At 43.4% G+C, this 72,089-nt stretch overlaps 1 protein-coding gene and 3 pseudogenes across 4 annotated transcripts in view; 1 reads left to right on the forward strand and 3 right to left on the reverse strand.

Moving 5' to 3' along the window:
- Positions 1 to 4,558: 4,558 nt before the first annotated feature.
- LOC310798146 (uncharacterized protein) lies at positions 4,559 to 27,325 on the reverse strand (the record flags this gene model as incomplete). The annotated part of the gene is made up of 8 exons (XM_083660628.1): positions 27,193 to 27,325; positions 16,735 to 16,926; positions 14,757 to 14,891; positions 13,060 to 13,251; positions 11,084 to 11,218; positions 9,389 to 9,580; positions 7,414 to 7,548; positions 4,559 to 4,735 (listed from the first exon to the last, which is right to left on the reverse strand). Exons 2-8 carry the CDS (start codon positions 16,879 to 16,881, stop codon positions 4,559 to 4,561), a joined length of 1,113 nt encoding a protein of 370 aa, XP_083516754.1. The 5' UTR covers positions 16,882 to 16,926; positions 27,193 to 27,325.
- Positions 27,326 to 34,476: 7,151 nt separating this feature from the next.
- On the reverse strand, positions 34,477 to 45,785 carry LOC310798147 (bifunctional purine biosynthesis protein ATIC-like; annotated as a pseudogene). The gene is made up of 15 exons: positions 45,680 to 45,785; positions 45,444 to 45,502; positions 45,065 to 45,141; positions 44,810 to 44,953; positions 41,565 to 41,656; positions 38,842 to 38,901; positions 37,636 to 37,761; positions 37,272 to 37,380; positions 37,048 to 37,133; positions 36,616 to 36,705; positions 36,376 to 36,501; positions 36,055 to 36,177; positions 35,832 to 35,971; positions 35,450 to 35,605; positions 34,477 to 34,698 (listed from the first exon to the last, which is right to left on the reverse strand). The product of its transcript is annotated as a bifunctional purine biosynthesis protein ATIC-like (transcript).
- A 20,340-nt stretch (positions 45,786 to 66,125) lies between these two features.
- Positions 66,126 to 68,951, reverse strand: LOC310798148 (interferon-stimulated gene 20 kDa protein pseudogene; annotated as a pseudogene). Its single transcript has 3 exons — positions 68,505 to 68,951; positions 67,602 to 67,802; positions 66,126 to 66,389 (listed from the first exon to the last, which is right to left on the reverse strand). The product of its transcript is annotated as an interferon-stimulated gene 20 kDa protein pseudogene (transcript).
- A 2,178-nt stretch (positions 68,952 to 71,129) lies between these two features.
- Positions 71,130 to 72,089, forward strand: part of LOC310798149 (G2/mitotic-specific cyclin-B2 pseudogene) — a 1,188-nt pseudogene continuing 228 nt past the window's right edge. The window contains exon 1 of the transcript in view: positions 71,130 to 72,089. This exon is cut by the window's right edge and continues 228 nt beyond it. The product of the transcript in view is annotated as a G2/mitotic-specific cyclin-B2 pseudogene (transcript).

The raw sequence follows: 72,089 nt of genomic DNA on the forward strand, positions 1-72,089 counted from the left end.
AGTTTCCATCCATTCTTCATCACTGTGGTCAGTCTCAGGTTGAGAAGAGTCTGAAGTCTTGTCATCACTAGTTGGTTGTAAATTACTAGCTGGATATAAGTTCCTGGCTGGTTCTGATACTCCACAGTCCTCTCCATCAGCTTCTGTTTTCATCTGTTCAGTTGAGCTGCTGGTTAGAGGCTCTGCCTCTCTGTTCTCCTCAGTTTGGCTTTGATGAAGCTGTGAGGACTGAGGTTTCTCTTCATCATCTTCACTCTTCACAGGAACAGCAGTGGATGGGAACTTGGGGATATCAGCCTCCTCTGGCCCTTGAAGCTGCTCTCCCTGCCGACTGATCCAGAGTTCCTCCTGTTCCTCTTTAATGTGTGGAGGCTGTTTGTAAATTAAACTTATGAACGGACATAACCTGGAAATAATACGCTACTGCTTATTTCAGGAACATTTGCACTTGCGCGACATCACAACAGGAGGGGGGGGGGGGGCGCGACGCGTGAATATTGCGTCATTCGACAGCCACGCCCACCGAGGGTGAGGGGCAGAGGAGTAGTCTGGGCACCTTCCACCCCGCTTTTTGTCATGGGGGCGTAAACCTATGGCGTAAACCCCGGACCCAGAATTAACACCGGATGGCAATGCGCTTAACAACGTCTTTGTTGCCGTTAGCTTGACGCGGTGATGTTACCTAAACTAGAGTCTGATCAAAACAAAGCTAGCGTTACATAAAACAAAACGTTCATGCAATATGGCATCTCCGCCACCACCGCCTGACACACCGGTCAAAACGGTGAAAGAGGATTCTGATACTTGGGTCAAATTGTCAAGTTAACGTGAAAGTTGACGAGCTAGAAACGCTGCCATCCGGTCTAGGGCGGGCTCTAGGCCGGAACCAGTAGGGTGACAAAATCAATTGTGGGCGGGAGCCAGGCTCTTTCTCGCCGAGAAGAGCCTGGTGACGCGAGGTTAGAGGAGGAGGGGGGTCTCAGCAGATAATGGGTCACATGGTAGCCAAAGTTTCTCTAGCTAGCCAGTCTATAGAGAAGTCCCTCACTGCAGTGTGGAGAAGCCCAACGTCGGCGTCTGTAGCCTGACAAGGTTTTTTCCTGTTTTCAAGTAGACAAATCTGTCAAAGATATATTTCAACACACTGCCTCCAACAGAGAGGAGAGAAGGTAGTCTGCATTGAAGAAAAAAACTACCTTAATGGCGTCTAATAATGTTCCTTTTTAAATGTTGCAGACCGACTTGTGTACAACAAAACTGTAATTGATCTATAGCCTATGTACAATCAATGCTGTAATTACAGAAACAGATTGCAGATACAGAATAAATGCCACTTTCTTGTAGGCTACTTGTAGATCATTTTAATCAATTTTGGAACCACACTGGTGATACAGCATACAGGTGTAGAAGCCTACCACTCTCTGCTGCAGAGTGTGTAAGTCTCCTGTTTCTGTTAGTAATAGTAGGCTAGTTAAGTATTAGTTTCACATGATATCAGTATCTTCAGGAAAATGAGCCTATAGGCTACAGGGGTGCCCAAATTCTTTCCCATGAAGGGCCAAAACTCAATCTGGGTGGAGGGCCGAGGGCCAAAAATAAACGTTGTGGAATTAGCCTACATTAAAATGTATTGTGTTTTATGGAAAATTAACATTCTAAATCTAAAATAACATTTCAATATAATAATCTACTTTTTATCTGCTTGGTAATTGTAATAATTTAATTGCAATTGATTATATATATTTAAAAAAACATCTGCATTTGTGGGGAGCTTAAACATTTAATCAGTAAACACCCAGTTAAAAACAGTTGTATTTTCCACCTTTGTAATCAAGAGAGAAATTTGACTTAATTCACAACTTGAAAAATCCTTAAGGTACTTTGAAAATCAGCTTTATTGTCCATCTTTTGTAAACAATTTGCCATGACAATTTGCAATCTCAGGAGTGAACACAGTATCCGCAGCCACATTCAGACACTGTTTCACAAAGTCACCACGTGAAAAAGCTCGTCCACCCTTTGCAATCAGTGCAGGGGGGACATTTCCCCCCCCAAATCCGTTGCGTTTGGCCCGCGGGCCCCAAATTGGTCAGCACAGCCTCTGAAAGACAGTCATGTCAGCCGAGCCGACCAGTTGAAAGTCCAGCTGAAATGAAGAATTACTTTTTTTCTCTATTTTAGATCACATCCCTGGTTATTCAGTGCACCTATTTAATGTGTGTGTGTGTGTGTGTGTGTGTGTGTGTGTGTGTGTGTGTGTGTGTGTGTGTGTCAGTGTGTGTGTGTGTGTGCGTGTGCGTGTGCTTGTGTGTGTGTGTGTGTGTGTGTGTCATGGAATTATAGTGAAATTTAATGATTGCCATTTTTGCTGGGGACGCCCTCAAGCATGAATGAACTACTGTTGTTGGTCATGGTGCTCACAGTGTGAACGCATAGTAGTGATGAGAATCTTAATTTGTCATTGTGCCCTTGCCCCTCCCCCCTCTCTCTCTTCCAGCCTGTCTCAGTCAGTGGTGAAAAATGTGTTCTTGAATACGACTCTGTCTCTCTAAGCTGTGAAGGGCTGGGCAACTCTTCTGCTGGAGAGTTTCGAGGAACACAACAACAATAAAGGAAGAAAAGAAACGAATCCCACATCATCATCACTGATTTATATCATTAGACACTGGAGGCTACTGCTGTGAGTCTGGATCAGGAGAGTGCAGCAACGCCGTATTATATTATTATGAAAAATGCATGTTTACCACTTTTCTCCCAAAGCTCAAGATGACATCCTCAAATGTCTAATTTTGGCCTGCCCAGTCCACAACCCAAAGATTATATATATATATATAGGCTATATATATATATATATTATACCAAACTATATTATATCATACTATGGGATGCTCTTTGCCATCTTGGCTCCACATACCAAAGGTACTTACACGATCTAGACAGTAGACAGACATGATATGTGATCATGTCTATGTATATCTATGTATATATAGCCTATATAATGTGAATTAATATGGGAAATGAATATGCATACATATATGTGCAAATGAACTGAACTGATTCTCTTATTTGATCCCATATCAACAATTGGGCCAAGATAGCCTGATGTTACTGTTGACATATTTCAGACTACACCAAATAGCCTACATAAGGACAAGGTCTGTCTGAAGGCATTTATTTGTTCCCTGACTCTAAGGAAGTGGGGAAAATGGTCAATTCCCCCAAACTACTGTCTGAACTATCTATTTAACCAAATCACACACATTTAGGCTATTCTATTCTATTTCTATGATTTATTCTTACATTTTTCCACTTCTCTCAAGTACCCCTGTAGTACCTCCGCAGGGTACGCAGTTGCATACCCTAGTTTGAGAACCACATCTCTTTAGTTTACTATTGCTGAAAAGGCAAACATGTTCAGAAACAATGACAGAGAGAAAACAGACAGGATAATAATATATCCCCACATCCCATAAATCATCTTGCGCTCCCTGAAAATGATCTCGCAACCCCCTGGGGGGGTCCCGATCCACAGCTCGAGAACCACTAATCTAGAACAGTGGTTGGTTCTCAGACTTTTTCACATCATGGACCCCTAAACTGACAGAAATTAGACCACAGACCCCCATTTGATAAGATTTTGTCCGAGGGCCCCCCCCATCTGATAAGCAGGGATGCAAAGTCATGGATAGTGAAAAAGGTGACAGATACCAGGGCAGACACAAAACTGCTATTGGAAAGTCAGACCAGGCCGATCCCACCCCTCCGAACCCACAAATCCTCCTATTTTGGGATAAAAAAGGTGATTGTCACCTAAAGGTGACTTGCATATATATATATATATATATACATGTCTCTCTGTCTGAATCCATTGATCTCTGCACCTGCACTGGCCCATCGGACGCTGCTGCTCCTGGAAATGATGTGATTGGCTGACATTTTTGGCTGGGTACCACGTGGTCAGACTGGAGGATGAGCTGTGTTGATGAAAACCTGACAATCATGACAGCGTGAAATGTATTCATAGAAATCATACAAGTCCAGTCCAGCACTGCTGCTTGTAAGAATCAGTCACAGTCAAAGACATTGTTCAAGTTCACTTTCTAGTAGTGAACCAGAACTAGAACTAGAACCATGCAGGGTTAAGAAATATGGACAGAAGTATCCACCAAGTTATTCATTACATTTATTTACAAATACAGGTATAAAAGAGATGATATAAAAGAGATTAAAAAGACAAGAACACATTACTTCATACTTTTAGAATACTAATTGTTAGAAACGATACTTTAAAACTATTTACAAGATAAGATTAATTTAAATCGATTTCATAGACATCACATCACAGAAACGGTTCACTGCACAGGGAACTGCATGGATATCTAATTTGAGTGTAGTATGAATGTGTATTGTATGAAATGAAAATATGAGTAGGAAATGAAATTATGAATATGAAATGAAATTATGAATATGAAATGAAAAAAGTGAATATGAAATGAAAATATGAGTATGCGCTGGGCGGCTGAGGTGGGATTCTTCAGGCAGGTCCTCCAGAACTTCCTCAGGTCCTCCTCCTATAGTTCTTAGAGACCCGGCTGTTTGGGCGTGAGGCAGTGTAATGCCGGCGGCTGTTGCTGCGCTCTCCGGACAAGGTCCAACTCTTGGCACAGAACCTCCTCCGCTCCTCCTTCAAGTCATCATGATTCCCAGGCCGATATGACGGGCGTTCACATTGAGCCTGCAGGGAAGAACGAGACACATTCAAAGTACTGAACAAGATGGGTTCAAAACTACAATACAAAGAGTTAAAAGTAGGCAACTCCTGGCGTGTTCAAAGTCAACTGGAAGTCACATTTCACTTTTTTCCTATTTAATCTTAACACAAACCATAAACCTAAGCTGGCTTTTTAGCACAGGCAATGTACAACACACACACACACACACACACACACACACACACACACACACACACAGGCAATGTACCACACACACACACACACACACACACACACACACACACACACACACACACACACACACACACACACACACACACACACACACACACGCACACTAGTAGGGAGTGGGGTGGGGTATGGTGGGGACAAGGGACAGTGAGCTACTTTGAAGGCCAAAATCAAAACATACAAAACAAATCACACAATTAACAGTAGATTACACATCAACGCATCCACAAACAAATTCAATTAATCTTCCATAATTCCTTCAGTCGATCAAATGAACACTATAAAAAAAAGACTATGAAAAATATCCATCTGAAAACATTTCTGTATAAACAAACTCAACCTAACCTTCCTAACTTCTATGTAGATCAAATAGAGGAGGACACTAACCACTTTTTCAATGCGGCCTTAAAGCTTCTTTCTGTGGCCAGTTCTTTGCAAACGGTAGAACTCCTGTCCTATATAACAGTGAATTTTGCAGAACTTTTAAACCTGTGTGGAATTATATCTGTCTGGCTCCCTCTAGTGGAATATTTGTGAGTCACACACCCAGCTAAAGTAATCCACCAGATAAGGGAGCTTTCCTTATTTTAAAGTGGTGGTTCTCAAACTTTTTCACCTCAAGCATCCCTAAACTGACCCATTTGATAAGATTTTGTCCCATCATCCACATCTGATAAGATTTGATCTTTTAGATGTTTGATTACAGAAAGTGTATGAAACCCATGACCAAAACAGTCATACATTCTGTCATTGTGTTGCTTATGGATGGAATTATAGTGAGAATAAATGACTGGAAACCCAGGGAACCCCCTCAAGGACCCCTGGGGGTCCCCAGAACCACTGTTTTAAAGGGCAGCCCCAACTGAATGTGAGCCACTCTTTCCTGCTGGTAACTAGTTCAGGCCATCAGAGTGTGATGAGCTGAGATGTGTACGTGGGAGAAGTCTGAGCACAGTCCTACAGTAACTCATTGATTTTGTGATGTCTGTATGATTATAATAATACATGATGACCCTTTGGTGTGGTTTCTCCTTATTTTTCCACCTCTTCTTGTTTTCTTCCATAAGCAAAAGACCAGGCTGACAATGCCAGCGCCATTTGCAACTTTTGATCCATTAGAAGTAGCTATATAGAGTACCGCAGGGATGAGGTATTTTTGTAGGCTTTATCCAGAAATCAACACTATAGCCTTCTCTTTCTATGCCCCCAGTAAGTCAGAACAATCTGAAACTGGATCATCTAATCTCTCTCTCTCTCTCTCTCTCTCGTCATTTAAACGAAGCTTAGAGGGTACTCTACAGGAGAAATGCTCTTGTTTTACTTAAAATGTTTTTTTTTACTATTTTCTTTTTATCTTTATTCTTATTGCTGCTTCATCTTGTCTGTCTGCAACTGAAACTTCTTGTATGTGTTCTTCTGTAATCAGGGCACTCTTGAAAATGAGAGCTTGCTCTCAAGAAATTTCCCTGTATAAAAAAAAAGAAAAAAAGTGGTTCTTCAGTGTTCTTCAGTGTTCTGTGTATTCAGTTCCCGTCGTCTATGGGGTTTTAGAATGGGGATTTCTGTATTTAAACTTCATTTCAGTTATGACTTTTGAAGCTTTTGAACTTTTTTTTACGCATTTACGCTCCAAAAGTCATAAAAGTTATTCACGTTTGTGAAGATTATCATGCAGAACCCAGATTCGCGTTTCCATAAACTTTTGTTAACCACAGACCTTATTTTATGCATTTAAGTGAAATCCTCATTCTAAAACCCCATAGACTTTCCACTGAAGAACCCGGAAGTATACTTCCGGACTCTCTATTACGAAAGCATTTAAGTGGTGAGAGTTTTATCTGGCCTAGATGATGGAGAAGTGTGCGTCTTTATTTTTATGTCTCTTGATGCGTTGTCACCGAACACCCTCACCCCCCCTTCCTCCTCCCCCTGTATCAAAAATGGTATAGGAGTATCAATATTTTGGGTATCTGTATCGAAGTAGAAATGTTTGTATCATGATATCCCTACTCACTAATATGTCACAGTCCTATCAATCTGGGAGTCCATTGGTTAAAATCTGTCTTGATTTCTTGTTTTATTTTGAATTGTCATTTGGCACAAGGGGGAGCCCGCGTCTTTCCAGTCACTTGTTGTCAACCTGGCTGAAGCCGGCTCGGCTTGCCCCCTGTCTCCAGCTCAAAAAGTGTCTTCAAAAAAAAGGAAGGACAGAAAGATAGGTAGGAGGAAGGTGTCTAGCCTGTGGGGCCAACATCTCCAATATTTAAGGTATAGCAAAGTGATTCCAGTATGTTTTAGTGCCATGTTAAGAATTGTAAGCATATATAGCATGTTAGTGCCATGTTAAGAGTTGTAAGCATATTTTGATGATTATCGCGATAATATTGACAATAGATTATTCTGGGCAAGATAATCGTAACATGAAATTCTCATAGTGTCCCACCCCTACCTGGGAAGCCTTGGAGCGCTGGTTCTTGCTCTGCTTCATCAGCTGCTGGCACTTCTTGTTGACCGACTGCACGGCCAGGAGACGCAGCTGCAGCTCGGAGATCTCCTCTTCCTCAACCTCACCCTTTGTCCTTGGCTGGGTGTGGGAGCAGAGAGAGAGGTACAATCTGTTACAGTCAAGTCATTACCACCTGACCTTTTCATTTGAAAAAACAAACAGACTAATAAGCCACAACTGGAACGAACCCCCGACAAACCTACAAAGCAAACTAGTGGGCCTGTGCTACATTGCATCACTTCTCATGTCCGACATAAAAATGAGAAAGTCGCTGGATACATCATTTCAAAAAGCAAGAATCAAGCAAAGAAGTGTGTGTCAGTAGTACCGTAATTTCTGCACTATAAGCCGCACCGGAGTATAAGCCGCAGCAGCAAAATTGCCTGTTTGTTACATATATAAGCCGCACCGGACTATAAGCCGCAGGTGTTTTAATGTTTTTTTTTTTTTTTTTTTTTTTTTATTGTGTTTTAATGTTTAATTACCATATGTAAGGGTTCATGCACAGAGGGGATTGTCGGGAAAGAGATGGCTGTTTGAGGAAGCTCCCATTTATTAACATTTCAACAAAACAACATAACACAACACCACCTGTGTTTTTTTTTACAGTGCACACAGTGTCCGCGGTGTGGTGAAAAGAGGGCAAGAGAGGAAATTAAAACAGAAGTGGATTTATAGTTAGAAAGAGTGCTAAAGAAGAGATAATTTTTTTTTTTTTCCCCCCCCGAAAAAATCCATAGATAAGCCGCACCGTTATATAAGCCGCAGGGCCAAAAAACGGGGAAAAAGCCGCGGCTTATAGTCCGAAATTTACGGTACTTAGAAATCCATTCTAAAATGACATATCCACCTTTTGAAAAACTTGATATCTATGATTATAAGCAGAATGCACATAGTTAACACTCATTATAGTCGGTCATGTGAATCCTTGGTTGACAAAATGAGAAGCTGTTTACAGTTGGACTCTTCTTTATTATAGAGATCTGGGGCATCTGTAGCTCCGGAGGTAGAGCGGATCGTCCACTAATCGCTTTGGATAAAAGAGGTCGGTGGTTCGATTCCTGCCTCCTCCAGTCTGCATGTCGAAGTGTCCTTGGGCAAGACACTGAACCCCAAATTGCTCCTGATGGTGTGCCAGCACCCTGCGTGGTAGCCTGCCGCCATCGGTGTATGAATGGTGAATGTAGCTACTGATTGTAAAGCGCTATATAAATGCAGGCCATTTACCATTTACCATCTGGACTGATAAACATAGGCTCATGTCATTTGTCCCCAGATGGAAATGATCTCTTCATTTCTTGACAAAAATGAAAGTGTATAAAGCGCTGTGTCTATTTAGCTCAATGGAATCAACGCTTCCATTGTAACATCAGTCTGGCAGCAGCAATGATCCAGGAGTGTTTTTACTCTTATGTGGGTTGGCCACTAGTCTCTCCCCAGACTCAAATATTATGTTGAATCGCTGCGCTCCGCATACTACATAAATGAGTCTGTGCCACTTCACAGCCACTGCTGGTTTTGAAGGCGGGTTGAAATTGAGTGACAGGTCGTAGCACCGATGAGAGAGCGGTTCGAAAAATGGGCTGCACCTCCCATGTCGTCTGATCGCAAAGTCGTTACTGATTGGGGAGGACTGAATCCACCACTGGCCAAGTGAACGGTTCCCTCCCATAACCAGCCGGCTGGGGGGAAAGCGTCCCAGACCCAGAGAGAGCTCTGCAGCATGCAGTAACGTAGTGTATCAGCGTAAGAACTCTCATGGGTCTGGCGTTGAGACTAGTCGGCCACTATCTATCATAGTAGCTTATGCAACAACCCCACGTCGAAAAAATCACAACTATCCCTTTAAAATGCTTCACATACCATGTTTCTGTTCACTGTTCAATGACTAGTGAGTGAGTGTGTATTTAGGACTGACCTTGCAGGGAGATTGGGTGGTGATTTGAGCTCTGGCCAGGATGCGTCGTCGCTTCGAACTGACCGGAGACTCTTCTTCCCTGGAGCGCTCACGTTTGACCGCGGGACGGGAGACCGGGCTGGACATGGAGGGGGCGGGGCTGGACATGGAGGGGGCGCGAAACTGGTCCCGTGGATGACAGCGGATCGCAGGCTGATGAAGGGGGGGGGGAATGCAATTCAAATTAATTACCTAATTTACATTTTAGCCCTTCACTTGACACCCTTATGCAAAGTGACTAAACAATTAGAAATATATATTTATTTATATTTATATATATATAAATATCTGAATGCAGGCAGCATGTAACTTAAAGCCTAATGTTTGAAGATCTGTTAGGGTAGAGACTTGGGATCATAGGTGTAGCTAATGTAACGCGGGGGAACGGCGTTCCCACACTTCTCCAAGAGGTGTTTTGTGCGTTATTATTTACGACAGCATGAAGAAGAGTGCTACTGCGATGCGTTATTATGGGACCCACCACGGTTCTTCCCAAGGAAGAAAAACAACAAACACCTGAATAATGTCATGGGCAAACTGGAGGAGTGCAGAAATGCCCGTTTGTGGGTGGCGGCAGTACAAATCAATTGGCAACTTTGATGATATTTCATCTGCGCATTGAAGCCGTGGTCTCCCCCGTGCGTAATTGGGCAGCGCCAGCTCACCTGATCCAGCCACTTTGATCGCTGTTACAGCTCCCGATTCGTAGGCTACAAGCTGATATGAACTTATATTGCTACAATTAACGCATTAACAGTATGTAACAGAATACATTCAGTGTGCAACAGAATAGCCTACATTCTGACTGTGTGTTATGGAACGCATCTACCAGCGCCCACAACGCCAACTGGGCCAAGTTAGAGAAAGCGTGTTAAACCAGAATACGGGACTATCTGGAGAAAACAAAACAAATTAACAATCTGAGCTGGCAATGTTTTTTTGTTGTGGAATGCGCAGTGCATGGAGACTTGCACGGCTGCCTTAATCGAATAGAGGTGAGCATTGCTTCTTTGTGAAGAAGGAATGGAAAATTATCTCAATTTGGCCATACCAGTGATAATTATAATAATTTTTAGCATATTATGCATCATAATGTATTATTTTATTTCATGGCCAGATGTGGCCTTTCTTATCTCATATAGTGCAATAGTATAGTGCAAGTCGAGCTGTTTATGTGCTTTTTCCCATGCGTGATGCCCTCAGTGAGATAATTGTGCTGCTCAACTGATAACCAAGATTAGCAAAATGATCTAGATTGTCATTTTAGCCAAAAAGTTATTTCTCTGTGAATCTCCTTTTCTTTTGCACAAGGGGGAGCCCGCGTCTTTCCAGTCACTTGTTGTCAACCTGGCTGAAGCCGGCTCGGCTTGCCCCCTGTCTCCAGCTCAAAAAGTGTCTTCAAAAAAAAGGAAGGACAGAAAGATAGGTAGGAGGAAGGTGTCTAGCCTGTGGGGCCAACATCTCCAATATTTAAGGTATAGCAAAGTGATTCCAGTATGTTTTAGTGCCATGTTAAGAATTGTAAGCATATATAGCATGTTAGTGCCATGTTAAGAGTTGTAAGCATATTTTGATGATTATCGCGATAATATTGACAATAGATTATTCTGGGCAAGATAATCGTAACATGAAATTCTCATAGTGTCCCACCCCTACCTGGGAAGCCTTGGAGCGCTGGTTCTTGCTCTGCTTCATCAGCTGCTGGCACTTCTTGTTGACCGACTGCACGGCCAGGAGACGCAGCTGCAGCTCGGAGATCTCCTCTTCCTCAACCTCACCCTTTGTCCTTGGCTGGGTGTGGGAGCAGAGAGAGAGGTACAATCTGTTACAGTCAAGTCATTACCACCTGACCTTTTCATTTGAAAAAACAAACAGACTAATAAGCCACAACTGGAACGAACCCCCGACAAACCTACAAAGCAAACTAGTGGGCCTGTGCTACATTGCATCACTTCTCATGTCCGACATAAAAATGAGAAAGTCGCTGGATACATCATTTCAAAAAGCAAGAATCAAGCAAAGAAGTGTGTGTCAGTAGTACCGTAATTTCTGCACTATAAGCCGCACCGGAGTATAAGCCGCAGCAGCAAAATTGCCTGTTTGTTACATATATAAGCCGCACCGGACTATAAGCCGCAGGTGTTTTAATGTTTTTTTTTTTTTTTTTTTTTTTTTTATTGTGTTTTAATGTTTAATTACCATATGTAAGGGTTCATGCACAGAGGGGATTGTCGGGAAAGAGATGGCTGTTTGAGGAAGCTCCCATTTATTAACATTTCAACAAAACAACATAACACAACACCACCTGTGTTGTTTTTTACAGTGCACACAGTGTCCGCGGTGTGGTGAAAAGAGGGCAAGAGAGGAAATTAAAACAGAAGTGGATTTATAGTTAGAAAGAGTGCTAAAGAAGAGATTTTTTTTTTTTTTTCCCCCCCCCGAAAAAATCCATAGATAAGCCGCACCGTTATATAAGCCGCAGGGCCAAAAAACGGGGAAAAAGCCGCGGCTTATAGTCCGAAATTTACGGTACTTAGAAATCCATTCTAAAATGACATATCCACCTTTTGAAAAACTTGATATCTATGATTATAAGCAGAATGCACATAGTTAACACTCATTATAGTCGGTCATGTGAATCCTTGGTTGACAAAATGAGAAGCTGTTTACAGTTGGACTCTTCTTTATTATAGAGATCTGGGGCATCTGTAGCTCCGGAGGTAGAGCGGATCGTCCACTAATCGCTTTGGATAAAAGAGGTCGGTGGTTCGATTCCTGCCTCCTCCAGTCTGCATGTCGAAGTGTCCTTGGGCAAGACACTGAACCCCAAATTGCTCCTGATGGTGTGCCAGCACCCTGCGTGGTAGCCTGCCGCCATCGGTGTATGAATGGTGAATGTAGCTACTGATTGTAAAGCGCTATATAAATGCAGGCCATTTACCATTTACCATCTGGACTGATAAACATAGGCTCATGTCATTTGTCCCCAGATGGAAATGATCTCTTCATTTCTTGACAAAAATGAAAGTGTATAAAGCGCTGTGTCTATTTAGCTCAATGGAATCAACGCTTCCATTGTAACATCAGTCTGGCAGCAGCAATGATCCAGGAGTGTTTTTACTCTTATGTGGGTCGGCCACTAGTCTCTCCCCAGACTCAAATATTATGTTGAATCGCTGCGCTCCGCATACTACATAAATGAGTCTGTGCCACTTCACAGCCACTGCTGGTTTTGAAGGCGGGTTGAAATTGAGTGACAGGTCGTAGCACCGATGAGAGAGCGGTTCGAAAAATGGGCTGCACCTCCCATGTCGTCTGATCGCAAAGTCGTTACTGATTGGGGAGGACTGAATCCACCACTGGCCAAGTGAACGGTTCCCTCCCATAACCAGCCGGCTGGGGGGAAAGCGTCCCAGACCCAGAGAGAGCTCTGCAGCATGCAGTAACGTAGTGTATCAGCGTAAGAACTCTCATGGGTCTGGCGTTGAGACTAGTCGGCCACTATCTATCATAGTAGCTTATGCAACAACCCCACGTCGAAAAAATCACAACTATCCCTTTAAAATGCTTCACATACCATGTTTCTGTTCACTGTTCAATGACTAGTGAGTGAGTGTGTATTTAGGACTGACCTTGCAGGGAGATTGGGTGGTGATTTGAGCTCTGGCCAGGATGCGTCGTCGCTTCGAACTGACCGGAGACTCTTCTTCCCTGGAGCGCTCACGTTTGACCGCGGGACGGGAGACCGGGCTGGACATGGAGGGGGCGGGGCTGGACATGGAGGGGGCGCGAAACTGGTCCCGTGGATGACAGCGGATCGCAGGCTGATGAAGGGGGGGGGGAATGCAATTCAAATTAATTACCTAATTTACATTTTAGCCCTTCACTTGACACCCTTATGCAAAGTGACTAAACAATTAGAAATATATATTTATTTATATTTATATATATATAAATATCTGAATGCAGGCAGCATGTAACTTAAAGCCTAATGTTTGAAGATCTGTTAGGGTAGAGACTTGGGATCATAGGTGTAGCTAATGTAACGCGGGGGAACGGCGTTCCCACACTTCTCCAAGAGGTGTTTTGTGCGTTATTATTTACGACAGCATGAAGAAGAGTGCTACTGCGATGCGTTATTATGGGACCCACCACGGTTCTTCCCAAGGAAGAAAAACAACAAACACCTGAATAATGTCATGGGCAAACTGGAGGAGTGCAGAAATGCCCGTTTGTGGGTGGCGGCAGTACAAATCAATTGGCAACTTTGATGATATTTCATCTGCGCATTGAAGCCGTGGTCTCCCCCCTGTGCGTAATTGGGCAGCGCCAGCTCACCTGATCCAGCCACTTTGAACGCTGTTACAGCTCCCGATTCGTAGGCTACAAGCTGATATGAACTTATATTGCTACAATTAACGCATTAACAGTGTGTAACAGAATACATTCAGTGTGCAACAGAATAGCCTACATTCTGACTGTGTGTTATGGAACGCATCTACCAGCGCCCACAACGCCAACTGGGCCAAGTTAGAGAAAGCGTGTTAAACCAGAATACGGGACTATCTGGAGAAAACAAAACAAATTAACAATCTGAGCTGGCGATGTTTTTTTGTTGTGGAATGCGCAGTGCATGGAGACTTGCACGGCTGCCTTAATCGAATAGAGGTGAGCATTGCTTCTTTGTGAAGAAGGAATGGAAAATTATCTCAATTTGGCCATACCAGTGATAATTATAATAATTTTTAGCATATTATGCATCATAATGTATTATTTTATTTCATGGCCAGATGTGGCCTTTCTTATCTCATATAGTGCAATAGTATAGTGCAAGTCGAGCTGTTTATGTGCTTTTTCCCATGCGTGATGCCCTCAGTGAGATAATTGTGCTGCTCAACTGATAACCAAGATTAGCAAAATGATCTAGATTGTCATTTTAGCCAAAAAGTTATTTCTCTGTGAATCTCCTTTTCTTTTGCACAAGGGGGAGCCCGCGTCTTTCCAGTCACTTGTTGTCAACCTGGCTGAAGCCGGCTCGGCTTGCCCCCTGTCTCCAGCTCAAAAAGTGTCTTCAAAAAAAAGGAAGGACAGAAAGATAGGTAGGAGGAAGGTGTCTAGCCTGTGGGGCCAACATCTCCAATATTTAAGGTATAGCAAAGTGATTCCAGTATGTTTTAGTGCCATGTTAAGAATTGTAAGCATATATAGCATGTTAGTGCCATGTTAAGAGTTGTAAGCATATTTTGATGATTATCGCGATAATATTGACAATAGATTATTCTGGGCAAGATAATCGTAACATGAAATTCTCATAGTGTCCCACCCCTACCTGGGAAGCCTTGGAGCGCTGGTTCTTGCTCTGCTTCATCAGCTGCTGGCACTTCTTGTTGACCGACTGCACGGCCAGGAGACGCAGCTGCAGCTCGGAGATCTCCTCTTCCTCAACCTCACCCTTTGTCCTTGGCTGGGTGTGGGAGCAGAGAGAGAGGTACAATCTGTTACAGTCAAGTCATTACCACCTGACCTTTTCATTTGAAAAAACAAACAGACTAATAAGCCACAACTGGAACGAACCCCCGACAAACCTACAAAGCAAACTAGTGGGCCTGTGCTACATTGCATCACTTCTCATGTCCGACATAAAAATGAGAAAGTCGCTGGATACATCATTTCAAAAAGCAAGAATCAAGCAAAGAAGTGTGTGTCAGTAGTACCGTAATTTCTGCACTATAAGCCGCACCGGAGTATAAGCCGCAGCAGCAAAATTGCCTGTTTGTTACATATATAAGCCGCACCGGACTATAAGCCGCAGGTGTTTTAATGTTTTTTTTTTTTTTTTTTTTTTTTTTTATTGTGTTTTAATGTTTAATTACCATATGTAAGGGTTCATGCACAGAGGGGATTGTCGGGAAAGAGATGGCTGTTTGAGGAAGCTCCCATTTATTAACATTTCAACAAAACAACATAACACAACACCACCTGTGTTTTTTTTTACAGTGCACACAGTGTCCGCGGTGTGGTGAAAAGAGGGCAAGAGAGGAAATTAAAACAGAAGTGGATTTATAGTTAGAAAGAGTGCTAAAGAAGAGATCTTTTTTTTTTTTTTTTCCCCCCCGAAAAAATCCATAGATAAGCCGCACCGTTATATAAGCCGCAGGGCCAAAAAACGGGAAAAAAGCCGCGGCTTATAGTCCGAAATTTACGGTACTTAGAAATCCATTCTAAAATGACATATCCACCTTTTGAAAAACTTGATATCTATGATTATAAGCAGAATGCACATAGTTAACACTCATTATAGTCGGTCATGTGAATCCTTGGTTGACAAAATGAGAAGCTGTTTACAGTTGGACTCTTCTTTATTATAGAGATCTGGGGCATCTGTAGCTCCGGAGGTAGAGCGGATCGTCCACTAATCGCTTTGGATAAAAGAGGTCGGTGGTTCGATTCCTGCCTCCTCCAGTCTGCATGTCGAAGTGTCCTTGGGCAAGACACTGAACCCCAAATTGCTCCTGATGGTGTGCCAGCACCCTGCGTGGTAGCCTGCCGCCATCGGTGTATGAATGGTGAATGTAGCTACTGATTGTAAAGCGCTATATAAATGCAGGCCATTTACCATTTACCATCTGGACTGATAAACATAGGCTCATGTCATTTGTCCCCAGATGGAAATGATCTCTTCATTTCTTGACAAAAATGAAAGTGTATAAAGCGCTGTGTCTATTTAGCTCAATGGAATCAACGCTTCCATTGTAACATCAGTCTGGCAGCAGCAATGATCCAGGAGTGTTTTTACTCTTATGTGGGTTGGCCACTAGTCTCTCCCCAGACTCAAATATTATGTTGAATCGCTGCGCTCCGCATACTACATAAATTAGTCTGTGCCACTTCACAGCCACTGCTGGTTTTGAAGGCGGGTTGAAATTGAGTGACAGGTCGTAGCACCGATGAGAGAGCGGTTCGAAAAATGGGCTGCACCTCCCATGTCGTCTGATCGCAAAGTCGTTACTGATTGGGGAGGACTGAATCCACCACTGGCCAAGTGAACGGTTCCCTCCCATAACCAGCCGGCTGGGGGGAAAGCGTCCCAGACCCAGAGAGAGCTCTGCAGCATGCAGTAACGTAGTGTATCAGCGTAAGAACTCTCATGGGTCTGGCGTTGAGACTAGTCGGCCACTATCTATCATAGTAGCTTATGCAACAACCCCACGTCGAAAAAATCACAACTATCCCTTTAAAATGCTTCACATACCATGTTTCTGTTCACTGTTCAATGACTAGTGAGTGAGTGTGTATTTAGGACTGACCTTGCAGGGAGATTGGGTGGTGATTTGAGCTCTGGCCAGGATGCGTCGTCGCTTCGAACTGACCGGAGACTCTTCTTCCCTGGAGCGCTCACGTTTGACCGCGGGACGGGAGACCGGGCTGGACATGGAGGGGGCGGGGCTGGACATGGAGGGGGCGCGAAACTGGTCCCGTGGATGACAGCGGATCGCAGGCTGATGAAGGGGGGGGGGGAATGCAATTCAAATTAATTACCTAATTTACATTTTAGCCCTTCACTTGACACCCTTATGCAAAGTGACTAAACAATTAGAAATATATATTTATTTATATTTATATATATATAAATATCTGAATGCAGGCAGCATGTAACTTAAAGCCTAATGTTTGAAGATCTGTTAGGGTAGAGACTTGGGATCATAGGTGTAGCTAATGTAACGCGGGGGAACGGCGTTCCCACACTTCTCCAAGAGGTGTTTTGTGCGTTATTATTTACGACAGCATGAAGAAGAGTGCTACTGCGATGCGTTATTATGGGACCCACCACGGTTCTTCCCAAGGAAGAAAAACAACAAACACCTGAATAATGTCATGGGCAAACTGGAGGAGTGCAGAAATGCCCGTTTGTGGGTGGCGGCAGTACAAATCAATTGGCAACTTTGATGATATTTCATCTGCGCATTGAAGCCGTGGTCTCCCCCCTGTGCGTAATTGGGCAGCGCCAGCTCACCTGATCCAGCCACTTTGATCGCTGTTACAGCTCCCGATTCGTAGGCTACAAGCTGATATGAACTTATATTGCTACAATTAACGCATTAACAGTGTGTAACAGAATACATTCAGTGTGCAACAGAATAGCCTACATTCTGACTGTGTGTTATGGAACGCATCTACCAGCGCCCACAACCCCAACTGGGCCAAGTTAGAGAAAGCGTGTTAAACCAGAATACGGGACTATCTGGAGAAAACAAAACAAATGAACAATCTGAGCTGGCAATGTTCTTTTGTTGTGGAATGCGCAGTGCATGGAGACTTGCACGGCTGCCTTAATCGAATAGAGGTGAGCATTGCTTCTTTGTGAAGAAGGAATGGAAAATTATCTCAATTTGGCCATACCAGTGATAATTATAATAATTTTTAGCATATTATGCATCATAATGTATTATTTTATTTCATGGCCAGATGTGGCCTTTCTTATCTCATATAGTGCAATAGTATAGTGCAAGTCGAGCTGTTTATGTGCTTTTTCCCATGCGTGATGCCCTCAGTGAGATAATTGTGCTGCTCAACTGATAACCAAGATTAGCAAAATGATCTAGATTGTCATTTTAGCCAAAAAGTTATTTCTCTGTGAATCTCCTTTTCTTTTGCATTTAGCCGAGTCCTCTGTTGCCCTCTGCTGGCAAAATAAATACCCACAACAGATGTTGATGCTCCAATTGTGCCATTTGTCAGTCACCATCAAATGTAGGCAAGGCAAAGTGTATTTATATAGCACATTTAAAACAACCACAGCTGAGCAAAGTGCTGACCAGGTCATAAGCAAAAATAAAAGTAGAAAACAATTAAGAAAAGAATAAACATAATAATAATAAGCTCAATAAAGAAACAATGAACATAGAAATATAAACAATCAAATAAAGTGACAGCTCAGCTTGAATTGAAAGTGACAGAATAAAGAGGAGTCTTTAGTATTTAGTCTTTAGCAGCGACTTAAAGGTTTCTAGGCACTCAGCACTTCTTATACAGCTCAACAGTCACGTAACATTGTGACGTCACCACCTGTTCCGGAAGAGTATTTCCCATTCATTTTTGTCATCACGTTTCAAAAAATCCTTATCTAAATTGATAAACTGCTCTTAAGAGTGAAAAACCTATTCATCCCATAATGCATCCCGGCATTTCTGGCCAATCAGATTAGCCGCTGATTGAGCGACAGAGCGTTTCAGCCAATGGGAGAGTACTCTGAGCAGCAGTGGGTAGGTAGGACTAGTGTCCTCTAGAGAGAGAGTGGCGTCAGCGGAGGAGCAAAATGCGAGACTCATTAGCCAATGAACAGCCAGGAATGGGTCTCGCGCTACTTTTGCATGCTAAAATAAAGCTGATAATGTACAATTTGATTCAAAGGATGAAAACCCCTTTCAAAGTACAACACAAACTGTCTATTTTGCTGCAACTCGACAGTGCTGCTTTTTTTACTCAAGAGTTCCACTTTCTACTTCCTGGAAAAAAACTGGTCCATTGGAGTGAATGGAGATGTCGGAACTCTTCTATTATACGGCTCTGGGTAAGCGGTCTTGACCGGTGCCATTACAGCTATTAGCTCCATGGCTAACAACACTATCGTAGATAGACACATTACAGCTATTAGCTCCATGGCTAACAACACTATCGTAGATAGACACATTACAGCTATTAGCTCCATGGCTAACAACACTATCGTAGATAGACACATTACAGCTATTAGCTCCATGGCTAATGGTGGTTTTAGCCCTTTACTCAGCATGTGATGAGCTACATAGTAGCCTAGCCAGAGGGACAACAGCCAGAAAGAGAAATAAATGCAGGCCACCAAACACAGACGACCATTACAGTGAGCTCTACCAATCAAAGACGTCATTGTTACACCTTTGGGATTGTGGGTAGTGTAGGCAGATCACTTTTTTCATATTTAAAAGGAGGCTATCTTACAGATGTGTGACTTCTACAGGAAGATATAGCATCGTTTGACCACTGGAGGGCCCGTGGTAACTCTACATTGGGAGGTTATGACATTATGGCGAATAATCATAATAATCTCAATGAGGAAATACTCTTCCGTCACGTGACTGTTGAGCTCTATGTGGACAGGCACACCTCCATCTTGGCAGATCTAAAAGCATCTGGTTCATCGACCTCAGTGCTCTGGTCTAGATGGAGTGTGCTGTAGATCTAAAAGCATCTGCTTCATCGACCTCAGTGCTCTGGTCTAGATGGAGTGTGCTGTAGATCTAAAAGCATCTGCTTCATCGACCTCAGTGCTCTGGTCTAGATGGAGTGTGCTGTAGATCTAAAAGCATCTGCTTCATCGACCTCAGTGCTCTGGTCTAGATGGAGTGTGCTGATGTACGCCATCTGAGATAAGAAGGCGCCAGCCCATTTCAAGTCTTAGAAGCGGACAGGAAGCCAAGTGAAGGGCAGCCAGTCCAGGCGTAATGTGGGCACGCTTTATCATTTTCCAGTTAGGAGCCGCACTGCAGACGCCCAAGTTGATGCCTGTTGTTCTACACCCACATACAAAAGACTTACAAGTCTGATGTAAGAGGCAATCAAACCGTGAATAACTCTCTCAAGATCTTTAGGAGAGAGATATGCCTTAACCTTGACTGACAGTCTGAACTGGAAAAAGCTGGTTTGAATTTACCCTGCACCACTTCTTCCCCCAGTGGGATGTCAGCATGCTATACATCCATTATCATCTTCAAGATTCAATTCAGCAATATTACACTGGAGGGTGTACTTTACCGTGGTTAGAGGCACGACGGTGATGTGGCAGCACCGAGGCTTCAGTCGAGGTCCGTACGTGTCACTGAAGTGCCAATAACCACGGTAAAGTACACCCTCGAGTGTAATATTGCGATTATACAACAGTTACCAACAAAATACAGGCTATAAACAAAAGGTGTTCATATTTTGGGGGCATTTGCTCTCAAAATAACAAAGTTTTTGCCGAGTGTGTTAGTCCGAGACAAGAAATAGTCCCTGTTGAGTCAGCCAGACATCAGCCAGCTGATATGCTCATCATCACATGAGTTAACTGTAACAAACAGCTGATATGCTCATCATCACATGAGTTAACTGTAACAAACAGCTGATATGCTCATCATCACATGAGTTAACTGTAACAAACAGCTGATATGCTCATCATCACATGAGTTAACTGTAACAAACAGCTGATATGCTCATCATCACATGAGTTAACTGTAACAAACAGCTGATATGCTCATCATCACATGAGTTAACTGTAACAAACAGCTGATATGCTCATCATCACATGAGTTAACTGTAACAAACAGCTGATATGCTCATCATCACATGAGTTAACTGTAACAAACAGCTGATATGCTCATCATCACATGAGTTAACTGTAACAAACAGCTGATATGCTCATCATCACATGAGTTAACTGTAACAAACAGCTGATATGCTCATCATCACATGAGTTAACTGTAACAAACAGCTGATATTAGGGATGTCAATTTTCGGTTAATTTCACTTTCGATTAACCGACGCTAATAATCGATTAACCTATCGGTTAATTCATAATTTTTTAATATTAAAAAAAAAAAAAAAAAAAAAATGTTTTTTTTTTTTTTTTTTTTTTTTGTCTATTTACTCAATGAACTCATGCCCAAACAAGGCGTGTCTATTTAGATGCTGAAATGTTAATGCTTTTTGTGTTAGAATTTCTAACACAAAAAGCATTAACAAGCATTAACAAAAAGCATCAACATTTCAACACAAATTCTTTTTGTGTTAGAATTTCTAACACAAAAAGCATTAACATTTCAGCATCTAAATAGACACGCCTTGTTTGAGCATGAGCTCATTGAGTAAATAGACCAAAAAAAAAAAAACAAAAAAAAATTTTTTTTTTTTTTTTTTTTTTAAATATTAACTGATAGACCGACAGCAATAACCGAACAACGACGTTAGCGACGGTTAATCGATTAACGGTTAACCGTTGACATCCCTAGCTGATATGCTCATCATCACATGAGTTAACTGTAACAAACAGCTGATATGCTCATCATCACATGAGTTAACTGTAACAAACAGCTGATATGCTCATCATCACATGAGTTAACTGTAACAAACAGCTGATATGCTCATCATCACATGAGTTAACTGTAACAAACAGCTGATATGCTCATCATCACATGAGTTAACTGTAACAAACAGCTGATATGCTCATCATCACATGAGTTAACTGTAACAAACAGCTGATATGCTCATCACATGAGTTAACTGTAACAAACAGCTGATATGCTCATCATCACATGAGTTAACTGTAACAAACAGCTGATATGCTCATCATCACATGAGTTAACTGTAACAAACAGCTGATATGCTCATCATCACATGAGTTAACTGTAACAAACAGCTGATATGCTCATCATCACATGAGTTAACTGTAACAAACAGCTGATATGCTCATCACATGAGTTAACTGTAACAAACAGCTGATATGCTCATCATCACATGAGTTAACTGTAACAAACAGCTGATATGCTCATCACATGAGTTAACTGTAACAAACAGCTGATATGCTCATCATCACATGAGTTAACTGTAACAAACAGCTGATATGCTCATCATCACATGAGTTAACTGTAACAAACAGCTGATATGCTCATCATCACATGAGTTAACTGTAACAAACAGCTGATATGCTCATCATCACATGAGTTAACTGTAACAAACAGCTGATATGCTCATCATCACATGAGTTAACTGTAACAAACAGCTGATATGCTCATCATCACATGAGTTAACTGTAACAAACAGCTGATATGCTCATCATCACATGAGTTAACTGTAACAAACAGCTGATATGCTCATCATCACATGAGTTAACTGTAACAAACAGCTGATATGCTCATCATCACATGAGTTAACTGTAACAAACAGCTGATATGCTCATCATCACATGAGTTAACTGTAACAAACAGCTGATATGCTCATCACATGAGTTAACTGTAACAAACAGCTGATATGCTCATCATCACATGAGTTAACTGTAACAAACAGCTGATATGCTCATCATCACATGAGTTAACTGTAACAAACAGCTGATATGCTCATCATCACATGAGTTAACTGTAACAAACAGCCGATATGCTCATCATCACATGAGTTAACTGTAACAAACAGCCGATATGCTCATCATCACATGAGTTAACTGTAACAAACAGCTGATATGCTCATCATCACATGAGTTAACTGTAACAAACAGCTGATATGCTCATCATCACATGAGTTAACTGTAACAAACAGCTGATATGCTCATCATCACATGAGTTAACTGTAACAAACAGCTGATATGCTCATCACCACATGAGTTAACTGTAACAAACAGCTGATATGCTCATCATCACATGAGTTAACTGTAACAAACAGCTGATATGCTCATCATCACATGAGTTAACTGTAACAAACAGCTGATATGCTCATCATCACATGAGTTAACTGTAACAAACAGCTGATATGCTCATCACATGAGTTAACTGTAACAAACAGCTGATATGCTCATCATCACATGAGTTAACTGTAACAAACAGCTGATATGCTCATCATCACATGAGTTAACTGTAACAAACAGCTGATATGCTCATCATCACATGAGTTAACTGTAACAAACAGCCGATATGCTCATCATCACATGAGTTAACTGTAACAAACAGCCGATATGCTCATCATCACATGAGTTAACTGTAACAAACAGCTGATATGCTCATCACATGAGTTAACTGTAACAAACAGCTGATATGCTCATCATCACATGAGTTAACTGTAACAAACAGCTGATATGCTCATCATCACATGAGTTAACTGTAACAAACAGCTGATATGCTCATCATCACATGAGTTAACTGTAACAAACAGCCGATATGCTCATCATCACATGAGTTAACTGTAACAAACAGCCGATATGCTCATCATCACATGAGTTAACTGTAACAAACAGCTGATATGCTCATCACATGAGTTAACTGTAACAAACAGCTGATATGCTCATCATCACATGAGTTAACTGTAACAAACAGCTGATATGCTCATCATCACATGAGTTAACTGTAACAAACAGCTGATATGCTCATCATCACATGAGTTAACTGTAACAAACAGCTGATATGCTCATCATCACATGAGTTAACTGTAACAAACAGCTGATATGCTCATCACATGAGTTAACTGTAACAAACAGCTGATATGCTCATCATCACATGAGTTAACTGTAACAAACAGCTGATATGCTCATCATCACATGAGTTAACTGTAACAAACAGCTGATATGCTCATCATCACATGAGTTAACTGTAACAAACAGCCGATATGCTCATCATCACATGAGTTAACTGTAACAAACAGCCGATATGCTCATCATCACATGAGTTAACTGTAACAAACAGCTGATATGCTCATCACATGAGTTAACTGTAACAAACAGCTGATATGCTCATCACATGAGTTAACTGTAACAAACAGCTGATATGCTCATCATCACATGAGTTAACTGTAACAAACAGCTGATATGCTCATCATCACATGAGTTAACTGTAACAAACAGCTGATATGCTCATCATCACATGAGTTAACTGTAACAAACAGCTGATATGCTCATCATCACATGAGTTAACTGTAACAAACAGCTGTGCAGAAAGCAGCATCTAGCTTACAGCTGATATGCTCATCATCACATGAGTTAACTGTAACAAACAGCTGATATGCTCATCACATGAGTTAACTGTAACAAACAGCTGTGCAGAAAGCAGCATCTAGCTTACAACTGATATGCTCATCACATGAGTTAACTGTAACAAACAGCTGATATGCTCATCACATGAGTTAACTGTAACAAACACCTGTGCAGAAAGCAGCATCTAGCTTACAGCGTTGATGCAAAATGGATTGTTTTGATGTTAATTGTAATTTATTTGATGGACTTACTGTTGACGAATGGTTGGAAGAAGAGATAAACAAACAAGCTGCTGGTTTCATCTGACAGCGTCAGGTTAGGACGCTAATTCTAAATTCAATAGTTGTTCTACAAAAACAAGCCATACGTATCATTAAAAAAGGGTTACTATGCTCACACAAATCCACTGTTTCTAAATTCCCGTGTCATGAAATTTAACGACTTGTTCTATTATAAGATAATGCAAATAATGTTTAAAGCAAAATCAAAGTCACTCCCATTCTCTGTGCAAAAGTTATTTTCAACACGGGACAGCAAGTACGATCTAAGAGGTGTGTGCAAGTTTAATGTGCAAAAAGCTCAAAAAGAGATTAAAGGAGATGTTTCCACTGTTGGGGTGAAAGTTTGGAATGATGCACATATAAATTTGAAGATGTGTAATTCGCTTTTGGTTTTCAAAAAAATGGTTTCTGAAGCTATTTTTGAGCGTTATAAGTGTGAATACATTTTCTGATGCCGTTTAATTTTTTTCTTTTCTGTGTTGTAAACATTGACTGTTGCAAATTACTTTTCTGTTGTTGTTTTTATTTTATTTTGGAATAAAATAATTAATTGAGTAGAAATTAGGTCAGGCATAATATAAGCATTTTGCTTCTGCCTGAGCCTGTTCAGTCTCTGGTTGATTTGACTTTGTTTATACTGTGATTTTGTTATTTATAATGACTGAATAAAAAAATTACATTACATTACATTACATAATGTATCAGACTGAAAATAATACTGCCTGTCTGAGATGAAAGAGGGTTGAGAGGCGGGCCATAGCGTGTCTGTCGATGATTTGATTTGACAGTTCTGGGCACTGAGGTTGGCGTTGGCCAATCCTGGCCTGTTCCGCCCCCAAATCGAGTCTGTTCTGGCGCCGGGACAACCAGGCTCTCTGGCACCTGCCAGTTACGTTAACTTTAGGAGCAGTGCGGTAAAGGAATGCGAGTTTAACAAACCAGTTACCGTAAATTCCGGACTATAAGCCGCGGCTTTTCCCCCGTTTTTTGGCCTTTTTTGGCCCCTGCGGCTTATATAACGGTGCGGCTTATCTATGGATTTTTTCAGCAAAAAAATAAATAAAAAACGGAATTCTCTCTTCTTTAGCACTCTTTCTAACTATAAATCCACTTCTGTTTTAATTTCCTCTCTTGCCCTCTTTTCACCACACCACGGACACTGTGTGCACTGTAAAAAAAAACACAGGTGGTGTTGTGTTATGTTGTTTTGTTGAAATGTTAATAAATGGGAGCTTCCTCAAACAGCCATCTCTTTCCCGACAATCCCCTCTGTGCACGAACCCTTACATATGGTAATTAAACATTAAAACACAATTAAAAAAAAAAAAAAAAAAAAAAAAAAAAAAAAAACATTAAAACACCCGCGGCTTATAGTCCGGTGCGGCTTATATATGTAAAAAACAGTCAATTTTGCTGCTGCGGCTTATAGTCCGGTGCGGCTTATAGTGCGGAATTTACGGTACATGTCCTATGCATTCTACATCAAATAAAGACATTAGTTTGTTTTATTTGGTACGTTACACACTTATTGGCCAAGTTATTAGTTAGTTTATGGGCTAGAAATTCTGTGGGGTTACAGGCAATATAGGTAGGCGGCCATGTTGCCTGCAGAATTGTGGCCGCTGCTGTTCTCTGCTGAACAGACCGGCCGGTGGAGTGATATTTTAGTGATGAGGCCGTACTCAAATGAACGACTTGAGAACGGCTAGGTGTTTAGTTTAGTTTAGTTTATTAGGATCCCCATTAGCCGCAGCAGGATGCTACGGCTATTCTTCCTGGGGTCCGACAGGTGTGCTGTTATGTTCATTTGAGAATGGTTCTTGACCAATCAGATTGCTTGGTCAGAACTACATGTTGTATAATATAGTATCATCACACTAGCTTTAAAAATGAGCCCACCACAGCCGCTGAAAGACAGCAATATCGGTAAGAAACTCACCAAGTTTACTCACCAATTATTACGCTGTCTTCCAAATAATCCAGCCACGTAACTACATCCATTCATGAAATGATTAAATAGCCCGGGGACATTAATGGTTTGTAAAAGTCTCATTTAACCACGCGCCCACTCACGCCATGTTTGGGAAACTGAGCTGGGAGCTGCTAAACTACAGCCGCTCTGCCAGCGTGGACCTTGTTGTACTAGAGCAGTGCTGACCAATATATATAACCAATTGCAAATTATTACAATTACCGTACCAAACAGATAAAAAGTAGATTATTATATTGAAATGTTATTTTAGATTTAGAATGTTAATTTTCTATCAAAAAAAATAAGGGAATTGTCCGCACACTGATTAGAAGCTCCCGCTTTTATTTGCGCTCAAGGAAGGCAAGCTTTTGACCCTATCGGGTCTTCATCAGGCCTGATCAAATATTTTTTGATTTCGCCTGTTTGTCCTGCAGCTGATGCCCAGTGTGGTTTTTGGATGTGCGCATCGAGCTTTCCTACTTTAATTTTCTATAAAACACAATACATTTTAATGTAATTCCACAACGTTTATTTTTGGCCCTCGGCCCTCCACCCAGATTGAGTTTTGGCCCTTCAATGGGAAAGAATTTGGGCACCCCTGTACTAGAGGCTGGGGTGGTGATGTTCTGCGCTCGCGGGAGCGCACTCATACTGGATCATTGTTGCTAAACATGCAGGCCGACTGGGGTAGCGTCTGGTAATGTTCAGGAATTCACTGCATGTTTTAGAAATGGCGATATGGTCCCAGCCCTAGAGGGGACAGACCCACCTGGAGGAAGGCATTTCAGCTGGTTGTTGGACAGTTTCAGGTGCCGTAGAGACCTCAGCCGGCCGACCTCTGGACAGAGGAACTGGAGGGCGTTGTCGCTCAGGTCCAGTGACTGCAGCCTGGCCAGGTTTCCGATAGCTGAGGACCAAACTACAGTCACTTTCTATCACTCTGTTCAATGGATAAACTTCACCTAGATGACCTCCTCACAAACACGTATACATGCAGTCAAAAATAAATAACCCTCAGGTTCATTTCATCTCCAGATCAGCCTAGTTTTCATTCTGATTGCTGTACCCCTTCCCATTGTCTTATTTCTGTTGTCATTATGTTATCCAGTCAAAATGGGCCTTAACTTGATTTTTGTTGTGACTATTTTTCTTTTTAGATTCTTTCAATACAATGCTGTCAAATCAAAGTGACTGACAACCAATCAATGTGGACAATAGAACCAATTCTTATGAAATAAAGAAAGACTTACCTTCAGGAATGATAACTATGTTGTTTGAGTGCAAATACCTTAAAAGGAGGGAGGGGACAAAGATGACAATTTGAATGACAACATCAATTGCTTGCTTTAGATATCTCTCCAGAGTGACACCGGACGCTATTGATATGATGACAGTGGCGTTGTGGTCACCTGATGGACATACATTAGATTTAATTTAGGAATTTAGCAGACAGGCTCATCCAGGCCAACTAGTTGTGGTTATTTCCAATCATAATCATAGTTAACATTTTATGGAAATAATAGTCGTGCAGTAATTATATCACATATCATATAGAGTGTGGCAAACCTTTAGTGTAAAATAAGAATCTTAATGTGTGTGGATTGCACATATACTTGTGTTAACTGAATACTCACAGTTCAATTAGATTTGGGAGCTTCTGAGCAAGATTGTCAGGCTAAAAGAGAAGGATAGATAGAGAGAATAAAATAACAGCACAGTAAATCTCACAGAAACAAAAAAAAGCAACAATTCTGAACTTGATTAGCAGTGCTGCTCGCTGCACTGCTGGCAGTGTGACAGGATTGTATGGAACAGGGACGGCACCCGGGAGCAGTATGGGTTAGCTCCCCAGCCTGCGTCTTCCGTGAGGAAGAAGCCCAACAACCCACGAGAGGCCTTTTAGGAGGGCCATTCAAGCCGCAAGTGGAGACTGCAGTGCCACCAAGTACTGGTACTGCATGGTATCCACCAAGATACCATCACCTCAGAATGAGATGTTTGGAGCGGGGGACTCTGGTGCAGCGCACAGGTCGTAGACCTGGTGAGACGAGGGAGGAGCCCGGCCGGGTGGCAACCCACAGAGCCCGGTCCCTCTACGTACCAGAGCCCTCCCCCTCCCCCGGTCCCGGCAGAGTAGTTCCGGAGCAGCGGATTGAGTGGCCCTGACCGCGTGACCACCTTCGACCCTTCCTGGAGGGCTGACCGTGGGTAGCTACTCGTACGTAAGTTGGGGCTTGGCCAGCCCCGGCTGGGTCACCTGGGCGAGGGTGTATGATGTTGCGAGACCCGAAACATCCTATGACCCCAGGGTACATCACTGAGGATACGTCCCAGTTATGCATCCATGCGATGTTTTTTTCTTTATATGAATGACAGGTATTTTTTTTTTAGTAGTTTAAAGTCGAACTGAACCTGTTCGTCACGTGCATAATGAGTCCGTTTCAGACTGAAAACATAGTTTGTCTAAGATGACAGGTTGAGAGGCGGGTCATAGTATCATGTCGATGATTTTATTTGACAATTCTGGGGACTGGATTGGGCTTTGGCCAATCCTGGCGTGTTCCGCCTCCAAATCGAGTGCGATTCAGTGTGTTGTGGCGCTCCCCTCGGGAAGAGCCTTTTAACGGGAGGAGTGGAGCTCAGCGACCCGCAGGCAGCCAGCTGCCTTCGTGTTGCCGAGCGGAGAGTGCAGCACGTCGGCCCGGAATCTCCGAAGTGCGACCCCTGACCCTGACAACCAGGCTCTCTGATGCGCGCGCCATTATCGCTGCTGTAAATACGATATCCCTGGAATGCGCGTTTTAACGAGCCAGTTACATTTCCTTGCATTCTTAGAGATTATAGTTTTTGTTTTTTGTTCATGTTTCTAACAATTGGCCAAGTTAGTAGTTAGTTTATGGGATAGGAATTCTGCCAGATGAGAGGCACTAGGCACCATTTTCTACTTCAATTGGAAGAGAAAATTATCCAGAAATGAAGATTTGATTGACAGCTGCATGTCGTGATATGATTGGTTGAAATGGGGTAGAAACTAGAAATATGATAGTACTAGGTGACGTCAGCAAACTGTACATTACTGTTATCAATGAAATCTTGAAAAATGAACTTTTGATGTGAAAAAGTGTGAAAAACGAAAGAAATTAGATTGTTGTGATCTTGTTTGCATACATTATTAAATAGGTGCACTGCATACCCAGGTATTTGAACTAAAAGAAAAGAAAAGTCATTTTTGGGTTCAGCTCGACTTTAAGTGTTTCTTCGAGGATCATATCGTGCATTCCTTTATAACTGGAAACTGGTAATCTTACGACTTCAAAGGTCATGAGCTGGGCGGTGACGTCATCAGAGCTGGTATTTCCCATTCCAAACTCGTAGGAGCCTCAGCAGCCCCGACTTCAAAAATCCAAGATGGCTGCGTCGTGCAACAACAGTAGTTATAATCGTAGTAATATTGTTTAGCACTTCTGTCTTGTTTGTGTCTCATTAAATCAGCTGTACACACAGCACTGTCTAACTTCTATCTGTGTGGACATGAGGCTGCAGTGTTTGTATGCGCAAAATGCCGCGAAATGCCTTGTTATCAACTGTTATTGCTAACAATGGCTAGCCTGGCTAGCGACTGGATCTGACCAATGAACAGTGAACTTCCCAGCTCAAGTTTTCTACAAATGGAACGCTAACAAAACGGATGTGACGTCATTTAGCCTCCACATCCCAGTTATTTTGCGATAAAGGAACGCACCAATAGGCCTACTGTATCTGTATGTATGCATACTATGCAGAACTGACCAGTTTAGTTTACCCAAACTTTTTAACAAGTCCTGTTCTGTAAAGACAATATTAAACATCGGTCATCCACAATTATCAATGGGGTTTGCCCTGACATCCTCTCCCATACAAAAAGACAGAGTAGGATACCAGCGTAGTGAGCGAGTTTCTCTTCGTATAGAGTCTTTCCAGAAACTGCAGGCCCCCGTCCTTCAGCAGCTCCACAGGGAACTTGTTGAGGTTCCTGTAGTTGAGGTAGAGGTTTTTGTGGCGCTCCTGTTTGGCCACGAATATGGTCTCATGAAGGTTGGTTGCCATGTCTGAGTAGAACCTCTCCTGGGAGAGGAGACTCGGTACCTGCCTCCTGCTTCTATGGCATTACAGTTCCCTGAAATAAAAGGATGGACAGAGTTTGCAGCAGACGTACTTGATCCTCTGTTGTTTCATTAGTGCAGCTTAGAATAAAAAGACATTGATTGATAAAGAACTAGCTACTAGAAAGCATCACAACACATGCAACAGGATCATTTAAAAAAACATAACTGGAGGTAACAAAGTCCATTCCTTTCATGTCAAACTTAACTGAAAGATTGTCACATCAGGTATGCCAACGTTGAAAACGGCAACCTTTTAAGGTACTTCAACTCACTGAAGATCTTACTGCCTGACTAAACCTGTCTTACTTTGATTTCTCTTTCTGTTTTATTTTCTCCAATAGGGTAACCTCGCGTCACCAGGCTCTTCTCGGCGAGAAAGAGCCTGGCTCCCGCCCACAATTGATTTTGTCACCCTACTGGTTCCCGCCTAGAGCCCGCCCTAGACCGGATGGCAGCGTTTCTAGCTCGTCAACTTTCACGTTAACTTGACAATTTGACCCAAGTATCAGAATCCTCTTTCACCGTTTTGACCGGTGTGTCAGGCGGTGGTGGCGGAGATGCCATATTGCATAAACGTTTTGTTTTATGTAACGCAAGCTTTGTTTTGATCAGACTCTAGTTTAGGTAACATCACCGCGTCAAGCTAACGGCAACAAAGACGTTGTTAGGCGCATTGCCATCCGGTGTTAATTCTGGGTCCGGGGTTTACGCCCCCATGACAAAAAGCGGGGTGGAAGGTGCCCAGACTACCAATAGGGAGAATTTGTTATTAAGATGTGTGTAATTTTTGTTTTGGAAAGGGAAGGGGTAGGGAATGGGGGTATTAGGCTAAACAAATCAGTGGGGAAATTAAAATGTCATTCTCCCTGTGTTACGTTGATGAATAAGCACTCAATAAATAAATAAATACAAAAATGATTTTGATTCTGATTCTGGAAAAAAATGCTGACGTTACTAGGAAACAGACAGTCCACACTCAACTAGCTAGTCTGTCACCAAAACGTGATCAGCAAAACTATTACGTTACTCGGTTGTTTTGACACTTGTTAAAGAGTGCTTACAGAAACAGAATTAATACTACAGCTATTTAAGTAAGATAGTTAACGTTACAAACTCGGCCCCATCTTCGTACTGGTATCGTTTTGGCGTTAGCAACGTTAGCAAGCTACTTTTCGACAGCAAGCAGCAACACACAAAACACGTATCTGTATCACTATGACTTTACCTTCACTCTGCAAGACTACTTTAAGATGCTTTAATTACCCCACATGCGCATTATAGACAAGTATTTTCTTGTCTAAGGTTTGACTAAAAGACTGTGGCACTGGCAGTTATGTGATGTAAACAACGTGAGACGTCATCGCCTCGGTCAAAGCAAAGAACTTTTATTCCATGCTCTTTGGCATTACCGCCACCTACTGTTCCGGCTACCCCTTCTTAGTGTTTTAAGGCGGTTGACAAACCTGCATTACCGCCACCAACTGGACTGGAGTGTGTGGAACAGGAGGTTATGAAACAACTACTCTTAGATCGTTATATCTATCTCTAAATCAATTTATATTAGAAACTTGATAATATAGGTGTGTGTATACGACTGATGTTTCCCTAATAGACCTGACAATGAAAAGTCTTGAGTCTTTCTCAGTGACTGAAAAAGACCATTTCTCTCTGTAATGTATTTCAGTGTATTATATTGAACAGTTTCTGGTTGGCTACAGTGTGTGCATTTTCCATTTGGGTGCTTGCCTATTTGATGTAAAGCATAATTGAGAGCTGTATCAAGACGGATGATGATACGTTCTTCCCTTGGCTTCCAGTCCACCTTCCTCCCAGCCCCAACCTGCCTTTGTATGTTATACATACCTGTGGATTATTATCTCAACTCATATTCCAACCAACAAGAACCTGTCAATAATACTGGGCTCAATTCATCCAAATGCATTGATCACATGTACAATAACAGTCCAGATATAGTGCTCTACACCTGTGTCTGTCCCAATAGGCGTCAGTGGCCATAACTTCATAGCTGTCTCCAGGAGAACAAAGCTACCTAAGGCCTACTGTGACCTACTTTCACACAAACCATCTTGATTTATATCATATCTCTTCTTGTCTGCTTGCTATGTTTTGCAAATTCCAAAAAATCTTATGATCACAAGTTAACATTTGGATCCACTGGCCAGCTAGCAGACCATGCTACATTTTGTGGTTCTAGATTTGCTTTGAACTCGTTTTATTTTTCTTCTTTCATATTTATTTTATTCTTATGTGATACATGTTTTTTTGTATTCTATTTTCTTTCTGTATTCTATATTATTGTCTTGGACCCCAGGAAGACCAGCTGTCATCTTGGCATCAGCTAATGGGGATCCTTTTAATAAACAAATACAGGTGTCTTCCAGTTTCCTGCTCCTCCCAATACTCCTTCCTGCCATACTGATTGTACAATGAATGTATTAACTTCAGCTGTACTTAATGGAATGTGTATGTCTACCTGCTGGATCCTGACTGATTGCTTGGGCTCGCTGCTGCCCATTCATGAGAATGGGCAAATATCAGAATATTTGTATTCTTACTATGAATTTATCCACAATTCCATGGCTATAGGTAGAGAGATGACGGTGAAACTGATATTTATTTCTACATTCTTTTAATTGTGTTAATGTCTTGTAAATTAAATAATGTTGAAGTTGAACAAATCATTAGTTTGCTAGGGACCCCCTGGAACCTCATCAAGGGGACCCCTGGCGGTCCCAGGACCTCACGTTGCGACCCACTGATGTTGGTGATCCAGGAGCATCAATTCACCTAATATCATTTAACATCCAAACTACCAAACCTGTTGCCTGATGAGAACTGCTGGGTGTCTGGAAAGCCCTTTGCCACTAGAGGGCACTCTGCGCCAAGCCAAACCACTTGCTCCATATAGACTGGTTTATTGGTATGGGATAATATCCAATGAAAAAGAAAAGTTAAAGCAGGGAATTAGAATTAATCCATACAGAAATAAACTATACACATATCTATACTGTGTGTATATATATATATACATACATATTGTGGTATTTTTATATTTATTACATTATATATATTGTTTTTTTTATGTGGTATTGTTTTTGTTGCCAATACTTTGGACATTTGGAATCCTACATGGCTTTTGGCCACAAGCTGTCTTCAGTGGAGTTGGAAAGCGTCACACTGCAGTGCAGAACCTATTGAAGGTAGTGGCAGTCCAGTCCACCTACAGTATATCTCATGTCAGGGAAGAGCCTCACTCTTCTATCGTTTTGTTTTTCTAATTTATCCCTTTAAATCACGTGTGAATGCTTGAACTGGTGTGTGAATTTGAACCTTTATTTTTGTACGTTATTGTTCGTGCCAAAGTTCTTTCTACCTTTGACAAAAAGAATCCCTTATTTTAATAAAGCTGGAGAGAACGTCACTTTGCCTGGCTGTACGTTGTGTGTGAATAAGGTTTTGACAATGTCATTAGGTAAATAATCTGCAGAAGACGAGCTCTTCTTCTGCTTTCTACATCATGTACGGTTCTCAAACTTTGCTTAGAGCATCGACTCAAAGGTCTCAAAAGATAGGCTTTTGAATGGGATAATAATTATAAATGGAATAAACGGTGAGAGGTTAAATATTTTCTTAAATATTTTTCAGCACCACATTAAGGAACACTGGGAGCTTCCAAGACCACACTTTCCCAATATGTAAAACTCTTATGTATTGTATTAATCCACGAGAATTCACAGACAACCCAGCTGTCAATGAAACAGACAAAATACTTGGATCACAAGGAAGGAATGTAATTAATGCATTTAAAATGGTGCATTTGTGACCTCTCTACAGTAGTACATATCATTAGAGTGGGAATGTTTTCGAGTATCAGGAATGTTGTCAAAAGAATGTTAGATTGCTCTCTTAACAATGTGACTTCAGACACGGGGATGCAAAAGTGAGTTTAGTACCGAGACAAAGTGGGGGCGGTGGTGTTGCGGTGGTGCTCAGTGGTGGAAGAGGCGCAGGGTGGTGTGCACCAGAGTGATGGCCTGCTCGTTACAGGTGTTAATCACAATCTCGTCAGCGGTGGAGCCCGTCGGAGCTGCAATGTATTCAACACCGCTCTACAGACACACAGACAGACAGACAGGAGGGAAAAGTCAGTAAAGACGGTTAGCAAGCTAGTCACTTCAATCGCCCATTTCAGAGTCAATAGAGCAGTGATACTCAACTTGCGGCCCACCCCCTGTGGATGGAATTGCAAAAAAAAAAAAAAAAAAAAAAAATTTTTTTTACAGTGCACCTGAACGCAACATGGAAGATACCAGCTGAATAAGTGTCCAAATGTTCATGTCATTCTGGCCAATACTCCACTTCTGTTATAGCATTTCAATCTGGAATATGGAATATCTTTCAATAATCTATGATTTAGCTGCTAAATTGTCAAATACCGCCGTCTGCTTGCTACCCAGGCACTTATGTATGTACTTAACCTAACTAACTCAACCTAACTAACTATCCGGTGTGCACAACATTGTCAGACTAAACTCCGGCTGACACCCCAAAAACCTACAATCCGCTACAGAAAAATGTATATTGTTTGTTTATTAACTGGCCCCTGGCCTTCTATCATTTCACGAAAGTGGCCCCCGGGCAAAGCAAGTTGAGTATCCCTGCAATAGACCATTGAAACTTTGAGAATACATGTCTCAAAGTGTGAAAATGCATGTTAGTGCCAGGTGTAAATGGCATCTAGGAAATTACAGTAGATGTCTGCAGGCCAGATCCATACAATTTCCCCTGATATCGAGTGCGATGTACAGCATGCTTTAATGGCAGGCGTGCAGTAAGGATGCGTGCGTGTGTGATATTCACCCTCTTGGCACGTTCCACGTTATCTCTGAAAGGGAAGAAGGCGTCCGAGCTGAGAGCCACCGCCTGCAGGGAGCTGATCCAGTTCCTCCTCTCGGTGTCTGACAGCAGCTCGGGAACCTCATCGTACATCGACTTCCACGCTGCCAGGTCTGGGCCCTGCCACACACACACACACAACAGTAGACAGTCAGCATCTGAACAGTCTAACAGGCTTAAATAACTGTCTCGCTACTATAATAAGGCTGCTGGGTTGCATGGCGGCTCACAATTGCGCCGAAGCCATGTGAGGCACGCTAGAAATGTGTGGTGCCATTTCTAGTTCCAAGAACTTGCCGAGATGTGTAGTCTTAATGAGTCTGTTGACGTGCTATGAACATCGTACCTCTCCAATGGTGCCGCTGACGTACTGGTCGATAGCGTTCGCCATCTCCGCCCGCTTCGCACCGCTGCGGAACTTCATGTCCAGGACACTCGGGTGTTGTGGGCTTTGTCGCCCGCCAGGCGTGTGCAGTGGATACGAGACTGCTGGCCTAACCTGTTCACCACACGAGACGAAAACCCATTTATGGCTCATTTTGATTGGCTCTCCCCTTCCCCTTATATACTCTCTTGTGCTTTCCCCGTAGATGACCCACCTGTCCATCCTTGGCGTAGCAGACAGAGTTGGACTGGGTGTACTTGACAGCAATGCTAGCCACAATGAGGTCACGCACCGCATCCTCCGACAGCTTGTGGACGGAGAACAGAAGCAATCAAAGAGTTAACACTTGACATTTAAACAAATGGATAAAGGATTGTGAAACTGCAATGATTGCGCTCCGACATCTATAAAATGCAACATAGGTTTATTTAAAATGAAAAGTACAGCATCAGCCCCAAAACATATATTTAGACATTTGTGTCAGAAAATATGAAGTGTGACTCACCGCGCCCTTGGAAACAACATTGCTGAAGAGCTCCTTGTCAATGAGTGCTACGTTCCTCTTCTGTTTGAGATGGAGACCAAACAACACCCTAACCTCTGCCTCGTCAGGCTCATAGTCTGGGTCCATCTGGGACACAAAGACACACATGGCCACTTCCACAAATGCAAGATCTGCCTACTCACATCTGATCATAATCATTCCTATAGAAATGGCTGCTTGGCTTTTTCTGGTGCCTCTTACCTGAAGCACGCAGTAGTTGCCACTCTTCTTTTTGGAGAGGATCTTGAGGGCCTCCTCTTCATAACCGGGCGTGATGATACCATCAGACACCTGAGAGAAAACCAGCAAAATCGAGGACAAGCAAAACAAAGTTGCTACGAAGAAACCCCATTTTCACATAATTCTGTCCCATTTACTTTACTTTACTTTATTGCATTTAGCAGACGCTTTTATCCAAAGCGACTTACAAGATATACAATTACAATTTATGAACATATCAGATAAGAACAAATTAAAGAGAGAAACATAGGTAACAGTCAAATGTAAACATTAAGATAAGTTAAAAGCAACAAATGTAGCAGTGAGATGTAACAGTAGCATTTTATCTGTTCAACTTGTTATATTCGTATATCGTCTTGATACGACACTAGGAGAGTGGACACGAGATCCTACCTCTCTTGATATGATCTTGGCTGTGGGGACATCACACACATCTGACAGAGCAATGAAGTCTCCAAAAGAAGACATTCTGTCTGAACCTATGGAAGGAGGAAGAGTTAATGAAAAAAAAAATAATAATAATAAATAAAGAAATATAATATAATAATACAGGAAGACAGGCTAAAGGTAAAACTGCTCCCAGTGATCTCTATGGTCTATAATTCATACTGTCTGACCTCTTGCCCTGGCGTAGGCCATGGCCAGTGGGGTCAGATCCCTAAGCAATGTCGTTCACCATGCACACCTTGGCTTCCTCCTCACTCAGAGGAACTCCTACCGCAGCTCCTTCAGAAGAAAAGGACAGAGTATCACATGTAAGGTGTCTTTGTATGTGTGTGTGTGTGTGTGTGTGTATGTGTGTGTGTGTGTGTGTGTGTGTGTGTCTGTGTGTGTGTATGTGTGTGTGTGTGTGTGTGTGTGTGTGTGTGTGTGTGTGTGTGTGTGTGTGTGTGTCTGTGTATGTGTGTGTGTGTGTGTGTGTGTGTGTGTATGTGTGTGTGTGTGTGTGTCTGTCTGTCTGTCTGTCGGTGTTTCTCTTACCAGCAGGGCTGACATGTTTGAAGGAGGTAGCAGCAGCCATGCCCAGGGCACTCTTCAGCTCTCTGACCAGCTGCCAGGCGTTCAGCGCGTCACACAGGTTGATGAAGCCGGGAGAACCGTTGACCACTGGGAGTGTGCAGGGAGAGGAATGAGACAGAAGCAGAGAGAAAAGAATGGATCATTTTAGTCAAGGGTCATATGACAAGATAGTAGGGCTGGATATTGGTAAGGACCTCATGATACGATTCGTATCACGATACATGGGTCATGATACGATTGTATCACGATACATTGCGATACAATACATATTGCGATATATTGCAATACTCTACACAATTTACTCAAAATTAAAAAATTAAACACAAAAACAACACGCTGTGCACCACCCAGGAAGTGTAATAATATGTACATCACTTTATATTGATAACTTAGTGGACAAATGTAGTCCAAACTACTGAGTGTTGAGTGTGTTACTGAACGCACTGAAATAAAAAGTATTCTTATTGTGTCACTGACCACAGGGCTGTGCAAAAAAATCGATATGGGGAAATATCGATATAGTATCGATACAGTATCGCAGAAAAAAGTATTGCAATATATTGCCGTATTGATTTTATTGCACAGCCCTACAAGATAGATGTTCAAGCATAAATAATTCGGGTGCATCTGGATAGCATTTATGAGGGATCAGGCCCTGGTTAAATTTTTTACACTAACATCTTTAGATAAGGCCCTCCTCTCTCATCAAGAGGCTTTTAAACACCTCATGTCACCCCACTAAATTATCTCATTTTCTATTCAGACATTTTCGCTAAACGCCTTCTCACTCCTCGACTCTTCTTTTATTGGTGATTTTATCGTGACAGGAGTATTTTCATGGCACTATCTATGACGCTAATGCTTCCTCTCCTTACTTATTGAATTGATTGGCTGAAGGAGTTGTCTGTCAAGGCAAGTACACCCGCCCAACTCCCGCCCACTGCAAACACTGGGTGAAAGCTAGGAGGGCAGACTGTCTGGTAGAACGGCTGGTTTACCAGGCTAGCTCTGGATAAGATTGTCAACTAAATCCATAAATAGTAACAAATTATCTTAGATGTATGGCACTTACCGAAATCAATATAGAAGATCAATCACTAAACATCAATAACACCACCAACACATTTGGGTGGTGGTGGTGGGTATTTGTGACGTGCAGGCATTTACCTGTGAGGGGGAGGGTGGGGCGCAGGGTGTAGAGCAGTTCAGATTTTTTGATGTGGGGTTGTATGATATCAGTTTTATTTTTTCCAAATTCCATTTTATTTCATTTTCCAAATTCTCTCTCATCCAAGTCTCCACAAGCCCCGAGATGCCAAGTTGACTTGAAAAGACATAATTTACACCCCGTTTTTAGCCCAAATCTGTACTGTAGCAGGCACACATTTGAGAACCTCACTAAAGTGCAGATTTTAGCTTTTTTTAAATCACATTTTTATCATGTATTTTGATGTTTGATGTGTACTTGTAATTGCTTTGCATGCAAAATAAATTAATCAAATCAGGTGAGCAGTATAATGGAGACATGTTTTTTTTTAATGCTTGTGACCCTGCTATGGGGTAAAAGGTCAAGGGTCATCAGGGAGGTGATAAACTCTAACCCAAACGTGAATATTTCAACACCTGTGATAAAAAAGCCAAGTGGACTTTGTCTTGTACTGACCCTCACCCTCAAGCAGACAACAAAAACAGACCAAAGTAAAGCAGCCAAACTTCCTTGGTGACAAGTCCGAGTGACTCTTGACGACCATCCAACTAAACGGTCTCCATCGTGATTCACCAAGACTGATGATGTGGTAATCATGAAATTACCTGAAATTGATTTGATAGGATCGGCCTCTTGCCTCAGGAGATAGTGAATATAATCAATAAGTTGACTGACCCTTTGACTCAGAGACCTAGTGCCCTACAATTCTGTTTCACAACAATCTCACCTCATGCGTTTGTTATTGTGCAAACCACACAGCGATCAAAGGACTGAAGGGTAGAGATAAGAAAAACCACAGCATGATGCGTCGATGATGATGCACAACGGTGCAGGACATCTTTGTTCATAGTTGAGGTTAGATGAGGACAACTCTGAACAGCAACAGGGAGGATTGTGTGTGTGTGTGTGTGTGTGTGTGTGTGTGTGTGTGTGTGTGTGTGTGTGTAAGGAGGAAGAGGTAATAAAAAGCTCAAGGAAGGCAGAGAGTGCAAGACCAGCAAATCAAGGCCATCCATTGGCGGGTCGGTCGGGGGCGCCTGTTCGGCTGGTGAGGAGGGGAACTGGTGGGAATAGCGTGATCCTCCCACGTCCCACCTGCTATGTCCTGCCGCTGAAGCTCCTCGCTATCAGGTAAAAAGAAGCGGCTGGCGACTGCACTTGTATGGGGGGAAGAATGGTGCTAGTCTACTGCTCTCCTCCAGATCGGCAGAGGGTGGAGCAGCACCCGGGGCAGAAAAGGGGGAAATGGCCAAGTACAATAGAGAGCCCCAGGGATGACGTATTTTTGTAGTCGGAACGCGGAAGTCCCAGACTTCCTGGTTCTTCACTGTTTCTCTCTATGGGATTTTTGAATGGTTTTTTGCCACGATGCTTCAAATAAGGTCTCTGGGCAACGCAAGATTAATCAAACGCGAACCAAAGTTCAGTCGGATAATCTTCACACATGAGGACCACTTTCATGAGTTTTGAAGCGTAAATGCGAGCCCTAGAAGTAAAAAGCTCGTGCTAAGCTAATCCAGAACTACACACTGTCGCATAGGCTTCCACGTCACGTCAGCACTCAACCTGGACTGTTGTTGATGTGTGCGCTGCTGTGCATTGATTACCCCGGGCTGAACGGGCTGAACCAGGTGAGGGAAAGAGAATTTCTGTGTTCGTCCTTTGAAGTGATGACGTTATTGACGTATATATCCCCGTCGACTTAACAATGTAGTCTCATTTAGCCGTTTGCTAGCTAGCCGCCCTTTTAACGGCAGGTAAAAGCTTCAAAACTCATAAAAGTGGTCCTCATGTGTGAAGATGATATTACTAAACACTTGTTCGCGTTTGATTAAGCTTGCGTTGCCCAGAGACCTTATTAGAAGCATCGCGCCAAAAACCCATTCAAAAATCCCATAGGCGAAAACAGTGAAGAACCAGGAGTGTTAGCATCGATGATTTCCGGACTCGTTCCTGGGGCTCTCTATAGGGGAGAAAAATCAGGGGGTGGGGTTGGGAAGGCCATCCATTGGCGGAGTTGAAGCAGGACTCATTTCTGTACGTAGCTCATTTGATAATAATTCATGCTTGAGCAAAACAGGAAATTATTTGTCCCGGTTCTCTTTTCTCTTCTGGTTAAAACTTGTGAACCCATCTGTCTCTGTACTTTAAGAAGGGTATTATGCAGGTTTCAGAGACCTGAATTCAACTGTATCTAAGACATTTTACATGTATCACTTTAAGGCCTTAAATTGAGATCATTTACTTTTTAAAAGACCACCCAGATACTCTGTTAAAAGTCAAGAAAATAAGAGGCAAAAACAACAACTAAAGAAATAAGCAACAGCTAAACGAAGAGGGAATGTTTAGTGTGGTTACTTTTGAGGGCCGAGTCCTACGTGTCTCCAGGGTCGTGTCCTTGTCTTCTTTACTCGAATTGTCCAAAATACTAAGCAAAATGATGGGAGGTGGGAAACCACTTGTACTGCAGTAAGAAAACATATGCAAGCATAAAATCAGATTTTACTTATTTATAAATTGCGTTTGTGTTGCATAGTTCTATGGAACAATCTATGATAGATTTCAACCGAGATGTTTTTATGAGCTATTAATATGGAATGTATTTGCTTACTTGTTTCTGCATTAGAAGTGGTTTCCCTCCTCCCATTTTTTTTTGCTCAATTCCGAAGCAATATTCACTCACCAATATCAATCTGCTCCACAGCCTCCTCGACTGTGACATCCGGGCTGGAGATGGTCTTCACAAATGGGTAGAGGTTGCACACCACCACCACCCTACACACACACACACACACACACACACACACACACACACACACACACACACACACACACACACACACACACACACACAATAATTTGTCTCACCTGCAGTTTGTACTTTGAAATTTTCAGTTTGGCGAGTGGGAACACATGTGGGTCATTTCAAGGAAATGGGTGTGGAAGTGGGTGTGGGCGTGGATCAACTCAGCTGTTCATAATGTGATTGGCTAGCGCACCTCTTTCACGTGGACGCGCGCCTGTGCACGAGCGAAAAACGTGCACGTGCACAGGCAGATCCCAGGTCCACTTACCTAGTAGAAAACCAGCGTCGTAGTATCAGTTAACTAGATAGCTTTGATCCTGTTCAGTCAAACCAGATCAAAGGGACTTATCGTGGATCTGTTAAACTAGCTTCGTAGTACAGGGCTCTGAACTGCTGCATTGAGGAGGGGAAACAGTCTATAATTAGTGTTAATTTTGTCGTCTATTTTTAAATTTTGTCGTAGTCTTAGTCCTGTGTCAAATGTCCTTGTTAGTTTTTATCATATTTAGTCTGAACATTTTAGTCTCGTCTTAGTCTTGGGAAAAAAGGTAGTCGACTAACATTTTTCGTCATAGTTTTCGTTGACGAAATTAACACTAGTCTTCATCCCCTGGGATCACTTTTTCATTTTTCTCACTCTTTCTCCCGACTCATGCTTCGACAGTCATAAATTGGAGCCAAGGCATTAAAATTAGGATGCTATAAATTTCCCTCATTCTTGCGTTCCACCTCCCAAAATAGCAGCTGCTGGAGTGTGCCTGACATTGGCAATAAACCAAACTCTCTCTCCCTCTCACTCTATCTCACTTTCTCTTTCTTTCTTTTCACACACACACACACACACACACACACACACACACACACACACACACACACACACACACACACACACACACACACACACACACACACACACACACACACACACACACACAATAATTTGTCTCACCTGCAGTTTGTACTTTGAAATTTTCAGTTTGGCGAGTGGGAACACATGTGGGTCATTTCAAGGATTTTGAACTTGTGAGAACTCATGGGGACCCATGTGCTATAAATTACACCAGGAAGTGAGCAGCCATTCATAGCTCATTACAGACGATATACGTGTTCCATCCTTACTCCTTATCATCAGAATCTGATAATCCTCTGTTAACGTCTATCCGCCCCATCGCACATGCAAACACAAAGCAGCGTCTACACCTCAACAATGAGAATCACAAGACATGGTGGCAGTAGTGTTTCAATTAAACCTTTACTAAATCAGCGACACACGCTTCCTGATTCCACAGACACCACAGTCTGCACTCTAACCTTATTAGATTGCAATCGGCCTAAAAAACAAATCACATGTTCCTTTGAGTGAACTATCCATACTATTCCCATGATGTCACATGCATTTCCTACCAATATAGCGTTTTACAATACACATCTCATTGGCTGTGTTTGTCATTAGCAATGTCATCAGTAACACACATGCTGCCTGGCATATAGCGAATTCGCACTTGTTTTCGTTTTTGGAAAACCAGTCAGTAGCACATTTTAGAGTGGCCTTTTATTGTTAACAGCCAAAGGCACACCTGTGCAATATCATGCTGTTTAATCAGCATCTTTATGCTACACCTGTCAGGTAAGATGAGTTATCTTAGCAAAGGTGCTCACTAACACGGATTTAAACAAATTGAGAGAAATAAGTCTTTTGTATGTATGCATAGAAAAAGTCTTAGATCTTTTATTTTAATTCATGCAAAATGGGGGCAAAAACAAAAGTGTTGTTTATATTTTGTATAGTTTTTCAAATTAGGAGTTTGAAGTCTGTAGTCCCATCCATTTAAAATTGCATGGATCACATGTACAACAGCCTTTTTGTCTGAAAACAAAACTCTGAACTTTTAACACATTGAATGCCAGCCATGTTTTCATTCCTGTAGGTAAGTTGTGCCAGGGGTGTTTTTGACGATTCTGGCTCATTTTAGAACAGCCGAGGATTCTTTTCTGTTAAGAATTCATGAACACCAATCATCTAAAAATAACTAATAGAATGTGTGCTTTCTCTGTCTAAAAGAGTTAGTTTGCAGAGTTAGTAGTTATGTAGATATTAGCCGTTGAGTACAGCATGGTTTCAGCGTCTGGAAATTTATTCAGAGATAAATGGCTTTTTGTGAAACAGTCACTTTAACCATTCATTTTTGGCATCAGTAAGACCGTCAGACATTCTAAACAATAGTTTTGAACAGTAATTTCCTCCATAACAACAGGAAACACCCCTCTCATTCAAACTCCTCCCTCCGTGTGTCTTCTCCTCCTTCCTCCTAACAGCGGGCGTGTCAGAAGCGCGTTGTGCTGCCTGCCTGTCTGTCTGCGTGCCTGCCTGCCTGCTTGCCTGCGTGCGGGGACGAGTCTGAAATGGATTACTGTAAAATCGCCAAGCCATTTCCTTGAATGGCTTGCTCCCGCGGTGTGTGTGTGTGTGTGTGTGTGTGTGTGTGTGTGTGTGTGTTCGCGCGTTGCTCCGCGGCTCTGGGGGGAAGAGATCTCTGTCCGTTCTGTGTGTGTGTCCGGGCTTCTGACTGTAAAATCGCCAAGCCATTTCCGCGGGAGGCGGCTGCTTTTGGGTCCCGTGGCTGTGGCTTCTCTCGGTCTCTGTCGCCACTTAGTGGTCGGTAAAATAGATTACACACATGCTCTTGCTCCAAATAGTTATCTCGAAGATGTAAAAGGGGTTGATTGATGTCCCACCGTCAAAAAAAAAAAATGTTTATGTAAGACGAGTTAGCTCGTCCTTGGCACTTAAGCGCTGGATTATGTAAGACGAGTTAGGTCGTCTCTGGCACTTAATGTGTTAAAAGGTACAGAGAACAGAGTACATTTTAAATTAACTACTTTTTAGTTTTAAGTTAACTTAAGTAGGATGGTAGTACCCTTTCCACCCCTGGGTATGAGTATTGAAACCACAGTTTTTACATAGCCTGGGTAAACCCATCCCCCACGTGACCTGCTCTCAGACCTGTTCTCAGTCACTATGTATATATAGTGACTGGGAACTGAGAGAGCAGGTCACGTGGTGGCTGGGTTTACCTAGGCTAGTTTTTACAGGCAGCATCAGTTTGTCCCGTTTCTCTCACCGGACCAGGATGTAGCCCAGCTTGTCCATGTCTGCCTGGTCTGTGGCGGTCTTCCTGGCCAGTATGCCTCCATGGACCGCAGGGTGCAGAGTCTTCACCCTGCCTCCAAGCATCTCTGCGTGCCCGGTCAGCTCGGACACATCCCTGCCGCACAGGAGCAGACACACTGACGGGGTTAGGGCACACACAGTCAGGGCAGGCCGCGGAGAGAGGTGGCTAGGCTCAGTTAAATCGGAATATTGTTTGTGCACCCACCTGACAGCCAGGCCAGCATCGCGCAGAGTTTTGGCTGTGCCACCTGAAGCCACCAGGTTACATGCTGCCACTCCGACGTGCTGCCACTCCGACGTTCTGCCACTCCGAAATATCGGCACTCAGAAAGGGATCATGTCTATGTTCCCCGGGTTCTATATTCCCCGTTTTTCACGCCAAACCTAACCTCCCCCCATGCCTAAACCTAACCTCCCCCAGACCCTAACCCAAAACCTAACCTCTCCCACCCCCACGCCTAAACCTAAGGTCGGCATTGCGGCTTCTAAGGTGAACGACCGCCAGTCCGAATAATGGAAGTTAACGTTCGGAGTGGCAGGGCTTCGGAAAGGCAGTCAGTAGCCAAGCCGCGAGACAGCCCCACGTTCACCAGCCGCTTGGCAAAGTCCAGCAGTCCGCTCTTGTCCGACACACTCAACAGCGCTACAAGCCAGAGGAAAGAGACACTTTACCAAGTTCTTAAGTCCAGGGAGGAACCTACAGCGAGCGAGGTGCTGTTAAACCACGTTGGCTAATGTTAGCCAGCGAGCTAAGTTAGCACCGTGAAACTAACATTACAAGAAGATGACAAAAACTTTAATAAATGTCAGATAAACTTACCGAGCTCTGAGCAGGCCATGTCCACATTCACAAGTAGCTACAGTCCGTAACTTGCCTTGGTGTCAAGCAGGTATCTGCTAATTCGTGTCTGAATTTAGCAAACAAGCACTAATGCTGCACAGCAAGAGGAGCGTGGAGAGAGACAAATCAAAGAGTTTGATCACGCTTCTTCATGACATGAGTAGAAAGTAGTCTGGGCACCTTCCACCCCGCTTTTTGTCATGGGGGCGTAAACCCCGGACCCAGAATTAACACCGGATGGCAATGCGCCTAACAACGTCTTTGTTGCCGTTAGCTTGACGCGGTGATGTTACCTAAACTAGAGTCTGATCAAAACAAAGCTAGCGTTACATAAAACAAAACGTTTATGCAATATGGCATCTCCGCCACCACCGCCTGACACACCGGTCAAAACGGTGAAAGAGGATTCTGATACTTGGGTCAAATTGTCAAGTTAACGTGAAAGTTGACGAGCTAGAAACGCTGCCATCCGGTCTAGGGCGGGCTCTAGGCGGGAACCAGTAGGGTGACAAAATCAATTGTGGGCGGGAGCCAGGCTCTTTCTCGCCGAGAAGAGCCTGGTGACGCGAGGTTAAGTAGAAAGAGCCGCCCTGCCGGTGTGGAACCGCCCACCCGCGAACGCACCCAAGAGAGCCAGGCGGCGCAAGCAATGCGCAGAGAGAGAGAGAGAGAGAAAGAGAGAGAGAGAGAGAGAGAGAGAGAGAGAGAGAGAGAGAGAGAGAGAGAGAGAGAGAGAGAGAGAGAGAGAGAGAGAGAGAGAGAGAGAGAGAGAGAGGAAAATGTGAGATAACGAGTGGTGGGAAAGTCGTGACTCGTGAGTGCCGGTGTCGCTTTCATGTTTGGAAGGCTGTGTGTGTGTGTGTGTGTGTGTGTGTGTGTGTGTGTGTGTGTGTGTGTGTGTGTGTGTGTGTGTGTGTGTGTGTGTGTGTGTGTGTGTGTGTGTGTGTGTGTGTGTGTGTGTGTGTGTGTGTGTGTGTGTGTGTGTGTGTGTGTGTGTGTGTGTGTGTGTGTGAGAGCATGTATGTTACCACTAACAGCACAACTCCCACCTCCAGACAGCACTAGGGGACCTCTTGGGCGGGTGTCTCAATATGCTCAGTGTGCTCGCTGACACGCTGACAGACAAACAGTTAGGTTGTTGTTGTCTTCGCCGGCTGCAGCCAGGCGGCCATTTAACAGCTCAATTGAGACGGGAGCAATTCAGAGATAATAGCTCAAGTCTTTTATCTCTCTCTTCTCCCCAAGGTTAAGTGACTGATATGAGCTACGAGAGGCAGCCATATATCACAGGGTGCAACGCAGCACACCATACCGCCATGTCAAACGCACCATTACCTACTGACACACAGCATATTACCACGGGTGGTGGTACAATCAAGTCGGGACAATCGACTTGTTGACATCCACATAGTTTGTGTAGAGACAACATGCTGTTGCACGTTATTGTGTCCAGAGAGTTCCCCTGCTAGACTTGCTCAGACTTTTATGATGGGGTGATTGGCGCTGTTGGCGATCTATCACATCTTTTTTCTGCTCCACAATTGGAGGCCATATTGGAAACAAGTGGTATTGCTTTCCTCCGTTATCCCTGCATATTCATTCCTTTTTTTCCTCCCTTCAATCAGTCAGTCAGTCAGTCAGTCAGTCAGTCAGTCAATCAATCAATCAATCACTCAATCAGCCCATTATTCAATCATTGTTGGCATTCCCTTATGTTGTTGTCCAATACTGATCACACACAAGTAGTAGCCTATTACTGTGATTTGTGTTTGGTTTTATTGGACCATTCATTTGGTTAAAACAGTGACTGAGGGGTGCAAAATATAGAGCTTGTGTTATGATTATGAAGGCAGCTGAGGGCTATAAAACAGCAGGTCATGTTTCCAGACGTGTGTCTATTTGTGTGAGTGCGACCGTCGATCTCACACAGTATTAGAGGGTGGTCTGTCATGCAGTGTTTGCCCAGCAGGCGGACGCCTCTCGTCACTGTATGTACAGGCGTGTGTGTGTGTGTGTGTGTGTGTGTGTGTGTGTGTGTGTGTGTGTGTGTGTGTGTGTGTGTACCTGAAGCCAACGATGGGACACTCTTTGCAGATGTTACACTTGACTTGGTGCTTGGCCGTCTCCGCGGCGGCCACTCGGTGCAGGAAGGGAAGCCAAACCATGGACTGAGGCTCCAGACGCATCCAATCAACAAACTGCCTGGGCTCCAGCTCCACCTTATTGGTCACCTGGGCAGAGGAGGCGGGGCCAGGAGTTAGGAGCCAAATCAAAAGTTCAGCAAGCGTATGAAGTTTACAGGGTGTATAAAGTTGTGACAGGCACTGTGTAGCATGATGGGGAAACATAGACAACACCAGAGCCTGAGAGGAGGAACAGGCTGTAACTCTGTTACCTGAGCCTAATAAAAGATACAGACACATTTAAGATGACCACATATTAAAGTGACGATGCTCTCAGGCGCGTTATGGCCTTGAATTGTGGACCAAGTCTAAATAGCTTTTACGAGCCTTTATTCATGTTTAGTAGTTGGAATACCGTACAATAAACTTTGATTGTTTTTTTTTCTAACACTGCCCTTGTCCTACAGGCCTATAGCGTTAGGTAACAGCAATGAAAAACACCCAAACTCCAACTGTAATGTACTGCACTGAGGGACACGGATTAGTGTCTGAAAGTCTGTTTTGTCTTTCTTTGTCCGTCTCCTTTACTGTTTTTGGGAGCTGTAATTAGATACAGTATGTGTCTTATGTATAGGGTGTTTTGTATTTCTGTCTTTTTGGATTTTTTGTTTTGTTGCTATTTATGCGATTTAATATTCTGGCTGCGGAAAATAAGTTTCTGCTTTGAGGACAATAATCAATCAATCAATCAATCAATCAATCAATCAATCCATGTGTCCATCTTTCAATATCCATCTCTCAATCCTTCTACTGTATCTAAGCATCCATAATATCCACCTCTCCGTGTCCAGCTACAGTACAACAGTGCAAAGTATCAGTCCAGACTGTGTCCCTCCTGAAGACCCACCTGTCCATTAGAAGAAAAATTACAGGATATAAAAATAAAACGCATCCGCAAAAACCGATTTGAGCAGAATCTTTACCGAGCTACAGATCATGTAATGAGACCACTGGAGATACAAACGCAGGGCGTCAACCTTTGAGAAGGCTGCTGGGAATAAACAAATCAGACCTTTCCATCTGGCACATGATGGATACAAGCATCCAACTAGCACACATGACAAATAATAGTCATAAAGTGTGTCAGGTTGTAGAGTCTTTACAATGTAGTATAATGCTCCTAAAGAGACTGAAAAAGTACAATATAAAGCAATCAGTTGCATTTGACACATCATGCGTGTGAGAAAACATTCATCAGAGCCTTGGTGTGTGTGTGTGTGTGTGTGTGTGTGTGTGTGTGTGTGAGTGTGTGTGTGTGTGTGTGTGTGTGTGTGTGTGTGTGTGTGTGTGTGTGTGTGTGTGTGTGTGTGTGTGTGTGTGTGTGTGTGTGTGTGTGTGTGTGTGTGTGTGTGTGTGAAAAGAAAGAAAGAGAAAGTGAGATAGAGTGAGAGGGAGAGAGAGTTTGGTTTATTGCCAATGTCAGGCACACTCCAGCAGCTGCTATTTTGGGAGGTGGAACGCAAGAATGAGGGAAATTTATAGCATCCTAATTTTAATGCCTTGGCTCCAATTTATGACTGTCGAAGCATGAGTCGGGAGAAAGAGTGAGAAAAATGAAAAAGTGATCCCAGGGGATGAAGACTAGTGTTAATTTCGTCAACGAAAACTATGACGAAAAATGTTAGTCGACTACCTTTTTTCCCAAGACTAAGACGAGACTAAAATGTTCAGACTAAATATGATAAAAACTAACAAGGACATTTGACACAGGACTAAGACTACGACAAAATTTAAAAATAGACGACAAAATTAACACTAATTATAGACTGTTTCCCCTCCTCAATGCAGCAGTTCAGAGCCCTGTACTACGAAGCTAGTTTAACAGATCCACGATAAGTCCCTTTGATCTGGTTTGACTGAACAGGATCAAAGCTATCTAGTTAACTGATACTACGACGCTGGTTTTCTACTAGGTAAGTGGACCTGGGATCTGCCTGTGCACGTGCACGTTTTTCGCTCGTGCACAGGCGCGCGTCCACGTGAAAGAGGTGCGCTAGCCAATCACATTATGAACAGCTGAGTTGATCCACGCCCACACCCACTTCCACACCCATTTCCTCGTTCAATGAATGCGCAGTGCATGATCAGAGTTTTAGCGGATATTTAATGTATCCGCGATTTAATGTCAGAATGAAAATCCGCGTTGGATAGTCTGCTGAAGGGCTGTCTAAAGCAGCAGCTTGTATTCACATCAGTCATTTGATTTACTTTGATCAGCGATTTCTGTCTGATACAGCTGCATTGATACAGCAGCAACAAATGTAAATGTGTAATCTCAGTCTATACATTTCCACAATCTGTAAGCCTATTTAGACCATAGATTTAGAAACGCATGCTCAATGAATAATGATCTCTATCACTCATGTGTGTGGTTGCACTGATCGAATACGGTAATTCATATATAAAATAGCCTAGTATAAAGCCTAATAGCCTACTATAAAAGAGAAAACTGCTGAACTGAATTGAGACGATGCGGGCATAGTTATCATTGATAAAAACTAGCCTATTTTTGCTCATATATTGGCATACAGCCTACAGGACACAGTTCCAGCTGAAAGATGCAAGAATAGCCTGCATATTTATATTGGGGCTATCCATATTTATCCCATATCTATATTATATGTATAGGCTTTTCTGGCATGTAGGAGAATATCACCCTCACTCCATTTGAGGGTCCATTCATGATATGCGCCGCGGTGATTAATAGTGATCATATTTCTCCACGCATCGTTGAGCTGTTAAGACATAAAGTGGTAAGTAGGCTTAATTTAATTATGTAGCTGAGCCACGAATGTTTTGCTTGTTCTATTCTCAGTTGACTGCAATCTATTTTTCATATGGCGATCTTATGAATGGTGAGTGACTCCAGAGAGCCGATTATATGGGTCTCTCATGGATTTTGATCTTATCCTCTGAAGCTAACCTGGTCGCGACCAGGTTAGCTTTGCAGCGTCAGTTGCCATGGTGATTGAAAGTTAACTTGCTTTGTAGTACGGCTAAACCAGGTTTAAACTCAAACTTACTCGGATAAGGCATTAAACTAGCTTCGTAGTACAGGCTGCAGGTTCCTGTGGTGCAGCATCATAGATGTAGCTGACATGTAGCTGTCAACAGATGTACAACAGAACCCGCCCAGTCTTAGCTAAGGGTCTTATCTCACCATATTATATTACAAAACTGTCATTTTGAGTGTCGTGTGTGTGTGTGTTTGTTTTTTGCTTCTCCCCTGTGTCTGAGCCTGTCTGTTTGTCTTGTTCTTGTTTTGTTTCAAGAAAAATTGGAAGCAGGCAGCAGAGGGGAGAACAGGGTGAAGGAAGGAAGCCAGGAGATGGCAGAGGAGGGAGGGGATGAGGACTTCAAATCCCCTGCAGGAATCGAACCTGCACTTCTCCGTTGTTAAGGTGACCGCCTTAACCCCTAGACCATCAGCCTAGGTAACTTACAATGGATCTCTAGGCAGTTTTGTTATGGCTTTCCCAATGAAAGACTTGAAAAGGTTTTAGTGTCCGTACCGGGATTCAAACCACAAACCTTTGGATGGTTGGAAGGCATGGTCTTTCACCACTGGACTACAGCCCAGCTCAAACACACAGAACATGCAGCAAGTAAAATAGATGTGGTTAAGATTAGGGTTTTCTTAACCACGACCATACCCTAACCCAATTGATATGGTGGTGGGGGGGGGGGGGGGGGGGGGGTATATATATTTTTTTAAATATTTTGTTTTCAATTATTATTATTATTTTCACATTTACTAATCATTAACCACTCTATTCAGGAATTGACCGACTAATCAGCAACTATCTCGTGTGGTCTTCGTCTTTTAGTCACACCGATGGCGTTCGGGTCAATTTGACCTGGCTCATGTTCAATCATTCTAAAGTCGTTATAAACCCCCAAAATCCTACTAATCATAGTTTGTTCTTCATTTTAATAAAGAGCTACTCAAGTTTATTTATTATCTCCGTGAGGAGATTATGAGATTGTCGCTGTCAGTGCGTCTGTCTGTCTGTGCGTCTGTGCGTACGTGTGTTCCTGTGCGTGCGTGTGTTCCTTGTGTGTTCCTCCCGGATCTCGAGAACCGTTGGTCGGATCTACTTCAAACTTTGGGAGTGTACTAAGGAGTACGTGATGGAGTACAGTGACCTGTTTTCGTGCAATTCGGTATAGCGCCACCTACTGGCAACACAGTGCGTATGTTCCTTGTGTGTTCCTCCCGGATCTCCAGAACCGTTGGTCGGATCTACTTCAAACTTTAGGAGTGTACTAAGGAGTACGTGACGGAGAACAGTGACCTGTTTTCGTGCAATTCGGCATAGCGCCACCTACTGGCAACACAACAAGTGGTTTATCTTGAGAACCCCTCGTCCGATCAACTTCAAACTCGGGGAGTGCGCTTAGGGAGACCCAACGGAGTGCAGGGAGCTGAATTCCAGGCAATTCGGCATAGCGCCACCTACTGGCAACAAATAAAACTTCTTGCAATTCGCCTAGCACCACCTAAAAAATGCTTATCTCAACAACTCTTTCCCGGGGTTTCTCCGAGAAAATTCCGCCCACACAGGGTCTATGTGCCAACAGGCCGCAGTGCCGACAGGCCGCAATGCCGATAGCCCACAAGCAGAACCAGCTCATGAGCGAGGCGGCGTGCAGCGTGTCGGTGGACCGGCTGGAGCTAACCTCTCCCAGCCCCCACGCCAAACCTAACCTCCCCCCATGCCTAAACCTAACCTCCCCCAGACCCTAACCCAAAACCTAACCTCTCCCACCCCCCACACCTAAACCTAACCTCCCCCAGACCCTAACCCAAAACCTAACCTCTCCCACCCCCCACGCCTAAACCTAAGGTCGGCATTGCGGGTGGTCGGCATAGCGGGTGGACACCCCACACAGGTGCAAGAGAGGTGACCTGTAGCTAAAAATAGCAAAAAAGTATCAAAACATACTGTCAACTCTGAGTGAACTTTCATTGTGTGTGTGTGTGTGTGTGTGTGTGTGTGTGTGTGTGTGTGTGTGTGTGTGTGTGTGTGTGTGTGTGTGTGTGTGTGTGTGTGTGTGTGTGTGTGTGTGTGTGTGTCAGAATGCAATGTTTACTAGAAAATACCAATATGTCTAACATTTTCAAAGAAAGAAATTGTCTAAATTTCACTTCTGACCCCTTTTAGCCTCCACTTTCAATGGCTGGGTCAAATTGACCCAAAGACCATGGGTGTTATATGTTGATGCAGGGGGGGGTAGCAAATGCATGAAATGTACCATTTTCATATCACATGTTTAGTACAGTAAATGAGCCAAGCGGAAGAAGTTTCATAGAGAAAAAAATATTTTAAAATACTTTTTTTTAACATACCGTTTCTAAAACGGGTCAGATTGACCCGAAGACCATGCGAGGGTTAACTAATATATTCACGAACTGACATGTATTAATCATTAAAGAAACAGTTAACTACTCTGAGTCTGCACTGAGTGCTCATAAGCGTCAAAATAGAAAACCAGATTCAAACATAGGCAGAATGGTTCCAGGTCCATGTTTATCACCAGGCCGTTATTGAAAAAAAGAATTTGTTCTTAATTAACTTGCCTGTTTAAATAAAGGTTGATGATGATACCAGAATGTTAGCACAACAATACAAAACTCACAGCAACAAGTAGACCAGTGGTTTATTGATAGTATTCTGTGACATCACCACACAGACATCTTGGTCTGATTGTAATCAATTAACAGGTGATTAACAATCTAATTACACACACAGCCAATGAGCTGTGTGTAGTGTAAAGTGCCATATTGGTGGGAAATGCATGTGACATCATGGGAATACTATGAATAGACAAGTCCAAATTAATCAGTTGTTATTAAGCTTTATACGAGGCGGACGAGTCTGTTGTGGCCTTCACCTTGTCAGTCTCACCGTGAGCATGGGCGCCTGGCCAATCCCGGCGCTTGACTGCTGCGTAGGCGGGCACAGGGCGTGGTTGTTGCTGCGTAGGCGGGCACAGGGCGTGGTTGTTGCTGCGTAGGCGGGCACAGGGCGTGGTTGTTGCTGCGTAGGCGGGCACAGGGCATGGATGTTGCTGAGTAGGCGGGCACAGGGCGTGGTTGTTGCTGCGTAGGCGGGCACAGGGCATGGATGTTGCTGAGTAGGCGGGCACAGGGCGTGGTTGTTGCTGCGTAGGCGGGCACAGGGCATGGTTGTTGCTGTGTAGGCGGCCACAGGGCGTGGTTGTTGCTGCGTAGGCGGGCACAGGGCATGGATGTTGCTGAGTAGGTGGGCACAGGGCGTGGTTGTTGCTGCGTAGGCGGGCACAGGGCGTGGTTGTTGCGTAACGTATGTGCGAATAGAAATCACGCATCACAGGCTTCCAATCACTTCCTGTACAGTATTCTCACAGGCTTTGAATGTGTGGAGCCAATGCACATGATGATTAGAGGATTGTGTCACCTTTTTAAACATCTCTTATGTCTTGGAATAGTTACTGTAAGTAAATTAGACCATTGGTCATGATGATTGGTAGCCTCTATCTCATCCAGTGGTATTGTTAATGCTAGCGTTTCTTTAAATTAAGACTACATTACCCATAAATCCTGATGCATAGAGCATGTTTCTACTTGTCGCTCCGTGGCGTTGCTCTGTGTGTGTTTGTTTTCTCTTTGGCTTTATTAAAGATGATACACATTTTGGAAGTGATGATGTATCCACCAGCCTTTCACTCTTTCCAGCATCTACCATTACAGACACCATCTCTGACATGTTTAGTGGTTTGCTCTAGAAGAACAGCACACTCTTCCTCTTTTGTGCCATCAAATACAATAGATTTCCCTCCAAAACCAACCATTTGGCTTTCTCACTGATGGTCTTGTTTGTTTACAGTAATTACTATATACTTAAAGTCTCAAAATGAATGTGATGATGAGTTGTTGATGTCAAAATACAACACAGCACCTTAAGTATTGTTTTTAGATCTTCAGTTGAAATCAAATTGAATTGCTTTGGCTTTATGAGCAGAGTGTGTCAGTTGACCCTGTGTGTGTGTGTGTGTGTGTGTGTGTGTGTGTGTGTGTGTGTGTGTGTGTGTGTGTGTGTGTGTGTGTGTGTGTGTGTGTGTGTGTGTGTGTGTGTGTGTGTGTGTGTGTGTGTGTGTGTGTGTGTGTGTGTGTGTGTCTGTGTGTGTGTGTGTGTGTGTGTGTGTGTGTGTCTCCCACCTGGCTGTCTGTGCTGCGGCTCTGGACCGCTTCTCCTCCAGTATCTCCAGGGTGGCCGCTGCTGTTTACTCCTCACTTTAACTGCAGAAGTGAAGTCCACTCTGCTCTCATCCTCGGAAACAGGTGAAGAAGAGGAAGACGCCACCTCAGGGTCACTCAGGTTCCCTCGGTCCTTCTTCATATCCAGTTCTGCCCTTTCAAACCTATCCAGTCTCCCAAAGCATGTACAAGAGGGCGGAACAATGTGTGGCCACTGGTGTGTGATTGGACAGCGGCGGGAAGACGAGGCTGACTGACAGCAGTCAGTGCAGCACAGCTGGGCGGCAGGGCAGGAGGGGCTGCTAACGTGAGGCCAGGTGCAGTGGAGACTGGGAGCTGGTGTTGTTGGGGTCTGCAGCTCCCTCACTATCCTGTCATGGAGAGAGGCCGAGATGTTCACAGCCAGGCTGCCAGGAACCAGAGACACACAGCCGTGCCACATCAGCACCTGCAGGGCTGTAACAAAGACAGACTGAGATATTAGCGTCAAGTATTGACAGTGGTCATGAATTGAAACCAGTGCTTGTCTTCATAAACAACAGTAATATTACTCCTAATTAGCATAATCTTTATTTAGAGAGTACCGTAAATTCCGGACTATAAGCCGCACCTTTTTTCCCGTTTTTTGGCCTTTTTTGGCCCCTGCGGCTTATATAACGGTGCGGCTTATCTATGGATTTTTTCCAAAAAAAAAAAAAAAAAAAAAAAAATCTCTCTTTTTTAGCACTCTTTCTAACTATAAATCCACTTCTGTTTTAATTTCCTCTCTTGCCCTCTTTTCACCACACTGTATGACACTGTATGACACTGTGTGCACTGTAAAAAAGAAACACAGGTGGTGTTGTGTTATGTTGTTTTGTTGAAATGTTAATAAATGGGAGCTTCCTCAAACAGCCATCTCTTTCCCGACAATCCCCTCTGTGCATGAACCCTTACATATGGTAATTAAACATTAAAACACAATAAAAAATAAAAAAAATAAAAAAAATAAAAAACATTAAAACACCCGCGGCTTATAGTCCGGTGCGGCTTATATATGTAAAAAACAGTCAACTTTGCAGGTGCGGCTTATACACCGGTGCGGCTTATAGTCCGGAATTTACGGTAATAATAAATAATAATAATAATAATGATTGGATTTATATAGCGCCTTTCAAGTGCTCAAAGCGCTTCACAGAATCATTATTCGTTCACACCATTCGTACCGGTGGTTCGAAGGCGTGGCAGCCACACATGGACGGCCCCTCCGACCACCATCATTCATGTCTGCATTCATACCAATCATACGAGGCAAGGAGGGTTAGGTGTCTTGCCCAGGGACACGACGACGGCAGCTGGGAGGGCGCGGGGATCGAGCCGCCAACCCTTGCGTCATTGGCCGACCCGCTCTACCTCCTGAGCTAAAGCCGCCCCTAAAGTAGTGATTGATTGAATTTATTTGACCAATTTAAAAAAAATACAATACACCAACAAGCATACAGTATAAAATAATTAATCAGGATATCACAATAAAGTCGTTAAACCTATTTCCATTGTGGTCTTTTCAAAAATGCAATTACAGTTCAAAATTGACAAAGGAGTAACAACATAAAATCGACAGCCTAATGAGCCTAATGAAAGCATTAGCAAGGTGAGAAATATAGAAGGAAGGCAACATAAAAGTGAGACCAAAAACAATTAGTGAAAAGTCACTATATGAAACAAAGTCAACAAAAGTGAATTTTAAAAAGCTATGCTAGAGGATTGACTGGGATTATCCTACTTAAAAAAGAAAAGAAAAAAGAATCAGAGCCCAGAAATGAGCTGCATCATACCTGCCAGACAGTTTCTGCGCTCTGTGGCGGCCATCACTCTCCCCGGCCCGTATCTCCTCAGGTTCGGTTCCCATGGTGACAGCACAGCATCCCCGGGTACCAGACAGTGTGTGTGAACCCTGGTGTTATTGACCATGTCCAGGGAGCAAACCAGTTGCTGCCGGGAGGAGGCCACGCCCACACCAACACTTCCTGCATCGTCAAACTCAACTACCCACAATCCTCTACGACTCTGCATTGGGACACATGGGGATAGGATGTCTACATGTGCAGTGAATCAGTGATATGTGCTGTCTACTGGTCAGTAGTGTGTATTCACCTGTACTTCTTGTACCACAGTACCCAGGTAGTAAAGGCCGTCCAGCTCCCTCCTGGCCAGCACTCTGCTTCCTGGGAGGAAGTCCGTGCTGCCCAGGGTCCAGCCAGATGGACAGGAAGGAACTGGATGGAGAAGATTACCCAGACTGCACCTGGGTGACCACAGGAAGCCAAGAGATCGCTCGTCAGAAATGCATATCGGCTATTACCCAATGCTTTAAGTCACAATAAAACAGCATTTTGAGACAATCTTGCTTCTTGATGTGATGTATTCAAACAGGATATTGGGGCAGGACATACTGGAATTCAGGGCGGGGTCATTCAAAAGTGTAAACCAATGTAGGGAGAGAAAGGCAGTTATGTGATGTGTGGAATGGGATAGTTAAAGAAATCTGCTGATCTATATACTGTAGGCTGTTGGCCTACTGGTACAAAATACAAGAAAATAGAAATATTTCTGGGGGGGGGGGGGGACATTTATGGTTTAACAGGTGTATAATATGGCATACAAAATTAGCTGACAATGTAAAAAGTTGTGTTTTTATTTCAGTGACTTCAGTGACTTCAGTGACTTGTTAAATTTGACACATCACTGTCTTTTGATGCCCACATAAAATCGGTCTGCCAAACATCATTCTACCACCTGAGGAACATCTCCAAACTCAGGCCCTCACTCTCCAAATCTGATGCCGAAAGACTGGTCCATGCATTCATCACCTCACGCATCGACTACTGTAACTCACTGCTGGCAGGCCTCCCCGCCAAAAACATCCAGAGACTACAATATGTGCAAAACAGTGCCGCCCGTGTCCTCACAAAAACCCGGAAAAGTCACCACATCACCCCAGTCCTCCACTCCCTCCATTGGTTACCAGTAAACCAGCGCATCACCTACAAAACCCTCCTGCTCGTCTACAAGGCCACCAACCACCTCGGGCCGACCTACCTCCGGGACCTCCTCTCCCCCCAAACCTCATCCCGGACTCTCAGATCTGGCAGCCAAAACCTGCTTGCAATCCCACGCACAAGGCTCTCAACCATGGGAAATCGTGCCTTTTGTGCACTGGGGCCACGCCTGTGGAATCTGCTCCCAGGATCCATCCGGGCCTCGGACTCCCTTGCAGCCTTCAAAAGCAGCCTAAAGACCCACCTTTTTCACGCTGCGTTCGACTAGGGCCTGTTTTTTAAATTCCTCTATTTAAGTGTTTTTATTTTATTTATTTTTTATTGTTATTTTTATTCTGTGTATTTTCTCTTGTGAAGCACCTTGGGATGTCAGTTTTGACTTGAAAGTGTGCTATACAAATACAATTCATTATTATTATTATTACTTTAACACAGAGGAAGCAGTGTTAGTGTCAGTCCCATTGGGCTATACACCACAATGCAATTGCCACAACAATCATAACAACACATGCTGATGCCATGTGTGTACAATATTGGAGATCATCTGTTGAGAATAGGGAAGGTAAAATAACATGATCTGCCACATAACTATAACACTGTTTGTAGTGCGCTGTTTGAAATGAACGATGGAGACCAACCTGAGGTGAGGGAGGGGCGTATGATGCTGGTGGAGGGCAGAGGAGGACTGACAGTAAAGGTCCTTACACACCGAGCACGTTTTTTTCGTGCGATTAATTCGCACGTCAATAATATTTTCCGAACCTATATCAGTCAATGCAACCGTGCATACCGACGGCGAAGTTTCGCTGAGCGTTATTGCGGTGTTTATTTTTTCGAACCACGTTCGATTTTTCAGAAATTCACTTCCGACGTGTACACATCTGTGGCTGTGATTGACAGGTGGGTCAAAACTCGCATCGCAATTTCGTGCCGTATATTCGCATCGCTCTTGATGTGTAAGGACCTTAAGACTTCACTGTAGAGACAGATGACACTGATGTCTGGCTCTCAGCAGGATACAGAGGAAGCACCTGGCAACATACACATATACAGACTGTAGATATGTGGCACCACCCCTTCAATTCCACATTCTGCTCTCAGAAATAAACATTTAGACAGCGATGAAAAGGCAACAGCACATATTGTTTTTTGAGTCACTCCAGCTCTTATGTATTGCAGTATGTATTGCAAGGCAATCGGACAAACTATTCAAAAGTTACAGGACCAAAGAGGGAAGGAAGGGGGTTACAGGTTTGATGCCCCATGATGACAGAAGGGGGTTACAGGTTTGATGCCCCATGATGACAGCACAAGGACACACTTCATGGCAGGTTAAAAAAGGAAAGAAAAATATCGGCCCTCTGGATACAATGCACTGAATATCACAATATTTCACACAGACAAAACACAATGCAACAGCATCAAAGAGGTATTAAAAACCCACCACCTCTCAACTGATCCCAAACCAGCAACCCCTAAGGCCCAAGTTCAGTCATTCACCTTTTTCACCTTCCACCCAATTTGTGTCTAAAAGGCAGGAAGTAGTACAGGTGCAAGCACAACATTATTGAGGGTTTATTTCCAATCCATTTAGCTGTTCCAGTGCCAGGGCCGTCGTTAATGTTTTGCTTGCACCTGTGTTACTTCCTGCCTTTTAGACACAAAATGGGTGAATTTGGTGCGAAGTGAAAAAGGGTCATACCTTCTGCAGCGCCCCATTCGAACCGGCTGGAATCACATAACAGCTCCCTTCAGTGGCATGAGTCAGACACTGCAGGAAATGTTGAGTTTTGCTGTCCGGCCGACTGCCTGAATCCAGCAGGTAGAAGACGTTGACGGGCCTCCCGGCAGCCAGGGTGGGCAGGGCTCGCAGCAGCACCTCGGGGTGCTCTGGGAGCCCCCCGGCGAGCAGGTGCACCGCCTGGCAGGCTGGGTCAGTCAGCGCCATGCTCAGAGCGGCCAGCAGATCCCTGCCGCGGCTGCAGCTGATGGAGTGGATCCAAGATAGGGACTTGTACACAGTGTCAGGAGCACAGGGGAGCATGTGGTGGGACCAGCAGCTCACCTACAATAATAAGTCAACCTCAGTTATGATCTATTCACGCCACCATGTCAGTCGGAACACAATTGAAGTTCGTATGAATATAGGCTGCAAGTTCCATCGCAGCCTTCTTCTCCCAACCTGCTTTAGTGAATGTGGCCATCTTTTTACAGCATGTGCACTGTAGTCAGTGTTTTGTAGCCAAACGAGTGCAGCCTCCTGTTCGTACGTACACACTGATCACAATCAACAGCAGTGTTCCAATGTGCTTTTAGCTGTAGAAAGCCGCCCTGTTCACTTGAGTAGTTTGGGAGAAGACTGGCATGGGAGCATATAACAATGTTCAGACCTTGAAATGTGTCAGCGTGTCATTATAATGAGTTATCGCTCATTGTAAAGAATACAACAATAGGGGCACAGTGGCTCAGTGGTTAGCACTGCCGCCTCACAGCAACCCGCTCCTTTCTGTGTGGAGGTTGCGTGTTCTCCCCGTGTTTGCATGGGTTTCCTCCCACAGTCTAAAATTGTGTGTAGATATATGATGTAGTGTATGACTGCCCTTTGAGACATGCTTGTGATAAGGGGCTATAAACATAACTGAACAATATTTAGTCTGCATCTTTTCTATCAGAACGTAAAGGCCATTTACACCTGGCATTAACACGCTTTTTCTGCCGTCAGATTTCAATCTGATTGCAATCTGATGGCAGAAATGGGTGTCCTCTCAATCTTTTGAGATCAATCAAAAAGATTGAGAGGACACATTGCATTTACACTTGTGTTCAATGTGTAGCCTACACAATGCGTCCCTGACCACCTCCGCAAGCAGTTTGGCCGATCAGATTGCAATCCGTCTTCAATGTGTCTTTGGGGCATTTACACCTGTACTTTCAAGTGGTCAAGCACAATCTGATTGCAATCTGATGACAGAAAACACATGTTAGTGCCAGGTGTAAATGGCCTCAGAGCCATTGAATCTATCTACTAAACCCTATTAATTAATGTATCAGAGTGAGTGGCAATACACCTGGCAATTTAGATCGGTAACCATGTGGGCAACAAAGTGACGACTGAGAAGATCTTTCTTTCTTTCGTGATTAACCATTAATGCAACAATGCTGAGGCAACTCAGTTGCCCAAAAAAGGTTGCCCGTTGTATCACTGCTGTCATCTCTGTTATGAGCTGTGATCCCACACATCACCTTGTCTGAGAACGTCACGATGTTGAAGAGAGAGTCTCTGAGGCAGGCTTTAGTCAGCAAGGTCTGGATCAGCAGGCGAGTCACTGACCCCAGAACAGCTCTCATGTCCTCACAGCTGTCCAGGACAAAAACCACGTTGCAGCTCTGCTTGCCCAGGAACAGTGGTATCAGCTTGTCCAGAGGCAGCACAGCATCAGAGGCCATGGTTTGCCCAGACTTCCTTTTGGCAGTTTTCCTCCTTTTTGGTAGTTGACAGAGGGAAAATGGGGGAGAGAGAGAGAGAGAGAGAGAGAGAGAGAGAGAGAGAGAGAGAGAGAGAGAGAGAGAGAGAGAGAGAGAGAGAGAGAGAGAGAGAGAGGGGTTTTACATGTGGCAAAGGTCGTCCTGGGCCAAATTCGGCCAGGATATGAAATTACATAGCACACGCGCCTGGCTTAGACAACTGAACCACGAGGATTAAAATGTTAAAATATTGCATAACATAGGCCATAATGCCATCATCTCCAAATACTGTGATGCTGATGCTTGCTCTTTTTGTGTAAATAATGATGAAAACCTGATTCACTTGCCATGTGAACATGGTATGCAACTTCTGGAATAAACGCTTTGTACTGAAAGATTTCAACTGCTACTATAACAGCAACAAATCCATTGAAGCATGTTAACTTCTTTATCCTTGTTGCTAAATCTTTCATTCACAAAGAAAACTTTACAATGAAGATACAGAACCTTATCTTATCAAATCTCTAAAAATGGTTAAAAGGAAAACTTTAATCATTTGAAATAATTTTTGTTGAATCTAACAACTGATATTACACAATGTTTTTACATTCTTCTGCCACCAGGGCGGCCTAAAACACTTTTCAAACATTTTCAAGTGTGATCAAATGTTTGTAAAGAAAATGCAAGTATGCATTGTTAAAACTGCAAGCAACAATTATTTTCATTATTGAGTATTGATTTGTTTCTGTTTCGACTAGTCGATTAAACGATGTTCAGTTTACTGTCATAGAAGCCTAAAGAAACCAGAAAATATTCACATTTAAGAAGATGGAACGAGATATATTTTTTAATTCATCTAAATGATTAATCAATTTATAGCTTACTCTCCTTGGTGCTGACCATGAGGAAACATGATTATTATAATGTTTATGTTTTGTCAGTGTCTTCGTTGTTTACCCGGTAGCCTAAAGAAAGCAGCTAAAATACTGTATATGGCTTGCACTGTGCACATCTCTCTTGTCCTTGACTCTGAACTTGAAGCTAGCACATATTTCTCACACATAAGCAGTAAACACTCAATAAGTACATTACCTACAGTGTAGTCTGCCTGGGTCTCGCACAGCGACTTCACCTCACTGTTGCTGTGGGTTTCCATGGAGAAACGTGCGGGACTTGGCCACTGGAGGGGCTGTGTACCTGCCAGGCAACTAAGCAGGCTTAGTTAGGTTAGGCTACATAACACTGTTGCTATAGTCATCTCACTTGGCCCTGGTTGTGCTCGTTATTCTCTCCAAGTCCCCGTGGCCTTCACACACTTCCCACTGCGAGCCCTCTTGACATCTTGCAGGAGTGTTTCTTCCTGGTTCCACCTCTTATAAACACCTTCAACTGTCAATGGAGCTGAAGCACTGCACCGGCTTGGTGGTGCCATGCACGTCCAGCGTGGCTCTTCCCAGCAGGAGGTTGTAGACCTGGTGCAGCAGTACCACCGTGGTGTCTGGGGACAGGGGCAGCTCAAAATACATATTTTGAAACCCGTTTATAAACAGTAAATAGAAAAAAGGAGCTTCTTGATGCTTATAGAAGGATTTAATATGCCAATGTGCCCTTGTCCTATCTCGAAGATGTACTTTGTATTAACTGAATAAGTATAACTGTACATTACTTCTTTATTATTAAATCCTTCTATAAGCATCAAGAAGCTCCTTTTTTCTATTTACTGTTTATATTGGCCTGCTGAGCTATCTTGTCGCCATTTTTTTTTACTTTTCCGAAACCCGTTTATAAACATTTATAGTGCATGCTGAATGTTTGTCTTGTAGAATGGGTAAATCACAGCCATGTGTATGTGTGTGGGAGGTGATTTTGACTGCCGCTTAGGGCGACACTCCCCTCTACATTTAAATAGATATAAAATTAATAAATGGGGGGGGGGGGGGGGGGGGTAATTAAAAGGAGCAAAGCTCCAGGGGAATTGGACAAACTAAGCATAATGTTGAACAGACTGTACTTAAAGACCATCTAAGGTGAGTATACATCACCCAAAGATGAAAAAGCAAAATGGCTATAAAAATGCCTACTATACTATACTATACAGTACATCATACATGTCAAGGAAGAAGTAGAGCACACACACATCAGCTCAGCAGGTCAGCAGGTCAGGGGCAGGACAAATATACATCATCTCAGCTCAGCAGGTCAGCAGGTCAGGGGCAGCAGGACAAATACATGACAAACTTAGAAAATAAATAATTCATAACATTACATTCTGATGAAGACCTGTGTGGTCGAAACATCAATAAACTGACCTGGGCGCTTTAGTTTCATGGTGCGGACTTTATTTCTTTTATACGTCATGTCATATGTCCCACTTTAAATACAACAAACCTTTGAAATACTTAATAAATTAACCCTTTAAGTAAGAGCAAGTATTGTTGAGGAACTGGAACTTGAAACATTGCACACGACTTTAAGAGCACCAGCTTATTGTTGACACTGGTTTTCACGCTATGAACAAAACCGTCTGAAACCGTCTGTCAAACAGCCCTTCTGGCACACAGCAAGGAAAAATATGTCATCAGGAACTTCACGTTTCAAACTCAAGCAACAAGTTAGCATTTGTTATCTTCCCAAAGGTGATACACTCACTACGGCAGACGTTTTCAAAGTGGGAGGCTCCAAACCGTTTCAGGGGAGGCGCAGTGACTGGAAGTGAAACATATCCCATTAGTTATTACATTAGTTATCAAAAGGAGATCACATAGTAGTAGCCCAGTGTCACTCCCAGAATCAGAAACAAATACTTTCAGACAGTCATATTTGATGTAGTCTGAAGTCATACAGTAATATCAGGCTATTTTGGCTCAATTATGGAGTGTCCATGGGATCAAATAACAATCATGATCCCATAGGCATCCAGGAATTGAGCAAAACTAAGCAAATAAAGGGGGGGGGGGTGTTCCATGCTAAGACTTTGAAAACGCACTCTGCACTATGTCTTTCTCATAATATGAGACAATGTGGACAGTCCATTTGTTTTACAGAGGAATGAAACTCACATGTCCTATTTGTCACATTCCCTCTAAGGTAGTAAGACAGACATACTGAGCACTATAGCGTAACTCACTGAATTCACTTCTCACTCACACACAACAGAAACACAGTGAACGTTATGTGCTGTGCCAATTTACACTATACTATTTTTATGCTCTGAACTCTATGTAAATGAACGTCATGAAAATTAAAAAATTAAACACATTTCCATTACTTTTCCAAACCCTTGTCGGATTTTCTTTTTTTCCAAAACGTTTCCATGACCTGGAAATTGAATTTAAATTTCCATGATTTTCCAGGCGTTTCCATGACCGTACGAACCCTGTACCTGTATCTCTCTCTCTACCCCCCCTGACGTGTCGGGGAGGGCGAGCTACGGCTGCATGTAAATGGAAATATTAGTCGAATATTTTCTTTTTCTGAATATGGGCAAAAACTGGAATATTAGTGTGCATGAAAAACGTAGTCATTGAGACTTGCCTAACACCTTGAATTTGTCTGATTTAATTGTGACAAACTGGATCTATGTGAAAAGAGCGTAATGCACTTGGTCACACCATGACATTATGACACCATATCAGCGTATAATGACATGCAGATGCTTTTTGGACAAACGATTGGCTTTCAAACTAAAGCAACAAAGACACTCTTTTAGTTGTAGCCTAGACGTTCTTCCAACAAGGAATATTATTATTAGAGGGCTTTGATGTAGGTCGGTCGGCCTAGAAGACGAAACTCCACTGACAAAAACAATGCAGATTCATTTGGCACATCATCTCACACATATCCAAAAACTGTCAACAGTTTTGCAGGAATTCATTTGGTTTGAGTTACTGAGAGTTGATTTGAGTTATGGTGTGGACCAGTGATGTCATTTCTGCATCAATGACATCACTGCTCCACAATTCAACTCAAATCAACTCTCAATAAGTGTCAAACTAAATTAATGCCTATAATTGAGTGTAAAATGCCACTTATTGCTTTATTGTACTGCTTTGCCATTTCAGTCGCTGTTTGCCACTGTCTCCAAAATGTGCACATGCATGGGTCAAAGTTTGTTTTTTCCATCTTCCCCAGCCTGTATTTAGGGCCAGCTTTTTTGTTTGTGTCGACCACGCCCCCCCAACCATTATCAGCTTTTAGTTGACTGTCAGCCACTATTAAGGAAATACGGTATTTATCTACCACTGATTTCAGGGTTTTCCCTTCCTATCTAACTCAAAGTTGCACCACCTTTGTTGAGAATTGAAGTTGTAGAAAACTCTTTGCGGTGCGCACACAAACTATGTCCGCCACACATGCCACGCACATTCTCCAGCCTTTGCTACCATTGTCTCAAAAAAAATCAGGGAAAATCCTGGATTTGCCATTTACTTTTTCCATTTAAGTGTGTCGAGTATTTTATTAATACATACTACACTATTAGTAGTCCCTGCTTCCTTCTCTCATTGGCTGTGGGCTGTGAGGTTCCTTCTCTCATTGGCTGTGAGTGTGAGCTTCCTTCTCTCATTGGCTGTGGGCTGTGAGATGTCTTCTGGCCAGTACTGGTCCTGCATGTAGTGGTTGGAGGAGGCGAAGCTGGGCTGCAGCGCCGCATGGTGGTCCCTCATCTTCTCCTCCAGCTCCCGCTCCCACTCGCCCTCCACCAGCTTGTACAAGTCCAGAGCGGCCTGGGCGTCCTCCACCGAGCAGTGGCCCCACCTCCCCACCTGGGCAGGGAAAACCAGACAGGGTTCATTTATGACCTGTTTGATTACAATCAAGCAAGATAGCAAGACAGTCTTGCTATAGTGTAGTGTCATATTTTACATGCTCGCTATATTTTAAACTGCGGTGAGATTTGTCAGGGGATCATAGCAGAGCGTGAGACAGGCGAGGATGACGGGGAGAGAGACACACATGCAGAGAGAGACACCAGGGAGAGAGACACACATGCAGAGAGACACCAGGGAGAGAGACACACATGCAGAGAGAGACACACATGCAGAGAGAGACACCAGGGAGAGAGACACACATGCAGAGAGAGACACACATGCAGAGAGAGACACACATGCAGAGAGAGACACACCAGGGAGAGAGACACACATGCAGAGAGAGACACACATGCAGAGAGAGACACACATGCAGAGAGAGACACCAGGGAGAGAGACACACATGCAGAGAGAGACACCAGGGAGAGAGACACACATGCAGAGAGAGACACCAGGGAGAGAGACACACATGCAGAGAGACACCAGGGAGAGAGACACACATGCAGAGAGAGACACACATGCAGAGAGAGACACCAGGAGAGAGACACACATGCAGAGAGACACCAGGGAGAGAGACACACATGCAGAGAGAGACACACATGCAGAGAGACACCAGGAGAGAGACACACATGCAGAGAGAGACAGAGCTTTGGTCGCTGTTGGCTTCTCATTTGACGCTCCAAAACTGAAACAAGGTCAGAGTCGGGGCGTCAAGGTAGTTTGACGCACCTCATAACACTTCTAGTGCGTGTTCAGCCTTTGAAAACAGGTGGACTTCAAAACACAAGCGTCAAGATGCTTCCAATGCTTTCAAAACACAAGCGTCAAGATGCTTCCAATGCTTTCGGGGCTACAAACTTCTTTTTCAAACACTGTGTGGGCACTGGCTATAGTCGCACGTCATCTGATCCTGTGCCACTGCCACTAATAGTCATATGTAATCATCCCATTTTAGCAACTTACATTTTTTAACTTGAGTACAAAAAATAGTTGGCGAACAGTGTGTGGCTAATCAACATTGCCAGGACACGACTCAGAAAAATATGAAATGTCTTAAAAAAATGTAAAAATACACTGATGGGGAGCTGTAAAGATACTAATAGTTGTGATGAAACGTCTCCAGATTTTGTTTACATTTTCCAAAGTGACGCACGCTCATGAAGCACTCACCTGAATCCTCCTATCCAGCAGCTTATTGGCCATTATCTTAAGGGAGAGGCAGCGCCCGCGGGGGAAGCCGGCCAATCGGGTGAGGAGACTCGTAGTGCTGGTGTCCCTGACCATGTGACCTGGGTGGAGCATGTCCAAGGCCTCAAAGTCATTGTAGATAGCGTGGCCCACCACCACCTTGCCCTCTAGAAGAGCCAGGATCTGGAAGAAGAGGAGCCAAGGGAAGTGCAAAAGAAGACAAATTAAATTATGAATGACTTAGAGTGGGACACAATTAGGGAATAATTCGGGATCAGTGATTTATGTTAATTCACTTTGATCTCAACATTAAGGTAGCCTTGTGCACTGGGGAAGCAAGCAGGAAGGAACAAAATCTATCATTTCTACCATACGAATGTATTATCATTCATGACAAAAGTTCAATGGACAAACCAAAGAGGATCCTGGAGCACACGATTCACTGGAAAATTGCTTTATTCAATGACTAACGTTTCGACGCCTGCTGCGTCTTCATCAGAGTCAAACGATAACGATAACGTATTATCATTCATGTATAACTTTTCAGATTTTCCCCTCAAATTTGCCTCTCTTTTTTCTTTCTTGTGACACCGAATATTTTTCTGGCCTGTTCTGATAATCGAATTAAATGGCTTGAAAGTGAAAAATCATTATTTGTTGTCTTTGAACTTTTGTTACATTGTATCATGGTCATATCACATCATGAACCCTGTATCATGTATCGCATTGTATTTGGACAGAAGCATATCGTTCCATCCCTATTGGCGATAGACTTGTTCACTGTGTACTCTAATAAACAGTAACAACTAATTGAGTATTGTGAGAGAGAAAATGTGAAGAGAATCAGGCAGCAGATCTCAAACACAAACACAAGGCTGAGCGTACCTCCTCCCTGGCCTCGGTGAACGGCGCAGCGTGGCGCAGGTGGTGGCTCTGGACGCCGCTCCAGCGAGTCCTGTAGTTGGTGACGGGCTGACAGGGACGGATGTATTTGTCGTAGACCACGTTGCCATGATAGTCCAGTATGCTGCAGCGGGCCAGCTCACTGCAGCGCCCGCCCGGGCCCGTGCCCACCATCTCACAGTCCAAGGCCACCACAGCGGTGAACAGGCACGGAGAGCTACGGCCGCTAGCCGAAGGACTCGTCTCCGAGGAGAAGCCACTGTCCACCTCCTGCCAGCTCTCCCCGAGAGCCGCTAGGGACCTCTGCCGGTCAGCCGACCTCTGCTGCCTGGAGCAAGAGGTCTGCTGTCCAGTTTTAGACACATCAGTGCTCGGGTCTTCGGAGTTCAGAGTGCTTTGATGTTCTTGTTCTATATGGCTGGAGAACATTTTGATTTTTTTTACTAGTTTATTTGCATCCAGTCTGGTATTTTCCTCTTCAAGCTGGTGATTCTGTTCTTTCTTTGGTGCTTTTTCCTGGCTTTAGCGTTCTCCATAGTATGAAGCATCATGGATTTACTGCATAGAAACCTATTGTTGTTGGGGAGCCCCCATGAGGGGGCTTTACTCATTTGAGAGGCTTCTGCCATGATCATCCCTTATATCTGAGAGAGAGAGAAATACCATATTATTAGGGAAGGAGTTCAGATAGAAAATAACTATTTTTAAAGATGAATAATTGTGCACTTCTACACTTCCTGAATGGTATTGCATTAAGGACTTTTTAAAATAAAAGACATAAAAGTAGATTTTATGCAACAAGTTGGAAGCGGCGACATCTGCTTAGAAGGAGAGGATGTTAGGCATCGGATAGTCTTCACTTCAAGTTTCTGGCTCAGGTAAGTAATATTTTAAGACGTAGCCGCGACAGCGGAAAGCTGGTCTATGGGCAAATGTTAAGGGGGTCCCCGGGCGCTAATGCTCAGTATGAGCGAGCAGCGCCCGGCTAGTGGGGTAAAGTGGACAGTATGTTTTCTATAATTTAATCAAGTTAAAAAATTAGAGGTTACGGCATGACAATATTTTTTTGCCCCTGGCAACAATCTCTCCCCCCCCCCCCGGAAAAATGATTGCCCACCCCTGGTGTACGTAACCCTAACCCACATAAAACTCTATGGGCTGGCTATTTAGAAACATTATTGAGATATTGGGCCAGGTGTATGAAAATTATGTAACATTACTATTAGAAAGAAAAACGGCAATGCCCATATTTTCTCTAACTAATGTAATGTAGCTAAGTATAGTTAACCAAAGTATGAGGGAATAATTTGCATAACAAGCTTATTGTGTTAAGTTATGTCAGATCAAACTCCACAAATCAGAATCCAAAACTAAGCTAATAGCAGTTGTTTTGCTTGTCGTCGACCATAACAAGACCTTTTCAGAATCATTGGGTTCCACTGGCAAATTCGGCATATGATAATATGAGACCAACCAAGTAGCTCCATTCCATTCATACATTTGGATGCCCAGTCTATTTACGTTAGACGTTTCTGTTCTAATGACTTTAGATGACGTTGATAGATTGTATGTATCATGTATGCCGTATTAACTAGTGATACATATGAATTCATAATATTGAGGCGTGTTTCATGCGGTAGCTAGCGTTATAACAGTCTGCCGATGAGCTAGGCCAGATGTAACTGACAGATATTTGAACGGAGTTTGGCGTACCACTGTTCTGTGTCCAGGGTCCAGGCTAGTTGTACAGCTCACGTTATGCTAGGTTAGTTTACGAAAGCCACGTCAAATACAATAAACTGCGGACCACACTCTCAAGAAAATAACATTACGTAAATCAATATTACAAATGAGAATAGATAGGCAGCGGTATGTATCTTTAAAGTCAGGAAAGGACATGAAATGATAAAATATAACGGTTGATTTTTTTTTTTACCTTTTCCGACAGCAGCACGTGTCGTGTATGTACCATGGGTATGTACTGAGCGAACTAGCGTTAGCCCCGTCGGGACGCTTTCTGCTAGCTATGCTAATGCTGCTAGCTACTCAGCTAATGCATAGCTAGCAGAAGGCGTTCCGGAACATGTCTGGGCAAGTGTCCTCTGTTTGCCATCCTGATTGGCTCTTTCTCAGCTGGAGTATATAACACATTTTCTGAACTTACTTCTTCAGGCCAACGGAGTTGCAAATCCCATATGTACAACTCCTCGACAATGTCCCTTCGGGCGGGACTTAGCGAAGGGTGAATTTGTTAATAAAATAAAAATAATAAATAAATAAAATCACATCTTCCGGCTTCCCGTAAACTGCCGGAAACGTGTTGACGTAAGACGTTCGGTTTGACCCCTATTTTTACAGTCAATGGTTTGACCCGTTTGGTCTGACCAGGTGCGACTTCCTGATTGGCCCGTTTGAGTTTAAAGCTAGCCGCGACTTCCTGATTGGTCCGTTTAGAGTATGGTTTAAAGTATAAAGCTAACGCCGCTCTCTCTAGTTCAGGCATTCTACTGTAGACACTGAAGGAGGCGCCAGCATACCGTTGTGCAGAGGATTTGCTGTCATCACATTATCATCATCATCATCAACAACAAGACATTCCCTGTTCTGATGGAGCAGAGACGCAGACACTGCAGGGATGGCCAGTTCACTCGCCAGGTGTGTACATGTGGATGGACCAAGCTGACAACTGCCAGAGGCTTGGCCATCCACAAAGGAAGACGCAAGTGCCGCCAGCCTAGGCATACAGAAAACCCAGTCAGTCGTACAGAATACCCAGGACAGACGAGGAGAGCCACAGGAGTTGCTCAAAGGAGAGCTGTCCTTGGAGAGCTGACCAACCGACAAGTCCAGCAGGTGGTCGCACGTGAAGACCCGCTCCCCCCAGAGGTGGAGACAGCGGATGTGCCCAATCTGCCCATGAAGGAGAAGGAGGAACTGCCTCAGGCTTTCTCTGAGACACTCATAGAGGACATCGATGAGCACGATGGAGACCAGCCACAGCGCTGCTCTGAATATGTCAAGGACATATACGCCTATCTGGGCCTCCTTGAGGTGCAGCAGGCTGTCCGACCGGAGTACATGCAGGATTATCAAATCAATGAACGCATGCGAGCTATTCTCGTCGACTGGATGATCCAGGTTCACTGCTGCTTCGAGCTGCTTCAGGAGACAATGTTCCTCTCGATTGCCATATTGGACCGTTTTCTGCAGGACCAGCCAGCAGTGCTTCCTACTGAGCTGCAGCTCATTGGTGTGACGGCCATACTACTCGCCTCAAAGTATGAGGAGAGGAGAGGATACAGTCTGATGAAGGTTGCAGACTTGGCCAACATCACAGACAATACGGTCACAGAGGCCCAGATTCTGGAGAAGGAGCAGGTGATCTTGACCAGCCTCAATTTTGACCTGGGACGCCCTCTGCCACCCCATTTCCTCAGGCGTGCTTCAAAGGCTGCAAAGACTACTGCAAGGACACGCACACTGGCCAAGTACCTGATGGAGGTGACTCTGCTGGACTACCAAATGGTGCATTATCGGCCATCTGAGGTAGCTGCCGCTGCCCTTTGC

Source organism: Poromitra crassiceps (genome assembly GCF_964638095.1).
Source record: "Poromitra crassiceps genome assembly, chromosome: 25".
Taxonomy (NCBI): domain Eukaryota; kingdom Metazoa; phylum Chordata; class Actinopteri; order Beryciformes; family Melamphaidae; genus Poromitra; species Poromitra crassiceps.